The following is a 71,716-nucleotide window of genomic DNA, read 5'->3' as shown; positions in this document are numbered from 1 at the left end:
CAAAATTACCACAATACACTTATTTGTGAGATCTAGTCAGTCTACATAGGCATTTTGTAGTTTTTGTTCTACTTGAACTAATTACCTTTCAGCCTCAGCTGTTAATTGTTTTGGATTGTTTAAATCTGAGTCACCTTGAAAATGTGAAACAAATTACTTAATTCTTGAGTAGACAGTCCAATGGTATGATGCAACCAATTAATATCACCCAATAATTTTTGAAACTCATTAAGAACAACTGATCTCTCCTAATCTTTACATTTTGCCACTGACTTCTCTGTTTATTTAATTTATAACCTAAACAACTAAGAGAATCTCTTTGTATTTTTTGGATAGCCATTTCCTGTCTGATCTAGCTTTTGTACAATCTGTGTAGCCTGTGACTTTCTCTATAATTATTTCCAATACCTTTCCCAGGCACATGGCCCCACTTTTAACCTCAATTTATGAGCTGTCTCTGAAATCATAGGAATGTTAACTTGAGCTTCCCATTGTTGTAAAAAATCTCTTTCCCATAAACTCATGACTCTCTCAGCCATATAGGCTTTACTATTCCTTTCTGTCCTTCAGTCCCTATATATATCTAACCCACTCTACACTCTTTTAATTGAGATAAGGTGCCAATGCCTATAAATTGAATGGAGACTTCTTGTAAAGGCCAATTAGGATCCTAGGATTCTTGTGAAATTATAGATATCTCAGCACCAGAATCCAATAATCCTTCAATCTCAATCCCACTTAGTTTGACTTTTAATTTAGGCCATTCATCACTGAAAACTGTTGGCCAAAATAATTTCCCCCTGTACGCTCAAAGCTTCCAGTTCTACATATGCATGCTGCTTTGTCTTTAAGATATAGAAGCAATAATAATTCTATTCCCAGGTTTTATTTCCATAGTCCTTTCTACAAATGCCATCATTTTAATTTCTCCCTGGTGATCTTCATCTATAATTCCTGGGTATACTATAAATCCTTGAGATGTTAAGCTATTTCTTCCCATAATTATTCCTACTATCCCTGGGGGAATAGGACAATACTTTCAAGTGGCTATCTTATAACAAGGAATTTGTGAGATAATGTAAGATGTTTGCACACTGCTAGTTCTAAAGCAGTGATCCCTGAAGGAGCACACATTAAATCTCTAATGATGAGTTTATGTTTCCCTGGTGGCTCTGCTGATGATCCTTGCTGACAGGTAATTGGTAGCTCCTATTGTTTGTCCTTGGGCCCCAAGCTAGGCCATTCATCCAGTTTCTTGACAGTTTCATGCATCTCTCTCTTTGATCTGTATTTGTTAGCCCAATGTTTACCTTTACCAAATGTCTTTCAAATCCCTGAGGTTTGAGGCTTTCTATTCTGATTATCCTCCAAAGAGTTACATTTTTAGTAACAGAATGATAACAATAGTTCTTAAATGTCCCAATTTCCCACAGTTAAAGCATCTGGTATTCTGAGATTTAAGGCCTTTAGCTAAAGCTTGTCCAGTTATATTAGCATTATATTTTGTGGATCCAATATCAGTAATAGCTTTAATCCATTCCTCTAAAGGGGCTCCCTGAGCCTTCAAGGGCCTTATGGCTTTTTGGCAATCAGTATTAGCATTCTTAAAAACTAAAGACTCAATTAAAACTTTTCTGACATCTGGATCAGCCACTGCTCTATGCACTGCTGAAGTTTAACTGCAAAATTCAGTGTAGACTTCTCCTGCACTTTGTGTGATTTTGTGAAGGAGACAAATCTTTTCTCTGGCTCTGTGACCTTATCCCAGACCCTTAAAGCCACTAGGAGACATTGCACTGTCGTAGTATCATCAAATTGTATTTGTCTTTGTAAATCAGTATACTGACCCTCTCCTCACAATTGGTCCATTATTATATCTACTCCTCTAGTCTGATTATGCTGTTCCATGGCTGCTGCTTCCTCTCTACTCCAAGTAAACCATTGTAATTGAAGATTAGCTTCTAGTGTGGCTGCCATGAGGCTCTTCCAATCTTGTGAAATAACTGTTCTGAATAGCCCAATTATTTAAAACCCATTTTACATGAGGTGAATGCATCCTATATGCCATCACTGCTTCTTTTACTCTTTTCAGATCTTCCATGTCCATAGGTCTCCAATTAAATTGAACATAACCTTGGGGATATTGATTATTTGTAGGCATCTGTTGCATAGTAGCTGGGAACACCTGCTGAGGTGTTCTTATGATCTTAGGCAACCATTCCTCAATTCCATTATAAGGTGGTGCTGTTGGGCCATAATTAAGTATTTCCCATTTTTCTACTGGGAAAATTCATTTTCTTCCCCCATTTTCTATAGGGAAAATTTTCCTTTTAAATCTTTCTCCTTCCCTTCTTACTACTGGGATGATTTCCTTTTTTTCTCCTTTCTTTTCCTTTCTCCTGGGAAGTTTCCTTTTTTCTGTCTTGGGGGCTCTTGTGTGCAGTTAATTTTCAGCCCTTCCTATATCTTAATCTGTTTTATCTGATGAAGAAGGAGAAGAGTCATCTCCAGTGTCCTGGCTTCCCTCACTTTCACTGTCCTCTGAAACAGCATTCCTATCATCCTGTAAAGGAATATTCTCTTCTGCTGATTGACATATTCTAGCCTGAATATGCTGTTCTACTTCAGATATAGCTTTAAGTGACTACTCACTCTGCAATGGCTCCAGAGTATTTGAAATTAAATTACATAAAGGCCAAGTTTTTAACAGTATGGGCTTTCTTTTCTGATGAGCTTTCCTCAAAGCTCTCAACATTTGCTTCCATGCTGTCAATTTTAATTGAACATGAGGAATTGCCTGAAACCAAAGGTAATGCCATTCAATTAATATCAAAAACTTTGTAAGTTGCTTTTCCCTTTACTTTCACTCCATTTCCCTTAACAGGCATTTTAATAACTGCATATACCATTGCTCACGAGATGGAATGTTGCCCACGACCCTGCCAATCCTCTTACCCTGAGAGCAAAATTTCCTCTAGTCCTTCAAAGTATCTGGATCCACTGTTCTTTTTCAAGTCTCACAAGTGTTGTTGAACAGGTGTTTGTTCACTCAGTGTTGGTTAAGCCAAAGCACTGCCCCTCGTGACTGGTCGCCGCCCATGGTGACCATGCTGGTGGAGCAGCATGCTGATTAAAAGAATCATAGCCATGGTTACCTTTTTAGAGCTTTATTGGGGGGGAGAGAAACAGAGAGAGAGACAGAAAGACAGAGAGACAGAGAGACACAAAAAGGGGGGAGGTGCCCCGCCTGCAGGGCTTCAACAGGTTCTCAACCACCCTAAGGAGGCAATGTAGGGACAGGAGATACAAAGAAAAACACACCAAGTCTAGATTCTGATCAAGGTGCCACTTTATTTCCTTCCACAAAGGTTTATATAGTTTCTGCAGGGTGGGGGGAGAAAGAAGCTGCCATCTGCATACAGTGGGGCAAGCTAACAGGATGTTTGTATAGGATGTTTACAGGGTGAGAGGGTCAAGGGCTCTGACTCAATGTCCTGCTGCTAGGCAACCTGACTGAAAGATGATCTAGTTCCCTGTCTTATTGGTGGTCTGTATATTTCCACTAACTAGAGATTCTGTCCTTGTCCCTGACAGGGAGGGATAGAGGGGAGCTGATGGGAGGAAGGAGTGGAGAGGAGAGGGGGCAGAGAGCCCATAGAGGGCCCACCAGCTTTTTAGGCTGATGACGTAATTAAGGATTAAATCCTTACATCCCAGACTTTCCCTTATTATAAAAAAAGCAGGTAGATGTGACTAGGGGCATCGTTCCTCTCAAAAACTGCTTCCAGCTGATTTTTGGACGTTGGTTGGCTCTCGGGGGAATGGAGAAGGGGAGTTTTCCGAGGTAGACAGGCGTGTGGGATTCTGTCTGTCATCCGTTTGCTCTGTATCCCTCTTGGCTGTGGCTGGGAACTTTCTGTTTGACAAGATGCTTTTAGCTGTTACAGATTCTTATTTGATGATCTCTGGACTCCGGTTCTGTGGTGGTCCTGTACCATTAGCTGAACAGTGAGTTAGAACAGGGAACTGGGAAGAGAAAAGCTTGTGGTACATGAGAATTTATTTATTTATTTTTTGGAATTAGGGACAAGGCAAAGATCAGGGCCCTGTCTGTATGCACGTGAGAAACACAGGCAGTGGATCTGGAGTGAAGCAATGAGCTCTTATTTTAGGTGGAAATCTTTTTTCATTAAGTAACTCTGAAGGTGCAATTAAATCTGGTGAGGTGGTAAGGCTGTCCTCTGTACCGGACAATAAAGGAGAGGTGGCATCCCAAAACTCCCAGGACTGAGTCAGTGGCTCTGGTGTCCAGAAGGAAAGAAATGGATCACTTCCCTGCTGCATTCTGGGTTCCCTGCCATGTCTGTAGCCAAGCCTAGGTCTGTTGGAGGTCTTAGCTTGATGTACCCATGCATCTTGGTGCCTGGGGGCAGCCAGCTGACTCTGTCTTTCTAGACAGCACTTTTAACAAGGCTGTTGATGGCCTGGCAGGGCATTCGCTAGCCTGTGGCCTTTTCCTCACTTAAAACAGGGACCTAACAGCTTTTGGGAGTCAGGGAGTGCCAGCACTTGGCAATTTTGTTTTCGGGCTTTTATCTCTTCCCTGGCACACCTTAAATGCCACAGATGACTCTTTTGCCCATGGGGTCAGGATCCTTGCTCTCCAGATGCTTAAGTTTTAGTCAGGGAGATCTGGGGAACAAGAGACGGATTTTACTCTGTGTTCTGAACTTTTTTTTTCTTTCTTTCTTTTCTGATGATTGGTGGCTTAAGGACAGCTTTTGGAAGACTTGTCTGAGGCTATAAGCTGATTTTTTTTTTTTTTTTTTTTTTTTTTTTTTTGCTTAAGAGCCATCCTGACTTCTGTAAATTTATTTGTATGGATCTTAGCCTCTTCCAGACCTGTCAGTGCTTCTCAAGGCAGTTTGAGAATGGGTGGGTGGAGTTAAGGTGAGTTAGGGTGAGTCACAGAAACCGCCCAAGCCCAACCACTTAAGCCTGCCCACTGCCGGTGGAAGTCGGATGCAAAAGGCTGCACGTGGAGACGCAGAAGTGGGGAAGGACAAGGGTTTAGTTAGAATTTTAGTAGAAAGCTTGGAGATAAAGTAACTCTTATTTGCCCGTTCGCTGGCAGAAGTTCCCGCAACTCTGTTACGTGGCCAGGTTTACTGGTGCCCACCCCTATCTGCCAATGTATCCGCCCCTTTGTCCCATGACTGTAGCTGAGAGAAAAAATAAAAAAATTAAAATAACAAACTGGGATCAGACTACAATCTTGGGCGTCCCCAAAGAGTGGAGAGAGATCCATGAGTCAGCTCAACTTCGCCATCCTCTTCAAGGGATGCAAAGGGCTGCAGCTGCACTGCAGTTGGTCCACCCGGTAGACCAAGACAGCATTTACTTTCTCATCAGAAAGGGAAATGTGCCATTGCCAGTGCAGCCCAAGGACAACCCCCCGGGGTGTCCATCGCAAAGAATATAGCTCAGACTACAGCCGCGAGAACAGCGGACTTACTGTGGTGAGGAATCATGGCGGTAGCGGTGGGGGTCCAGCGGAGGCGGTGAGGGACGCTCGCTTGCGGTCTCGCGGTCTCGCGGTCTCGCTGGATGGGGGAAGAGGCAGCAGTAGTTACTGCAGGTCCTCGGTGCTCAGTGGTGTATCCGAGTCTGAACAGCACCAATGTTGGTTAAGCCTCGGCGCTGCCCCTCGCCCGTGGGGACCATGCCGGCGGAGCAGCGTGCTGATTAAAAGAATCATAGCCATAGTTACTTATTTAGAGCTTTATTGGGGGGAAGGAGTGGAGAGGAGAGGGGACAAAGCCCACAGAGGGCACACCCGCTTTTTAGGCTGGGAAGCTGGTGGAGGCTGATGACGTAATTAAGGATTAAATCCTTACACTCAGGTCTGTGGGAAGAAGATACAGCACACTTTAAGGATGTCTTTACCCTTTCCAGCTGCAGGGAGAAACAACCTCTTGCATGACTGAGATACTTTCCCTTAACCAAGGGCTCCAAATTTCCAAATTTCCACATTTAGCAAGTGGAACAACTCCTACCGTCAAACCAACAGGAAAACACAACATCCTTTAGCCTTTGGGATATAATAAAAACAGTCATAAGAGGGGCATTTAAGGTTCAAAGTACCTATACAAAGAGATTTCTTTTAAATTAGTTAATGATTCAACTTTAGGCTTTGGAAAAAGAACAAGTCAAACACCAAAACCAGTAAAATGACTGACATCAGTGAAATGGAAACAGCAGCGACAATAAAATCAATGTAGAGAGTCAATGACACAGAGTTGGTTCCTTCAAAATATAAACAATATTGACAAAATTTAGTTAACCTAACCAAAAGAAAGAGGAAATGTAAAAACTAATACAGCAAGACATGAAAAAGGAGTCATAATGAGAGGCAACAGTGAAATTAAGAAAATTATTAGAGTTTACCTTACAGATTCCAAAAAGCTGGAAAATTAAAAAGATATTCATGAATTTAAAATTTTTTTTATTAATTTTTTTCCATTCATTTGCACACCAATCGAAGATCCTCCTCTTCACTCCTCCCATTCCCCCAGCCTTTCACTCACAAACCACCCCCCACTACCTCCCTCACAAGAAGGCAAGGCCTCTTATGGGAAGGCACAGCCAGCAGAGCAAGTCTAAAGCCTTTCCCCTGCCTCAAGGCTGCATCTTAGGTAGTGGTCTCCAAAAAGCCTGCTCATGCACCAGGGATGGATTCTGAATCTGTAGATTGCTTTTGGTAAAACTGTCATTTTTACTATGTTAATCCTATCTATCCATGAGCATGGGAGATCTTTCCATTTTCGGATATTTTCTTCAATTTTTTTTCCTTCAGGGACTTAAAGTTCTTATCATACAGGTCCTTCACTTGCTTAGTTAGAGTTTCCCCAAGATATTTTATATTATTTGTGGCTATAGTAAAGGGTGATGTAGCTAGAGTTTTCCTGCCTTGCCCACAGTCAGGACAAATCTCTGTCACCCGCCAGTCCCACAGCTGCTCAGACCCAACCAAGTAAACACAGAGACTTATATTGCTTACAAACTGTATGGCCGTGGCAGGCTTCTTGCTAACTGTTCTTATAGCTTAAATTAATCCATTTCTACAAATCTAAGTGGCTTGTGGCTTACCGGTGTCTTCACATGCGGCTTGTCATGGTGGCGGCTGGCTGTTTCTCTGACTCAGCCTTGTACTTCCCAGAATTCTTCTCCTCCTTGTCCCGCCTATACTTCCTCCTGCCTGGCCACTGGCTGATCAATGTTTTATTTATTGAACAATCAGAGCAACAGATTTGATACACAGACCATCCCACAGCAGGGTGATGTGATGTTTCTCTGATTTCTTTCTCAGCCCTTTTATCATTTATATATAGGAAGGCTACTGATTTTTTTGAGTTAATCTTGTATCCTACCACCTTACTGAAGGAGTTTATCAGCTGTAGGAGTTTCCTGGTAGAATTTTTGGGATCACATATGTACACTATCATATCATTTGCAAATAGTGAAAGTTTGACTTCTTCCTTTCCAATTTGTATCCCTTTGATCTCCATTTGTTGTCTTATTGCTCTAGCTAAAACGTCAAGTACTATGTTGAATAAATATGAGAAGAGTGGATAGCCTTGTCTTGTTCCTGATTTTAGTGGAATCGCTTTGAGTTTCTCTCCATTTAATTTGATGTTGGCTGTCGACTTGCTGTAAATTAACTTTATTATGTTTAGGTATGCTCCTTGTATTCCTGATCTCTCTAGGACCTTTATCATGAAGGGGTGATGGATTTTGTCAAAGGCCTTTTAAGCATCTAATGAAATGATCAATGGTTTTTTTTCTTTAAGTTTGTTTACATAGTGTATTACATTGACAGACTTTCATATGTTGGACCATCCCTGCATCTCTGAGATGAAGCCTACTTGATCATGGTTCATAATTTTTTTTTTATGTGTTCCTGGAGTGTGTTTCCAAATGTTTCATTGTGTATTTTTTATCAATTTTCATGAGGGAGATTGGTTTGTAATTTTCTTTCTTTGTGCATCTTTGTGTGGTTTGGGAATCAGAGTAACTGTAGCTTCATAAAAAGTTTGGTAGCATTCATTCTGTTTCTATTCTGTGGAACAACTTGAGTATTAGTATTATCTCTTCTTTGAAGATCTGGTAGATTTCTGTGCTGAAACCATCTGGTCCTGGGTTTTCTTTGGTTGGGAGACTTTTTAATGACCATTTCTATTTCCTTAGAGGTTATTAGTATATTTAGATAGTTTATCTGGTCTTGATTTAACTTTGGTATGTGGTACCTATCTAGAAAATTGTCCATTTCTTTCAGATTTTCCAATTTTGTGGAGTACAGGTTTTTGAAGCATGACCTTGTTATTCTCTGGATTTCCTCATTGTCTGTTGTTATATCTCCCTTTTCATTTCTGATTTTGTTAATTTGGATGCTCTTTCTCTGCTTTTTGGTTAATTTGGATATGGGTTTGTCTATCTTGTTGATTTTCTCAAAGAACCAACTCTTTGTTTCATTGATTCTTTGTATTGTTCTCTTTGTTTCTATTTTTATTGATTTCAACCCTCAATTTGAATATTTCTTGGCATCTATTCCTCCTTGGTGACTTTGTTTCTTTTTGTTCTAGAATTTTCAGATGTACTGTTAAGTCACTAGAGGAAAATTTCTCCATCTTCTTGATGTGGGCATTTAGTGCTATGAATTTTCCTCTTAGAACTGCTTTCATAGTGTCCCATAAGTATAGATGTAACCAACCATCTTATTAAATAAGAAACACAGAACCAATGTAAAGGAGAAAGCCGAGAGGTCAGAGCTCAGAGCTAAAATCTTACCCTTCCTCCTGCGGTGCTCCTATTTCTCTGAAAAAGACCTACTTCCTGTGTGTATGTCTTTACATAGTCTTTCTGTTCTGCCTTCTCATTGGTTGTAAACCCAAACACGTGACTGCCTCGACACTGCCTGTATGCACAGCCCTCCAGGTCTTAAAGGCGTGTGTCTCCAACACTGGCTATATCCCTGAACACACAGAGATCTACCTAGCTCTTCTACCAAGTGCTGGGATTAAAGGTGTGCGCCACCACTGCCATGCTCTTGCTATGGCTCTAATAGCTCTGACCCCTGGGCAACTTTATTTATTAACATACAATTAAAATCACATTTCAGTACAAATACATTTCCCCTTTTCTATTTTAATAAAAAGAAAAAAGAAAGGTTATAACAAACAAAAGAAAAACTATATACAAAAGTACAATAACTATATACAATATATACAAGTAATAAATACCTAAACAATGTCTAGTCCATTTGTATTGGTCAAATCAGAGAAAATAATTCCATTTTCTATCCTATTTTGCTAAGTCCAAAATGTATCTAATTCACTTTCTATCCTAATTAGTCTTCAACTATAACTAACTAACCTTCAACTATAACTAACTAATCTTCAACTCCCCCTGAGACCCAAGAAGGAAATAATATTAGCTAACAAAAATAAAAACAGGAAGTTAATGCAAGCAACTTCCAAAAAATTTGTGAGTTGACAGAAACAGCCAGCTGCCTGGACAGTCACCTGAGGTTTCTCTGCAGTGTTGGGGCATCATCTTCAGCCTATAGGCTTAGCATATCTGACAGACTCATTTGTGAAGTAGGATGTACACAAGGTCAACATTTCAACCTCACATTGGGTGAGAGCAGTCCATGTACCAGAAACACCTGAATTCCACTAGTGGCCTGTCATGATTCAGGATTTTAAATTCTGGAAATTGTTGATGGTTTTTCAATTCAGCTGTCCATTCTTCTTGGCTGTGTATATATGGCTTCATCTCAGCATCCCCTTCTTCTCCACATCCCTCTATTTAATGCCAGTCTACTACTGAGAGGTGTGAGCTTTCAGCTGCTGTTCCATTGCACAACAGAAGCCATCGGCCCAGTGCTTGTTAAACTGCCTTAGAAGAAAAGGGCACTCTACCTTTTCCAGATTTCGAAGGCCACTTCAGGGATGGGGCCATATTGTCCTGGCCTCAGAAGATGCCTTTTGATAAAGCCATAACCACACTTGTTTTGGCAAGAATCAGTAGTCCTTTGTTTCGTGTTCTGTCTGTCCATTTTGTCCTGTTGATTCGAGGATACTTTGTTGTCCAGTGGCTAACTTTTTCCACAATGAAAGCTAACTCCATATGCAGTTTCTTCAATGCCCATATCTTCTCTGAAGTAGATTGGTACTGCCAGGAGCCAACATGTCTTAAAAAAGAAAAATTTCTAAGTTATTAAAACATTTTAAATGCCATATTCTGTAGATCTCTGAAGGGTTTGAAGATGACTTGTCTATCTAAAATATATCTGCTCAATTTTTAAAACATATTTAATATGACTACAAGACCTATTGTAATATCTAACTACTAACTTTCATTTCTTTATATCCTAATAGTTGGTAATAATAACATCCAAGGATCAGAAAATTGTATTACATTGTTAAATGAATGGTATAAATACAATTAGAAATATACATATAGCATTTTCTATCAATATCAATTTCAAATTTGTATACAATATAAAACAATCCAATCCAATGTAAAGTATTTAAAATTAGTAATTTTCTTTTTCTTTTCTTTTCTCTTTTTTTTAAACAAGAACCTTAAATCTAATCTCCTTTGCTTAGCCTTTTTCCTAACCCTTGACAACAACTTGAAACCAACCCCCCTAAACAATGAATATTATCCCAGACCCAAAACCCATTAAAAGGACCAACAAACCACCTGCCCCACACCACCTCTTTGGGAATCTGGGCGTCATATTCTTAAAATTGCTTCCTGCTGGGTATGGGCGAAGTTATCTTTATTCTGAAAGAAAAATTTTAGGTTAATTGTCAAATTCTAGGAAAAGTAACTATATCCTTCATTATCCATTCTGTGTATAATGCCAAAGTTCAGGGTTTATCTCAAGTCCTTATTCAAGTAGTCTTTGAGACTGGATCATCTCAGCTAGTCATCTCAAAATTGCTCTGAGCACCTTGTAGTTCAAAGCTGATCTGTGGATGATGTTTGTCAGCTTAATGATATTATTATTGTCCACGTGGAATTGTTGTTGTTGTGGGGCCCCATCTTCTTCCTGGAGACTTCAGTTGATGTCTGATAAGAGACTTGAACACAAAGACATCTATATGCAGCTAATTAAAGCCTTTTTTCTAGAATTAGTACTCTATATGACCATTCATATCTTAACAAAATTTAAAATGTCTATATGTCTATATATCTATATATTAATCTTGTAAATTTTGATATAAAATTCATACTTTAAGAAAAGTTTAAAGATCAGAATAGAATCAAAGAGCTGAGATTAGTAATAGAATAGTCCCTTAATTAATTTGGCTTTTGTCCTGTCTCATAGCAGAAGATGGCTCTTTTATTCTGGCATGATACAGGGAGTTTGCATTTTCCTTTTAACAACATGCTTGAGTTTAAAGAAGGAGAGAGCCATTCTCCAACTCCAAAGTCAGCTTTAAATTTTAATTGAACTGGGACTATTAGAAGACCAATAGTGTTAAATCTTTAGAGAAAAGCAGAAACAAACATTTAGGAAGACATAAAATTTTTTAGATAATATATACCCATACGCCATTTCCCTCTGTTTCCTGGGATAGATGATTTGTCCCTTTTCTTCAGTTGTCTCATTTGTCCAGTGTTCTTCAGATTCCTTAACCTTCATTCTCCTAAAAGACAAAAAAAAAAAAACCTTTCCCCAAGACTAATTTTGGGGAGGTTCCTTTGTGGCAAGTTATTATCGGATTAAATGAAAAGGCATGTATTACTGGTACAAGTTAGTTTAAATTGGATGTTCATGCTGGTTGATGAACTATCACCTCCTCTAATCAAGAGGTCTCTCTTGTTCAAATTGAACCTTTATCAATTTTGATGGTACCCATAGCTTATCTTCTCCTGTAGAAACAAAAGCAAAACCTCGTCCCCTACGTAATACATACCTTGGTTTCCATTCTGAGGTCAGCACATCCTTAAAGTATATAGGCTGATTTAATTCTGTAGTTTTTTCTATTATCCAGTGTCTCTCTGCAGCTATTGTTCCTTTCTCATTGGCATTGAGAAAATTCAAAGTTAATAGAGCATTATGCAGCCTATTTCTGGGGGTTTTTGTTACCTCTTTCTGTTTATTTAGCATATCCTTTAGAGTTCTGTTTGATCTTTCTATAACTGCTTGACCTGTAGGATTATGTGGTATACCTGTAATATGCTTTATATTATAATAAGCAAAAAACTGTTTCATTTTAACAGAGACATATGATGGAGCATTGTCAGTTTTGATTTGTGCAGGTATACCCATGATGGCCATAACTTCTAGCAAATGAGTGATTACAGAATCAGCTTTTTCAGAACTCAAAGCAGTTGCCCATTGAAATCCTGAAAAAGTATCAATGGTGTGGTGTACATATTTCAATGTTCCAAATTCTGCAAAGTGAAACACGTCCATCTGCCAGATTTCATTCCTCTGAGTACCCTTTGGGTTACATCCTGCTGGTAATGGCGTTTGATTGTAGAAGGAACAAGTAGGACATTTCTTTACTATTTCTTTGGCTTGTTGCCAGGTTATGGAAAATCTTTTTTTAAACCTTTACTATTGACATGATGTTTTTTATGAAATTCTGAGGCCTCCAGCACATTTCCTATCAATAATTTATCAATCTCATCATTGCCTTGTGCTAGAGGGCCTGGCAGACCAGTATGGGATCAGATGTGAGTTATATATAAAGGATGACTCCTTTTCCTGATTGTATCTTGTAATTGAATAAATAGTGAAGTTAATTCTGAAGCATCAGGGATAAATTCTGCAGTCTCAATATGTAATACCACTCTTTCAGCATACTGAGAGTCAGTTACTATGTTGAGAGGTTCTGAAAAATCCATTAATACCAACAGAATAGCATACAATTCTGATTTTTGCACTGAATCATAAGAACTTTGAACCACTTTACTTAAATTTTCTGATTCGTAACCTGCCTTTCCTTGTTTGTTGGCATCTGTATAAAATGTACGAACTCCAGATATGGGTTTTTCCCATATAATTCGAGGCAAGATCCAATCAGCTCTCTTTATAAGATCAATTCTATTGCTTTTGCGATATTTGCTTGACCCATCCAGCAGGCCAGGTTATTAGGTAGGACCTGAGGAGGCACCTCCTGAAAGACCAATGGGGTTGAGAGAGAAAGGAGACCAGGCGCATAAAGAAAGACAGAGTCAGTCTGAGTCGCGTCAAGGTCTCGTTTATTGCAAGGGGAAGCAGGTTTATATATGCTGGTAGATAGGAGAAATGAATAGGGGAAAAGGGGGGGTGAAAGTTTGAAGAATAGGGTCTGGGTGAGGTCTCTTTGAAGAATAGAGTCAGGGTGAGGTTTCTTTGGTCCACTGCTTGTGCAACTGACCAACCGAACATACTCCAGGAAGTTAATCTAAAAGTATATTAATCTAAAGGTACATTTTGTGTTTTTTTTTTCCGGGAGTTGTTGTTTTTTGTAACTTAGTAACAGTTGTCAAGGGTGTAGTTATGTCAGATCATCCAAGCAAGAAAGGTCAGAGTGCAGTCATCCAACTTTAGGCTCCCAACAACTCCCCCTTCTGTCTTTAAAATGACCAAAGTGGGCCCCTGTCTTAGGCTATATGGAGTGCATCCTGTGTCTGGCAATGTGACATGTTGAGCCAGTCTCGATGACCTCTGTACGTTGTGCCCCCAGCACAGGCCCCATCCTAATCCCGTCATTGAGTATCCTCTAGCCTTTAGTTGTAGGGGGGTTTTAGGGTCATAGGACGCTGAACCTTAGCCTTTCACCTGTTTTGATAGTTTGATCTCGAGTTTCTAAACGATGGTAATGTATTGAGACAGTTTTTGATAGAGCCAAATCAATCTGATTTTTTTATGAATTGTGTTAGCCATTGAAAAGCCCAAGGACTAAAGGTGAGGAGGAGAAGGAAAATAATCAGGGGGGCCAGGAGGGTGGGGATCAGGGTAGAAAGCCAAGGGGATTCTTTTAGCCAGCCCTCAAACCAATTGTTTTGATTCTCAAAATCACGTTTTCTTTGTGCCAATCTTTCTCTTAGTTTATCCATTGATTCTCTGGCCCAGTAGGACCCTTTGGTGCCTCGAGATAATAGCTCCCTTTATAGGGTGTCAGTGTTTGGTTACAGAGGTGGCTGTGGGTCGATGGGACCTTGTCCAAACAGGAACCTTGTCCGGAGACCTCAGGGAGTGCTAGCTTATGTGGCCTAGTTTGACACCTATTGCTCGGGGAAGTGAGGTTACTGGCAGCAGACTGAAAGGCGATTCCTTCACAATAAGGGGGACTGAAGGTAAGGCAGAGCCAGCAATCCAAGGTTTGGTCTGGATTTGTGGTGTTTAGGGCCAGATAGGCTCCCTGGACCAAATCAAACAATCTATCTCTTGTTCCCCCAAAAGGAGTAAGGAGAGTGCCATTACTGGAGTCTACGATGGTAGTCACGGTGCTTGGTGTAGGGTTGGGGGAGGTCTGGGTACAGAGTGATCACAGAGGGGGTACTGTTACTTCAACAGGTACATTCTTTCTGAAACCTCAAGCGGGGGGCGGGGGGCGGTACCAGGGCAGGAATGGAGTTTACACAAAGGTCACAGTGGTCCTTCCTGGAACACCTGCAACTATCCCAGTCACAGTTGAGCACATCTCTTAACAGAAATCTCTTTACATTGTTATATGGTTGCAGGGGAGATTGAACAATGGCTAAGTCAGGTTGCCCTTGGAACTAGAATTTTAGTTTCTAATTTCCTGGTGTTTGAAGTTTCTCTTTTCCTGAGTCTTGGGGGTGTAAGCCTGAAGGGCTAGGGTCTTTCATTCCCCCATTTTTTGTGGCAAATTTTAATCTTAAAATTATGGTATTACATTTAGTAACTCATGGCCTATTTTAGTAACTCATGGCCTGTAATGGCCATGCATAGTTCATGTATAATTAGCCATCTGGTCTCTATGCCAGTGAGTTTTCTTTTGACCCAGCATTTCAGCCTTTTCTGAACAAGGGAAATGGGACGATGTATTCTCTTCTGGAACTGCTTCAAGCTGGCATTGGGGCGCCGTTATCAGGGCCCCTCCCCCCAAAGGCTGAAAAGCTGGTCAAAGACTGGGCAGGGGGCATTTGTCAGTAGCATGTAGCTGCCTGACCGCATAGGGACAGAAAAGAATCATGTTAGCGAGGCTGGTCCACGTTAGCCTTTAGCACATCCTGAGCCCACAGTAGTCTGGAGCAGTGGAGTCAGCAACTGAAACTTGGAGGTGTCTGCCAGCCAAGTAGAAATCTGTTGAGACAGATTTAAACTAGGAACAGAAGTTAAAATTTATGAACTTATTTGGAACCCTTAGTAATGGGAAAAGCATTAGTCTCAAGACCAGGAGAGAGGAAAAATACCATCTTTAGGAATACTTATCTGGGGTCCTTTCGACCTCTGTGAAGTGGGTTTATGTTTTTATGACTCTTTTGATCCTTTGAGGCCTTTTTGCAAAATGACATAAAAGTTTTAGATACATTAGTATTACCAATCTATACTGAAATCCATATTGTAGACAAAGCAGGTAATGGGTATCTGTAAAACAGCAGAAGTGAACTCATACCTCTGAGTCCCAACAAGAACTACAGACTTGGGCATTATTCTTTTGTCCAGAAAGCTAGGTATAAGTAGACATATTTAGATGACATCTAAAACAAATCCAAAATGTTGGGCTTGTGACTGAACAGTAAGTAGTCATTACTCTATCAGCTCATCAGGACTTTTAAATGTCAAGCACTGAACCATAGAACAGGAGAGTAATCTGAAACATATCTCATTTTAGACTTATATCTGAACCTTTATGACTTATTTAAACTTTTATATCTTAGAACATTTTTTAAAAGTGAGCTAACAAGCTAGCTATGGCCTTGCAGAAGGATCTGGTTGTCTGGTGCTGCCATGCTGACAAAGTTAGAGCTAGCCTAGCCATCAGTACTGTCAGAGATCTGAGAAGGATAAACTATATCTGAGTGCTGACCAAGAAGCATCCAATCCTATAAATTACAGGGACCAATCCCTACCCAGGTCTCCATAGTGTTGGAGGCACCAGTCAGAACAGCATCAATCTTCTTCCGCCATCAAGCCCATAAGGCAGAGTACTTTTTCTGTGGAATAGGGACACGGAAGACTGACAGTGTCCTACTGCTTGTCCACAGTCTGGGCTGGGTCCTGGTGGCAGGTGTTGCACTGGGGCATCCTGCCCTGTGGTCAGCCTTGTCATAATCCAGGCAGAGACGTTGTGGTGCCTCATACATAATCTTCTTCAGAGACCTTGGGTCACTGCTAGGATCTGGAAGCCTGTCTGATATAATAAACTTTTAGATCAACATTTAAATGCCATATTCTGCAGATCTCTGAAGTATGAGGGCTGTCCAGGTGTCTGAATAGACAAAGTTTGTTTCTAACTATTTGTTTCAAGCTCAACCCTGAAAACATATGCAAGGGACTGAATAAAAACAATGCCTTTAAGTTGAAGCTCTTCTAGTATCAAATATAGGTTCAGTAAAGAAATCAAAACAAAACATCAATATAAGACATATATATGTATCAGCTTATCCAAATAACTTAAGCTTAACAAACTTAGCAAACACAATGAGGCTAGACAACATTCTTAAGCCTGAATGTACCTTGGGTAAGGAGAAACATTTTTAAGTCATTGGTTTTTAACTATAAAAATTGCCTTTAAAGGATTATGATCTCTCAAATGTCTTCTGTAATAACAATGAAGTACCTTTTTTTTTTTTACTTTAAGGGGGAGAAAACATGGCATCCTCTTAATCTGAACCAAGCTCCAGAGTACAAACAATCCCAAAGTTTAATATCTAGGACTCATTTATAATCTTTTTGGTTTTTTTTACTTAGAGGCTTGGATGATTTCTTTGACCCTACCTTTGGCAGCACATACATAGCCTGTCTGTTTTATTTTATTATGGCTGGTGTTTCCGGTGATCATCATCTGTCATTGGCAATTTTTAAAACTGCTAAGGTCCATCACTGCAACCAGACTCTTTTTGAAACTTTAGTCCTGCCATATATTTGCAAACCTCAGCTGTTTTTTTTTTATGATTCTTTTATGTCTTTAAAATCATTATCATTTTACATGGGTAAATCTTAAATTACAAAGTTTAGCTGCCAGAGCAAGGTATATTTCTGTGTATAAAAAACATTGATGTGCAGCTTTAATATTCATCAAATATCTTATTTATTAAACATATGTTGTTATCTATTTAACTTTTTTAGAAACTTGTTGAACACTTGGTAAAGACATAAGTATTTAGGTGTTACATATATTTTTTTAAAACAATGATTACTTGTACACATACACACAGTTGGATCCAAGTTACATACATACTTACATACATACATACATACATACATACATACAGTTAAAGCTTGCTTACATTTCCAAGTCACATACCTGTTCATATACACACATAAGCAGTTTGCAGAATCATTAGCCGTTTTTAAGATGAAAACCAACCAGAATTAACTTTCAAATTCAGTATTTGCAGGTATAAGAAACCATAACAGTTTACAGACCTTTTATAACCTTTTATATCAAATTCTTTCTTGTGATTTTCCTCAGTAATCATAGACAAGAAACTGTCAGTTAGCCTCATATAGGGAGTGACATTCCATTCTTGGAGCCAGATCTTGATCAGGTTTTAGCTCCCGGGGCAGGTCTTGGGAGTCCCATCCAACAGCATGGGAGATTCCATGCCCTGGCTGGGCCCACAGACCTGTCAGCTGTGATCCTGGAGGGGGAGTTATATCTCTACCAGCCCCCACATTCTGAGCTCCTCAAGGCTCCAGCTAACTCCTGCCAGCTCCTCTCTGCTCCATTGCTCACAGGCTGCCTAGCCAGTGTCCGGAGCTGTTTTGGAGGATTTTTTTATTTTTTTATTTTTCTACGCCGGCAGGTGGATCTGCATGAGGGGGGTGATTCCATCATTAGTCTCCCGGGTCCTCTGCAAGGACCGGGGGTTTTTCACGCTTGATTTCCTTAAGAGGGTAAAGGGAGTAAATGGTCGGAGGGCAGCCAGGGCTGAAAGGGCAAGGGGAGTAAGGGGAGTTTGAGAAGGAAGAGGTGGGGGTTGGAGCCCCAGTGTTGCTGGGGCAAGCAAAGTAGTAAGGAACAGCTTCACCCAGGCACCTGTGAAATCACATCAATCAACGTTAAAAGTCCCGTCCCCCAGCCAGCCAACTCCAAAGGCTGGCCATTCCGAGGAACAGAAGGTGATCCATTTCTTTTTCTTGCCTTCCAGAGAGGCATTGCAAGCCTGAGCGAGGACATCCTTCCGGTTATCTAAAGTCAAACTTAGGGGGGTAGTTAGTTGTTGCCCATATGGAGAGAGAAAGGTAGAGACAAAAGACAGACTCCAAAAAAACAAACACAAAGAAGACAAGGACAGACACAGTCTGCGCAGTAAATGCCAAATCAACCAGACAAAAGACAAGACACAATAACATAAAACATAGATCAAGCTCGTGTTTACCTCCAACTGGCAGAGTGGGGGTCCGGGGGGCACCCCAATCTTGGTGGAACCTCCAATGTTGGACCCCAAATTTTAGGGTCCCAAGTGGGTGCCCCAAGAACACAGACTCCAGTCCAGTTGATGCAATAGCAGGAGGATTTATTAAACTTCTGTACAGAAGGGCTCCTCTGCTCCCAAGAGCAAGAGTTGCCGTCAGGGGAGAAGCAGCCATTCTTGTTTTACTTTCATTTTTTGGCGGAGTGGCCGCTGTGGCTCCAGACTCATTATCAGGCATCAGGCAGGGGGAGTCTGAGAGAAACTCCTCCACAAGGGTTAATAAATGTGAAACATGTCCGTCTCCCTCTGTTTTCTTTAAAATATCTCTAATCACACCATAAAAACTAAAAAGGGCATCAGGGACATTTTCCCCATTTCTGAGCAATTTATTAATATCTTTTCCAACCTTGTTCCAAGTCAGAGGGTGAATCCCTGGGCCGTTAACTACCAACCAGGGGCATTTTGAGATGGCTAGCTGAGATGATCCAGCCTGACAGACTACTTGAACAAAGACTTGAAACAAGCCCTGAACTTTCATTTTATGCAGAGACTGGACAAATGACACAGGACTTGACAATTAACACAAAAATTTTCTTTTCAAGATTCCCTAAAGATATCTTCACCCCTAGAAAGCAAAAAGAAAAAGAGAATATAGATATGAGATAGATCATCGAATCTACTCTGAGAAAAAAGATAAAGAAATAATAGGATAAATAGGTAGATCATTGAATCTACACTGAAGAAAAAGGGGAAGATATAAAAATGACAAAAGGTAGACTAATGAATCTATTATGAAAAGAAAAAAGAGAAAATATGGATATGATAAGATAAAAAGGGAGATTATGGAATCTACTTTTAAAAAGGAACTACTTGTTTTAAATAAGATAAGTAATGAAAATTTTTTGGTCTGAGTTTATCAGATGTTACTGGACTGGACATTGTTAATATATATAATGGAGTTTTTTGTCTGGATCTGTCAAATGTTAATGGACTAGACATTGTGAATGTAATCTTGACTGTATATTGCATATACTTATTGAAGATAGTTTTTCTTGTATTAGTTATAAGCTTTTTTAATTTTAGACAAAAAGAGAGGAAATGTGGTGGTATTGTGTTCCCCAAAATATTGTGTACTCTAATAAATTTATCTGGGGTCAGAGAACAGACAGCCACTAGATACAAAGGCTAGAAAATGGTGGCACTCACACCTTTAATCCTAGCATTCCAGAGATAGAAATCCCTCTGGATATCTGTGAGTTCAAGGCAACATTGGAAATAGCCAAGCATGGTGACACACACCTTTAATCCCAGAAAGCCAGCCTTTAATCCCAGGGAGTGGTGGTAGAAAGCAGAAAGATATATAAGGCGTGAGGACCAGAAACTAGAAGCTTTTGGCTGGTTAAGCATTTGGCTGGTTAAGCATTCAGGCTTTTGAGCAGTAATTCAGCTGAGACCCATTCCGGATGAGGACTCAGAGGCCTCCAGTCTGAGGAGACAAGACCAGATGAGGATCCGGGGAGGTGAGATAGCTGTGGCTTGTTCTGTCTCTCTGATCTACCAGCATGGACCCCAATAACTTGCCTTGGGTTTGATTTTATTAATAAGAACTTTTAAGATTCCTGCTACAAAAATGTCCATTTCTTTTTGGTTTTCTAGTTTTGTGGAGTAGAGGTTTTTGAAATATGACCTGATAATTCTCTGGATTTCCTCAATGTCTGTTGTTATGCCCCCCTTTTCATTTCTGATTTTGTTGATTTGGATTCTCTCTCTCTGTCTTTTGGTTAGTTTGGATAAGGGCTTGTCTATCTTGTTGATTTTCTCAAAAACCAACTCTTTGTTTCATTAATTTTTTGTATTATTCTGTTAGTTTCTAATTTATTAATTTCACCTCTCACTTTGGTAATTTCCTGGCGTCTATTCTTCCTGGGAGACTTTGCTTCTTCTTGTTGTAGAGCTTTCAGGTGTGCTGTTAAGTCACTAGTGTGAGATTTCTCCAACTTCTTTATGTGGGCATTTAGTGCTATGAATTTCCCTCTTAGCACTGCTTTCTTAGTGTCCCATAAGGTATGATATATGGTGTCTTCATTTTCATTGATCTCTAGGAGGTCTTTAATTTCTTTCTTTATTTCTTCCTTAACCTATTGGTGATTCAGGTGAGCATTATTCAGTTTCCATTAGATTGTAGGTTTTCTGTAGTTTTTGTTGTTGTTGAAATCTAACTTTAAACCATGGTGGTCTGATAGAACACAGGAGGTTATTCCAATTGTTTTGTATCTGATGAGATTTGCTTTGTGGCCAAGTATGTGGTCGATTTTAGAGAAAGTTCCATGGGGTACTGAGAAGAAGATATATTCTTTCTTGTTAGGGTGGAATGTTCTGTAGATATCTATTAGATCCATTTGGGTCAAGACATCAGTTAAGTCCTTTATTTCTCTGTTAAGTTTCTATTTGGGAGATCTGTCCAGTGGTGAAAGTGGGGTGTTGAAGTCTCCCACTATTAATGTGTGGGGTTTTATATGTGGTTTAAGCTTTAGTAATCTTTCCTTTATATATGTGGGTGCCCTTGTGTTTGGGGCATAAATGTTCAGAATTGAAACTTCATCTTGGTGGATCTTTCCTGTGATGAGGATGTAATGCCCTTCTTGATCTCTTTTGATTGATTTTAGTTTGAAGTCTATTTTGTTGGATATCAGAATGGCTACCCCCTCTTGTTTCTTAAGACCATTTGATTGGAAAGTCTTTTCCCAGCCTTTTATTCTTAGGCAGTGTCTGTCTTTGAATTTGAGATGTGTTTCTTGTATGCAGCAGAAAGATGGGTCGTGCTTTCATATCCATTCTTTAAGCCTATGTCTTTTTATATGTGAATTAAGTCCATTGATATTAAGGGATATTAATGACCAGTAATTGTTCATCCCTGTTATTTTTTGTTGTAGCGTGTGTGTACTTCTCTTCTTTGGGGTTACTGCTGTGGCTTTATCTATTGCCTGTGTTTTCGAGTGTGTATCTGACTTCCTTCGGTTGGAATTTTCCTTCTAGTGCTTTCTGTAGGGCTGGGTTTGTGGGTAGGTATTGTTTAAATCTGGCTTTGTCTTGGAATGTCTTGTTCATTCCATCTATGATGATTGAAAGTTTTGCTGGGTATATTAGTCTGGGCTGACATCCATGGTCTCTTAGTGTCTGCATTACATCTGTCCAGGTCCTTCTGGCTTTCAAAGTCTCCATTGAGAATTCGGGTGTTATTCTGATGGGTTTGCCTTTATAGGTCACTTGGCCTTTTTCCTTTGCTGCTCTTAATATTCTTTCTTTATTCTGTACATTTAGTTGTTTAATTATTATGTGTGGAGGGGACTTTTATGGGTCGTCTAGTCTGTTTGGTGTTCTATAGGCGTCTTGTATCATCATAGGCATTTCCTTCTTTAAGTTGGGAAAGTTTTCTTCTATAATTTTGTTGAATATATTTTCTGTGCCTTTGAGTTGGTATTCTTCACCTTCTTCTATCCCTATAATTCGTAGGTTTGGTCTTTTCATGGTGTCCCAAATTTCTTGGACATTTTGGTTCATGACTTTGTTGGCTTTAGTGTTTCCTTCGACTGATGAAACTATTTCTTCTACTGTATCTTCAATGCCAGAGATCCTCTCTTCCATCTCTTGCATTCTGTTGGTTATACTTGCATCTGAAGTTCCCGATCTTTTCCTCAGGTTTTCTATTTCCAGCATTCCGTCTGTTTGTGTCTTCTTTATTTTTTCAATTTCCCTTTTCAGGTCTTGGACTGTTTCCTTTATTTGTTTCATTGCTTTTTCATGATTTTCTTTCAGTACTTTATTGTTTTCTTCCAGGACTTTATTGTTTTCTTCCAGGATTTTATTGTTTTCTTCCAGGACTTTATTGTTTTCTTGCAGGACTTTATTGTTTTCTTCTAATTTGTTTGCCCTTTCCTCTAGTTGTTTACAGAGTTCTTCCAATTTTCTTGTCTTTTCCTCTACACAAGCCTCTAACTTCTTCATGATGTTACTCATAAGGCTACTTTCTTCTGCTTCTTCCAATTTTTGATGTTCAGGTCTAGATGTTGGAGGCAGGCTAGGTTCTGGTGATGCTGTATTGATTTTCATTTTGTTGTATGTACTTCTTCCTTGACGTCTGCCCATCTTCTTGTGGTTCCTTCTTGGTCTTATCAGTGTACTTGGTTCAGAAAGAGCTGACAGATTCAGGAAGTCTCTTTCTCTTTTCCAGATGGGAGTTCTCTTGTCCAAATGGGAACTCCGGGGCAGGATGGAAGCTCTTATCTGGACTGGAAGTCTCTGGTCCAGAAGGGAGGTCAGGAGCAGGATGGGAGCTGGGGGCCGGTCTCTAAGTCTCAGGAGGTGGCTGGGGTCTCGGGCAGATGGGCGTGGGGGCAGGGCATGGAGATTGCAGGGCTGCCAGGGGGGCTTGGAAATGGGGATCCCTCCTGGTGGGGCTAGAAGGTGTACTGCTCGGTGGGCAGAACCTGGGACCAAGTTGGGCAGGTCTTCCCTGAGTGGCTGGTGCCCAGGGATGGGGTCCGGGTTGGGCCCGGATACTCACCTCTGGTCCAGAATGGAAGTCAGGGGCAGGATGGGAGCTGGGGGCCGGGCTCTAAGTCTCAGGAAGTGGCTGGGGTCTCAGGCAGATGGACATGGTGGCAGGGCACGGTGATTGCAGGGGCTGCTGGGGGGCTTGGAAAAGGGGATCCCTCCCGGTGGGGCTTGAAGGGGACCTGCCCGGTGGCCAGAACCTGGGGCCAAGTTGGGCAGGTCTTCCCAGAGTGGCTGGTGCCCAGGGATGGGTTCCGTGTTGGGCCAGGATACTTACCTCTGATCCAGAAGGGAAGTCAAGATTTCTCTATCTTCTTGATGTGGGCATTGAGTGCTATGAATTTTCCTCTTAGCACTGCTTTCATAGTGTCCCATAAATTTGTGTATGTTGTACATCCGTTTTCATTGAGTTCTAGGAAATCTTTAATTTCTTTCTGTATTTCTTCCTTGACCCATTGGTGATTCAATTGGGCTTTATTCAGTTTCCATGAGATTGTATGCTTTCTGTAATTTTTGTTGTTGTTGAAATCTAACTTTAATCCATGGTGGTCTGATAAATTACAGGAAGTTATTCCATTTTTTTTGTATCTGTTGAGATTTGCTTTGTGACCAAGCATGTGGTCAATTTTACAAAAAGTTCCATGGGGTGCTGAGAAGAAGGCATATTCTTTTGTGTTAGGGTGGAATATTCTGTAGATATCTATTAAGTCATTTGAGTCATGACTTTTGTTAGTTCTCTTATTTCTCTGTGAAGTTTCTGTCTGGCAGACCTGTCCAGTGGTGAGAGTGGGGTTTTAAAGTCTTCTACTACTAGTGTGTGGGGTTTAATGTGTGATTTAAGGTTTAGTAATGTTTCTTTTACAAATGTGTGTGCCCTTGTATTTGGGGCATAAATATTCAGAATTGAGACTTCATCTTGTCGAATTTTCCCTGTGATAAATATGTAATGTACTTTCCTATCTCCTTTGATTGATTTTAGTTTGAAGTCTATTTTATTAGAATTTAGGATAGCTACACCAACTTGCTTCCTAAATCCATTTGATTGGAAAGTCTTCCCCTAACCTTTTATTCTGAGGTGGTGTCTGTCTTTGAAGTTGAGGTGTGTTTCTTGTAAGCAGCAGAATGATGGATCTTGTTTTTGTATCCATTCTGTTAGCCTGTGTCTTTTTATAGGTGAGTTGAGACCATTGATATTAATGGATATTAATAACCAGTGTTTGTTAATTCCTGTTTTTTTTGGTGGTTGTGTTGTATGTTTCCCTTCTTTGGTATTTGTTGGTGTGTAACTATTTATTGCCTGTGTTTTCATGGGTGTATCTAACTTCCTTAGGTTGGATTTTTCTTTCTAGGGCTTTCTGTAGGGCTGGATTTGTGGAAAGATATTAAGTCTGGTTTTATCATGGAATACTTTGTTTACTCCCTCTATGTTTATTGAGAATTTTGTTGGGTATAATAGTCTGTGTTGGCATTCATGGTCTCTTAGTGTCTGCATAATGTCAGATGACAGTAATGTTATCCAGCTATATGCTTGCCTGAGAGGATGAGAGCTCCTTCATGACTATGTAGATGTACATGACTGTACAGAAAAGTTTTTCTGCTCCGGAGTTTAGAATGGCAGTTTTTATTAATGGGACCCCATGCCTACAAGTGGAGGAATAGCCTTTCCCATCAAAAGAATTATTTTACTCAATTATTGAAAAAAATAGCCAAATGAATGGAAACACATGAACTATGAACCAAAGGCTGAGGGGCCCCCAGCTGGATCAGGCCCTCTGAATAGTACTCCACTCAACACCTCAATGTTCATGTCCCTTATTCCTATGTGTGTAACCAACCATCTTATTAAATAAGAAACACAGAAACAATGTAAAAGAGAAAGCCAGGAGGTCAGAGCTGAGAGCTAAAATCTCACCCTTCCTCCTGCTGTGTCCCAGCTTCCCGAAAGTGAGCTACATCCTGTCTGTACGTCTTTTTATAGTATTTTGTTCTGCCTTCTCATTTGTTGTAAACCCAAACAAGTGACTGCCTCGTCACTGTCTGTATGTACCACCCCCCAGGTCTTAAAGGCATATGTCTCCAATGCTGGCTGTATCCCTGAACACACAGAGATCTATGGGATTAAAGGCGTGTGCCACCACCGCCACACTCTTGCTATGGCTCTAATAGCTCTGACCCCCTGGTAACTTTATTTATTAACATATAATCAAAATCACATTTCAGTACAATTAGAATACCACCACATTTCCCCTTTTCTATTTTAATAAAAAGAAAAAAAGCAAAAGGTTATAACTAACAAAAAAAACTATATACAAAAGTACAATAACTATATACAATATATACAAGTAATAAATACCTAAACAGGTATTTGACAAATCAGAGAAAATAATTTCATTATCTATCCTATTTTGGTAAATCCAAGATGTATCTAATGCACTTTCTATCCTAATTAATTTTCAACTATAACTAATCTTCAACCATAACTAACTAATCTTCAACCATAACTAACTAATCTTCAACTGCCTCTGAGACCCAAGAAGGAATAATATTAGCTAACAAAAATTAAAAAACAGGAAGTGCATGCAAGCAACTTCCAAAAAATTTGTGAGTTGACAGAAACAGCCAGCTGCCTGGACAGTCACCTGAGGTTTCTCCGCAGTGTTGGGGCATCATCTTCAGCCTATAGGCTTAGTGTATCTGACAGACTCATTTGTGAAGTAGGATGTACACAAGGTCAACATTTCAACCTCACATTGGGTGAGAGCAGTCCATGTACCAGAAACACCTGAATTCCACTAGTGTCCTGTCATGATTCAGGATTTTAAATTCTGGAAATTGTTGATGGTTTTTCAATTCAGCTGTCCATTCTTCTTGGCTGTGTATATATGGCTTCATCTCAGCATCCCCTTCTTCTCCACATCCCTCTATTTAATGCCAGTCTACTACTGAGAGGCATGAGCTTTCAGCTGTTGTTCCATTGCACAACAGAAGCCATCGGCCCACTGCCTGTTCAGCTGCCTTAGAAGAAAAGGGCACTCTACCTTTTCCAGATTTCGAAGGCCACTTCAGGGATGGGGCCATATTGTCCTGGCCTCAGAAGATGCCTTTTGATAAAGCCACAGCCACACTTGTTTTGGCAAGATTCAGTAGTCCTTTGTTTCGTGTTCTGTCTGTCCATTTTGTCCTGTTGATTTGAGGATACTTTGTTGTCCAGTGGCTAACTTTTGCCACAATGAAAATTGACTCCTTATGCAGTTTCCTCAATGCTCATATTTTCTCTGAAGTAGATTGGTACTGCCAGGAGCCGACATGTCTCAAAAAAGAAAAATTTTCTAAGTTATTAAAACATTTTAAATGCCATATTCTGTAGATCTCTGAAGGGTTTGAAGATGACCTGTCTAAAACATCTCTGCTCAATTTTTAAAACATATCTAATATGACTACAAGTTCTATTGTAATGTCTAACTACTAACTTTCATTTCTTTATATCCTAACAGTTGGTAATAATAACATTCAAGGATCAGAAAACTGCATTACATTGTTAAATGAATGGTATAAATACAATTAGAAATATACATATAGCATTTTCTAACAATATCAATTTCAAATTTGATACAATATAAAACAATCCAATCCAATGTAAAGTTTTTAAAACTAGTAATTGTCTTTTTCTTTTCTTTCTTTCTTCTCTTTTTTTTAAAACAAGAACCTTTGATCTAATCTCCTTTGCTTAGCCTTTTTCCTAACCCTTGACAATAACTTGTAACCAAACCCCCCTAAACATTGAAAATTATCCCAGAACCAAAACCCATTAAAAAGACCAAAAAAACCACCTGCCCCACACCACCTCTTTGGGAATCTGGGCGTCATATTCTTAAAATTGCTTCCTGCTGGGTATGGGCGAAGTTATCTTTATCCTGAAAGAAAAATTTTAGGTTAATTGTCAAATTCTAGGAAAGGTAACTATATCCTTCATTATCCAGTCTGTGTATAATGCCAAAGTTCAGGGTTTATCTCAAGTCCTTATTCAAGTAGTCTTTGAGACTGGATCATCTCAGCTAGTCATCTCAAAATTGCTCTGAGCACCTTGTAGTTCAAAGCTGATCTGTGGATGATGTTTGTCAGCTTAATGATATTATTATTGTCCACGTGGAATTGTTGTTGTGGGGCCCCATCTTCTTCCTGGAGACTTCAGTTGATGTTAGGCCTGGCTGTGATTTCCTGAAGAAAACTGATAAGAGACTCGAACACAAAGACATATATATATATATATGCAGGTAATTGAAGTCTTTTTTTTTTTAGAATTAGTACTCTATATGACCATTCATATCTTAACAAAGTTTAAAATGTATATCTATATATCTATATATGTTAATCTTGTAAATTTTGATATAAAATTCATACTTTAAGAACAGTTTAAAGAATCAGAATAGAATCAAAGAGTTGAGATTAGTAATAGAATAGTCCCTTAATTAATTTTGCTTTTGTCCTGTACCATAGCAGAAGATGGCTCTTTTATTCTGGCATGATACAGGGAGTTTGCATTTTCCTTTTAACAACATGCTTGAGTTTAAAGAAGAGAGAGCCATTCTCCAACTCCAAAGTCAGCTTTAAATTTTATTTGAACTGGGACTATTAGAAGACCAATAGTGTTAAATCTTTAGAGAAAAGCAGAAACAAACCTTTAGGAAGACACAAAACATGGGACACAAGTGGGTAAGATGTCATCAAGAATGAGTACCGGCCATGATCAAAACACAGAGTAGAAGAGTCAGACCTGGGGACCACCTGAAATAACAATGGGTAGCTGTTCCAGCTTTGACCTGGAAGTACAACCCCCATTGAGCTTCCAGTTATTGTCACACCTACAAGGAGGGGCTGAGACAGGAACCCTTAAGTCCTGAGATCTGAATGTGCCATCTCTCTGGGTTCCTGGATCCTGGACACTGGAGATAGACCAAGCAGAGTTCTCCAGAGAACACCACCAGACTGCAACACACCTTTCCCAGACCCTGTTACCTATCCCTTCACTTGTAAGCTACCCCACAAAATAAACCTCCCTTTTAACTGAAAAAAAAAAAAAGAATTAAAGCTGCAACATATTGGGAAAAGGGACTTCTTCCCTCAGAGGACAAAGACACAGACACAAAATCAGACACAAAATCCTACAGACACAAAATCCTACAGCTCCTTGAGGCTGTCTGCTGGCCCCCAACCCCCAGCCCCTGGTCTGGCACTGGTGTACTGTTAGGCTCACACAAAGAGCTAAGGTGGAGTCCGTGGAGACACAGCACCATGGTCCCTTCCATTAAGCCCAGAGAGTATGTTTACACCCTTGGAGCTTCCAGAGCTCCCCTCATGGAAGCCAGAAGGAATAAAAAGAATAACCGAAAAAAGGGCTGCTGAATACCCGGAGGGCTGGCTGGTTACCTCAGAGAGGAAAATAGTAATTCCTGAGATGACCTCTCCTAGCCTAGTCAGGCAAACTCATGGAACAACCCATCTGGAAAATCTGCCCTTTGAGAATTGTTGCAAAGATATTTGGTGACCTGGAGATTACCAACACTGACCAAACAAGTTGGCAAAGCCTGTCTACAGTGTGCTTGGAACAATCCCAAGCAGACCCACAAGCTGATACAAAATGGCGGGTTCTTCCTACCCACTTAAACATCCATAAGTGGTCCTCATTGACATTCCACCCAGCAGAGGGGACGGTTGTGGCGTGCACTTTTGCAGGCTGAGTATAATAGAAGCCTTTCCTACCTGCGCAGAGGATTAACCTGGAACTTGTGCTCATGCTACCACCCCCAATCATTAGGATGGGTTGAGAGAGTAAGTAGAACTTTGAATTTACACTGATCAAACATTACCTAGAAAGGGACCTCCCTTGGGCAAAAATTCGGCCACTTTTACTGTTTAGGGCGTAACGCATGCCCTGTAAATGTAGTTAGTCTCCTTTTGAGATCCTGTCTGGCCATCCACCTCTGCTACTCCCAAAAGCCTCAGGGGACCTCTGCGGGGTACGGACACACCCACCTTTAGCAGTTCTTGAAAAACTTGGCTGGCACTGCACACAAAAATTGCCAAATCCTCAGCACTCTCTTAGCTCTTAAAGCTGCAGGTATCAAGCTGTGGCTACACCACACGAGCAAGTCAAGGTTGCTGTAGACCCCAACTAGGAGTGGACCATGAGAGCCCACCCAGCCAAGCCTCTGTGAAACTGGCCATCTCAAAACGACCTCAGAATGGGGGCAACGGCTCAGCTCCCACTCTGCCTCCTGATGTCCTTCTGATTCTGTGGATGTGCACCTATACAGTTCCCACCCAGTGTCTCTGACCCTGTCACATAAATTAGTCTGGAGAAAAGACTTGTCCCAAGGCAGCTCCAATTTCTGGACAGCCATCAGTATAACTTAGCACACCCTAGAGGGGCTTTGTTGCATCTCCTTCTGGTAGTGCTACTTGGGAATATGCCAGTCACATATCATCCCTCAGACCTCATCATTCTGTGATGGAACTGCCTGCACCAATAAAACAGACTATAATTCCTTTTGGAAATGGCCCCAGCCAGTGACAGACTAAGGACAAGTGGCCAAAGGACAAGAGAACAATTTGGGGGGGGGACATATTGTTCAAGAAAGCATAGTCACTCTTCAGAATCAGATTGATTCATTGGCAGCAATGTTCCTCCCAAACCACAGAGGACTTGATTACTGCTGAAAAGGGAGGCATATCCATGGTTTTAAATGAAGAATACTATGTTTTTGCTGCTCAATCAGAAATAGTATGAGAAAATACAAAACAGTTATAGAGAAGAGAAGGCCAGAGGTAGAGTTGAGAGGCCATGAAGAGCAATAGGACTTCATGTGGACCCTGGCTGGCTCTGCTAATGGGGCCTCTTAGGATGACCATAGCAGGACTTCTGTTAGGACCATGCAGCTTAGACACCCTGTCCAGGATCATCAGAACTAGAGTAAAAACAGTCAAGCTGCAGGTGACACAGCAGGTGGTATCAGCCGACTTCTTCAGAAAGATTCATAGGGTGCTATAAAGGTAAAGAGGAGGGAATGAAGTAGAATGAGGTAGTAAAGACCATTATTAAATGTTGATCTAGTGGGTTATTTTCTCAGTTACTTAAAGCTCTACTTGTATGGCCTATTTACCAAGAATAACTTCAAATGTAACTGAAAAAAAAGGGTAATTGTCCTTAATGACCTGCTGACTGCCACATAGCTTCTGTAGAATCCTGCTTGCTTGACTGCCCAAGCTTGTCATATTAGAGTATAAAGTGGAAATGCAAACTGGACTTGGAACCAAAACTGTTCAGGAATTATCTCAGCTTCAGTCCAGCAGTGACACTCTTCTGTTCCACTCTCATTGCTGTTGGGGTGCTTGCTTATTCCAGAAAGATCACTGCAACACTGCTTGAAAACTCTGAAAGGTTTGTCACAATTAATTATGTCACTCTGCAAATCCCACCCATCTTAGTTCTCACACCTGTATAAGTTCTGTTCTTCTGGTAACTCTAGAGGACTGTGCATTGCTCTACTTTGACAGGTGGGCTCTTAGCAGCCTCCTCGGGAGCATATACGGCCACTTCCATTCAACACTTGAGCGAGCCAGGCCACTTGGGCAGCCTCACTGAAGCCCACAACTGTGTCAAGATGACTGACAATATCTTCTTGTTTGAGGGGATCCAGATGCTGTCTGACTTCCTTAGTGTGGAGTCTCTGTCTTTTGCTCAGAACTTTTTGGTGAAAGATGATGATGTCATCATAGTGAGCTACCCTAGATCAGGTAAGAAAAGTATGTGTGTGTGTGTGTGTGTGTGTGTGTGTGTGTGTGTGTGTGTGTGTATGTGTAACTTGGGGGGAGGGGTTAACCTATGTCCCAGTTACTGTTCTATTGCTGTGAATAGACACCATGGCTAAGGCAACTATAAAGGAAGATATTTATTTGGGGGCTTACTTACAGTTTCAGAGGGTTAGTACATAATCATTATGGTAGGGGCCATGGTGGCAGACCAGAAGACATGGCACTGTAGCAGTAGCTGAGAGCTCACATCGGATTCACAAATTGCACGTAGAGAGAGAGAGGGGGGGATACTGGCCTTGGGTGGGCTTTTGAAATCTCAAAGCCCAGCATCAGTGACACTTCCTCCAACAAGGCCCACATCTCCTCCAACAAGAGCATGCTTCCTAATTCTTCCCAAACAGCTCTACTACCTAGAGATCAAGCATTCAAACATATGAGCCCATGGGGACCATTCCTATCCAAATCACCAAAATCTGTATGCTTTTTCCCATGTCAGTTACACCATTTTATATTTCCACCAAAAATGCTTATGAAATTTTCAACACATCAGTTCCCTAAAATCCTGTCCTTTGAGGATCTTAGAAGGCACAAATAGGGATGACTGATTAAAATATTGGTCAAAGTAAACTATATGTTTGAAATTATAAAAGAATAAAAAAGAAAAACATATAGTTTAAAACAAATATTGACTATTTATGATCAACTTAAACCTTGGCCTGCCTCCCCTGTGTACAGGTTAGGGAGTGGGGCTGAAAAATCCCAACCTATAATTCTGTTGCATGGATTCAGGTGACCAGCTTATATCCTTGGCCTATTTATGGGGTATGACCACTTTTTTATGCACAGAAAACATCTACTAATTCAGAGATTACATGATATTAGAAGTTGTATGCTAGGAAACTTGGAGATAGATTCTATCATCTATCTCTCTATCTGTCTATCTATCTATCTATCTATCTATCTATCTATCTATCTATCATCTATGTATCTATGTATCTATGTATCTATCTGTCATCTACCACCCTATATGCTTACTTACCTATCTAACATGGTCTTAGACTGGTCTGTAGCACAGATCCCTACATCAAGTAACTGTGTAACTGAAAAGGCACCCGCACATCACTAGTCTGTCATTAACAATTAGCTCAGCTCATCATATTTTATGACTGTGTCTCCCAGGGAAAGGTACCTCTTGCAGGTTTCCAATTGCTCTTGTCAGTTTCTAAATTTCGGGGTGCTCTCAAGAAACACAAAGCTTCTCTCTCATCCTGGGGATGGGAAATGTTGAGAATGGGCAGGAGATGAGGTTGACTCAGGGCTCACTCTCAGTAATTGTCAGACACTGAGATGGATGAGACTTGAGCACTGCTTGATTTCCAGTTGGCTCTGCCATTTCCAGGTGTGTGAATGCAAGCACACTTTCTCATTCATGTCACCTTATTTTCAGCCAATAATTATTTGTACTTTGAGAGTTAGTGTCTTCCCTAGAAATACCCTGATAAGACACAACTTTGGGGAGAAAACAGTTTATTAACATTTACAGTTGCAGGTTTCAATCCATCATTGAGAGGAATTCAAGGCTGAAAAGCAAGCAAGCTAGTCACACTATATCCATGGTCCATGTAGAAATGACTGTGACTTTCTGCCTGCCTTCTCTGGTCTCATATAGCTCAGGAACTCCTGTCTAGGGAATGGTGCTGCCCACAGTGGGCTGGGTCTTCATATACAAATTAACAACCAAGATAATCCCCCTCAGACCAACCTGATCTAGATAATTTCTCATTAAGACTTTCTCCCTGGAGGGATGAGAAAACTTGAAGTGAGTTCATGAAACCAGAAAGTATCAAGAACAGTATAAAGAAGACAGGCTGACAGGACAGGGTGTTGGGGTAAATGCTGGGGCTTTAAGCAAAGCTCTTGACCCCTCTCCCAACTGGAATAACTCTCAGAGCATTTTATAGTCAGTATGTTTAAAGCAAAGTTCATGTCCTTGTCAATCCTGTCCTGTAAAATGATATTTTCACCTTTTTCATCTCACTTTCATCTCCATGAAAGGATCCCAGCACTTAAAAAATAAAACAAAACAAAACAAAACAAAAAACCTTTGTGTGATGGGTAAGAGAAACAGGGATGAAAATTTTAGCAAGCATTATGATTTCATTTTGAAGAAAATGAGCTTTGGAGAAGATAAGTATCTTGCTTGGCCTCTTGAAGCTAACAAATGAAAGGGCTTGGAGTAAAACCAGGTATTTTGGGTTTCAAAACCATTGGTTAAAATACTTTAACTAGACATTCTAGACAGCTTGCTTTTTTTTCCCCATAAAGCAAGAAGTAACATCAATAGCTTATTTCTGACATTCAGTATTATGAGCATCTTTTCATTTGTCAGAAGTGCATGCCTTACTACTAACACAAAGGACCATTTTCAAGTGATATACTTTCTTTCTTTCCTGGTGTACTTATATTCAGATGTGAGAATTGGTAGAGGTGAATGTCTCAAAAGGAACTAGTGTTTTTCCAACTAAAAAACAAAAACAAACAAAAAACCAAAGACTTTCCCCAAGTACTTCTAGTTTCTGTCAAGTTGAGAGTTGTAAGGATCACAGTATTCAATCAAGCTGTTGCAAATACATACATAAATTAATATAGAAATTAAAATTAATGTGGTTTATGCTATCACAAGGCAGAACCAGAGGGTGGGTCAGGAGGGATGACTAAACCTTTTTTCATGCAGTCACCTTAGATACAAGATTTCTCATCATTTTTTATTTTGCTAATGTCTTCATAAAGCCCTAGTAAGTCTATGGTACTCCATATAACCCTGTATGAGGTGGGATGGTAGGAGAGCAATCAGACTGCTTGTACCTTCATTACCAATAAACCAAGCATATCTCTTGAATTTTTGTTATACTGTTCAGATCTGATTAGACAGATACATAGACCTGGGAAAAATAGGTAAGCAGAAGGAAGTTTGACAAATCTATATAAAGCTATAATTAGATAAATGAAATGATGTGGTACGCCACTCACAGTAGGGTAGCTATAGATTGTTGTTTCAAAAAAACTAGAAAAAGTGATGTTCACAAGAGTCAACATGTAGATATGATATCCAGTTGAAGAGGTAGATTTGTTTAAAATGATATAAAATTGTGCAATATTGATATTACATTCTGTCACAGTATTTATACATCCTTTAATATTTCTGTTAAATTTAATGTGAGTGGAGAAAATATGAGCTAATGAGGGGCAGGACTGGAGAGATGGCTACACCGTTAAGAGCACTTTGTGCTCTTGCAGAGATCTGGGCTCAGCATCTACATATGGTGACTCACAACCATCTGTAACATCAATGTAAGTTCTTGACTTTGGGAGCCAAGGTAGGAACTCAAACAGGGTAGGAACCTGGAGGCAGGAACTGAAGCAGAGACCATCAAAGGGTGCTGCTTACTGGCTTTCTCCTCCTAATCTACTCAGCCTGCTTTCATTTCTTATATTCTAGGACCACAGGTCCAGGGTGGTACTTACTGCCCACAGTGGTCTGGTTCCTCCAAATCAATCATTAATCAAGACTGTGCTCCACAGGCTCCCTACAGGCCAATTTGATGGTGGCGTTTTCTCTATTGAGGTTTCCTTTTCCCAGATGACTCTAGCTTATGTCACATTGACACAAACAAACAAACAAACAAACAAACAAACATAACCAGCAGTGATGATGGTGGGTTAAAAGTGGAGGGCACAATAGAACACAGACAAAAGGAAAGTAGAGAGGGGTATTACTGTAGGTGAAAAGTTTTAAACAGGGATGATATGAGAATTAGAGATATAAGGGGAGATGGGACTTCAGGAACAGAGGAAGGATTAACCATGATTAAAAAGTACAATGAGGGCTGGAAGATGGCTTAGCGATTAAGAGCACTGACTGCTCTTCCAAAGGACCCAGGTTCAATTCCCAGCACCCATATGGCAGCTCACAACTGTAATTCCAGTTCCAGGGGACCCTCACACAGACATACACACAGACAAAATACCAGTACACATAAAATAAAAAATAAATAAATTTAAAAAAAAGTACAATGAAACCACATGGAAGTCTGCTGGCTTGTCTCCAAACAGAAAACACAAAAGTGAAACCTAAGAATAAAACCAAATACAAATACCTTCATCATTCAACATATGAAACATTTTCTTTACTATGATAATGTAATGTAATTTGATTGTTCTCATTTTCCCACAACCAGGAACACACTGGATGATTGAAATGGTCAGTCTCATTGTCTCCAAAGGGGACCCTACTTGGGTCCAAACTGTCAAAAATTTTGCCAGGTCTCCAGGGCTTGAGTCTAAAGATGAGCAGAAACTATTGCTAGACCTGGCTGGACCACGTCTCATGAGTACACATCTTCCCATACAACTGTTTCCCAAGTCTTACTTCACATCCAGTGCTAAGGTGAGTGGATGCTGGTCTCTATGATGAAATTTTTTTATATTTTATTTTATTATTATTATTTTTTTATTAAGAAAAATTTTAATTCATTTTACATACCAAAGATCCCCCTCTTCCCTCCTCCTGGCCCTCTAGCCTCTCCCTTCCAGCCCACCCCCATTCTCTCCTACAAGAAGGAAAGGCCTCCCATGGGGGGGTACATTCAGTTGAGGCAGGTCTTATCCCCTCCCTCTGCCTCAAGGCTGTGCGAGGTGTCCCACCATAGGTAGTGGGTTTCACAAAGCCTGCTCATGCACTAGGGATAGATTCTGATCCTACTGCCAGCGGGCCCCCTAAGCGGGTCAAGCTACACAACAGTCTCACTATGCAGAGGGCCTAGCTCAGTCCCATGCAGGCTCCACAGCTGTTGATCTAAATTTCATGAGTTTCCACTAGTTTGGTTTGGTTGTCTCTGCGTGTTTCCCCATCATGATCTTGATGCCCTTGCTCATCGAGTCCCTCTTCTCTCTCTTTGACTGGATTCCTTGAGCTCGGCCTGTTGTTTGGCTATGGATCTCTGCATCTGCTTCTATCTGTGATAAAATCTTAGGAGGACTCTCTTTCTTAAACTGGCACACTCAAGGGTATGTCCAAATTCATGGCCTGTGTGCCAGTCTCCCTAATACTCACATGTATGGAAACAGCTGAACTCACAGTGCTTTATTAACTGGTTAATGAATGATTAATGTTATGAATATTTGTTAACTCAGAAGTCAACTTTCAACTTTGCATTTTTCCTTTTCCTTTTCCATGCGTGTATAAGTGGTGTCCATGTGTTTGGGCATGGGAGTGTAGGGTGTACAGGTACTTGTGGATGGGTGTGTATGGAGGCCCAAGTTTGATGTCTAGGATCATTTTCAATTACTCCTCTGCCTTATTCTATTTTTTTTTTTTTTGGTTTTTCGAGACAGGGTTTCTCTGTGTAGCTTTGCTCCTTTCCTGGAACTCACTCTGTAGCCCAGCCTGGCCTCGAACTCACAGGGATCTGCCTGCCTCAGTCTTCTGAGTGCTGGGATTAAAGGCATGTGCCAGCATTGCCGCTTGCCTTATTCTTTTGAAATATTTGTTCTCTCTCTCTCTGTGGGTGTGGGTGTGGGGGGTGGAGTTGGTGAGGATGCATGGCTCTCTTTCCACTGTGTGGGTCCCAGAAAGTTAGCCTAGCTCATCAGGCTTGGTGGCAAGTGGCCCTGCCCAGTGAACAACCTCACCAGTTCCCACCTATTCTTCTTGAGGCAGGGTCTCTCAATCAAACACAGTTCACTGGCATGACTTATCTTGGGAACCAGCATGCTGTGGAGATCTCCACCTTCTGAGGGTGGAATTCAGGCAGGCTTCATTTGCCTGGCATTTATGTGGTATATTAGTCAGGGTTCTCTATAGTCATAGAACTTTTGGAATGAATCGCTCTCCATATATATAAAGGGAATTTATTGGAATGACTTCTAGGCTATAGTCTTGCTAATCTAACAATGGCTAGAGGTGAATGGAAAGTCCAAGAATCTAGTAGCTGCTCAGTCCCCTGAGGCTGCGTGTCTCAGCTGGTCTTCTGTATATGCTGGAATCCTGGAGAAGTAGATTCCAATGCCAATGAAGGAATGGATGTGCTGACAAGGCGAGGGCAGGCAGGCAAAGAAGAAGCAAGCTTTCCTACTTCCAATGTCCTTATATAGCCTTCTGTCAGAAGGTGTGGCCCAGATTAAAGGTGTATCTATCGGTGGCCATGTCAGAGGAGTAGCAGATGGCAATTGACTTCAGGGGATCGGCCCACCAGCATGCAAGGCACTGATGGAGGAATCTTGGATAGGCAAGGCCCCCAAGAGCCTCAGCCCTAGAATATTTCTTGCTACTGCTGTGTCTTTGCATGTCTGTCACTGCCATTTTTCTCTAGTATCTAGTATGGTGTGAATGGATGTGGAGAGATCCCCACTGCCCTTAATGTAGTAGGATCATCTCTTGGAAATGTCCTGTTTTACTGGGCATTTTAATCTGTGGATTATTATGAAGATGACTTCCTCCTAAGCTGTACTTTTTAACTGAAGCAATGATTTTATACAATAATAGTGTTAGTTTAAACAGGATTTTGATGATTGAGGATTTGTAATAAAAATAGTAAGGCTGTATGATAGAGGTTATTTTAGTGGAAAAATTAACATAGGTAAAGGTAGGATAAAACATTGCCTCTGTAGGATGCAGAGGATAAAACAATAAAACAAGAAAGTGTCACACAGCTAGAACACATGAGTTTCTATTGAGGAGCCATATAGACTGTGGCTTAGGTTAATGATTAAGAAAAACAACTGAGTCCCAGTAGCCCAGCTAGTTTAAATTCCTTTCATCTTAAGTTTCCCAGTGCATCATAGCTGAAACAAAGCTTTGAAAATAAAGTTAGACTGAGTTGTTTTTGCTAATAGCTTTAAGATGAAAAACCCAAAGTGACAAATCTGAAGGTTTAGAAAGGCACATAGTTGAGTGAGGAACTCTTTAAGGTCAGGGAACAAGAACAAAGCAACCCGATTATTGTTAGCTGATGTGCCTTTCTTGCTTGGACGGTTTGTTGACCAAAGGCAGTGTTTAAATCCTTGTCCCCATTTCTGCTCTCTGCTTCCTGATATAAAGAACTGTTGACGAATATGTGTGCACCCTGAGGATTTAAAATAGATCTGACCGGTTCTTTTTCATATATAAAAGTTTAGATTCGTGATTCTTCTAAGATTATCTTTTGAGATAAATAGTAAAATGGTTGGCCTTTCTTTGTAACTACAGTAAGCAGTCTGCCAGTAGAAGAACTGGATTGAAAAATACTTTTGCTTACACTCTCTTAATCTATAACAAGTTGCTTGGATAATATATGTGGGTTCTTGGAACAACTTGTTTTTCACCTGTAGTAAGTAAACTGTTTAACCATGTAGGGGAAATTAAAACATTTTTTTAAAAGCCTGTATTCATTGTAATCATCCACTTGAAAAATAGAATGTAGCCACATTGTGATTTTCATATTGCTTGAAAGATTTTGGTGGAGTATATAAGTTGTAAGATTAAAAAAAAAAAAAACAAAGTAAGTTAGAAGAAAAACATCAAGAATGAGAGAAGGAAAACACCAGGAAAGATGTAGAGGAATAATACAGAAGAATAAAGAAAGAGTCAGAAGAAAACTATCAAGAGAGTGTGTTGTGTTTTCCTTATTCCCTCAGTTAAAAAAGCCTTAGTATGAGGACTCCATGGATTCCCTTCAAGCTCTGAGCTGCTGGAGGCTGGTCCTCATGGCAGCAGTATGTGCCTTCCCACCTCAAAATCTGGATCAAAGGCAGGTTGTCTTCCTGCCTCAAGATCCAGATCACAGGTGTGACCACCGTTTCTGGATTGTATTTCATTCCAGATATAGTCAAGTTGACAACCAAGGAGAGCCATCACATGTGGGTTTCTGAGGATCCAAACTCCAATCTTCATTTTTCTATGCAGCAAACATTTGAAGCAGTGGTTCTCAATTTTCCCAATGCTCAGGCCTTTTAATACAGTTCCTATGTTGTGGTGATCCCCACCCACTAGATTAGTTTCACTGCTACTTCATAGCTATAATTTTGCTACTGTTGTGAATCACACTATAAATATCTGTGTTCTCTGATGGTCTTGGGGGTCCCCAGGTTGAGAAACCCTGCTTTAACCACGGAGACATTTTTACAGTCCCTCAACTGTTCTTCCAACAGTGAACCATGCATGTCAGTGGCAGCTATGTAAACTTTCTCAGATGGACGATCAACTTGGCATCCTCTATCTCAGAGTTTAGGAAATGATGGAAGAGAAGGAAACCTTACATTGAGAGAGTCACGGATGTAAGGAAAAGGTGCAGCTCATCCTTTGACCTCCACATGTGTGTTGTGGCTTTGTGTAAAGACTTAGGAGTTTGGTTCAGGATGTGTGGAAATATGCAGTGCTGAAGTGAAGACACACATTTCTAATAAACTTTCTCTTTTAGGTTATCTATGTCATCAGGAATCCAAGAGATGTTGCTACATCTTCCTATCATATAGTTAATGATTTTAACCTTTTGAACAGTCAACAGACTTTTGATGAATATCTTCATGCATTTATCCAAGGCGACGGTGAGTGGAATCTGGACCACCAATTTTATATTTTGAAATCAAGGCAAGACCAGAGATCTGTGTTACATGTTTAAAAGCTAAATCTGTGGGTCACAATTGTTTAAAATTTACTCAGTGTGGGACAAGAAGGATGGTTTAGTTGTGTACTACTCTTGCAGATGTCCAAGTTTGGTTCCCAGAAATCATGCCAGGTTTCCCTCAAGGTCTGTTAACTCCATATCCAGGGGTCTAGCGCTCTCTTCTGGCATCCCCAGATACTGCATTCATGTATGCAATAACCACACACAGATATACATATACATGAAACTTAAAATATTAAAATCCTATGTTTTAAAATTTTACTCAGTGTGATGTCAAGAATTTTATGGACAACCAGATGCAATCTGATTTTCACTTAATGTATCTTTTTACTTAGAAAAATCAATTCTTGTATGATATATAGTTATGAATGATCATCTTTCCTTTATTTTTATATTTTTCAATTGCATGTTTTCAGATATTATATTCATTAATTTAGTTGTGTGTGTGTGTGTGTGTGTGTGTGTGTGTGTGTGTGTGTGTGTATGGGGTTTCCCACATGCCGTTGTGCATGTGTGGATGTCTGAGGACAACTTGTGGGAGTCAGTTTTCTCCTTCAGCCATGTGGATTTCAGGGATAAAGCTCATATCATCAGGCTGTGGGTCAAGTGCCTTTATCCATTAAGTCATTTAATCAGTTCTTGGTATTTTACTCACAATGAAGTATTATTTAATAAATCTATGATTGCTTCATAAAATAGTTTTTGCATGTATTGGAATTTATCCTGCTCTTTTTATACACTTTTCTAGTTAGAGGTTCAAAGAGGCAGGTTTGGAGATGTGGTTCAGTGGTTATGTACTCTTTCTGCTTTTTCAGAGGACCCAGATTCAGTTCTACATCCATATGATGGCTTAAAACCATCTGTAATTCTGCTTCTAAGTGATACTATGCCCTCTTCTGGTCTCTGCGAACACTGCACCCATGTGATGCACATACATACATACATATCAGCAAACATTCATACACATTAAATAAGGTTTAAAACTCCTTTTAGATATATAGGTAGTAAGCATGCATAATTTTTTCCTCTAAAAAATGTGAGCTTTCTCAATGTCATAATTGTGTTATAGACCTCTAGAGATAGAACCTTGACATCCCTTACCTTCCTCAAAGTAAATGCCATCCTCCAATCAGGAATAAGAACAAATATTCATGAGGTGCAAAGTTCAGTAATAATTTCCTTTTCCTCTCCTATTTCTGTAGTGATTTTTGGATCCTGGTTTGATCACACACTTGGATGGTTAACCAGGAGAGACACAGAGAACTTTCTACTAATGTCCTATGAGGAGCTACAGAGGGTAATTCTCTTTTACTGTGTTTCCTACATTCCTCATATCTGCCTTTGTTCCTTTCCTTTGTATTTCTCTAGGGATAAACAATCGAGTAAGTGAGTGGGAGACTGTCATAGTTAGCATCGTTGTCAACTTGACACACCTGTGAGAGGAGCTATCCATGGAGAAAATGCCTCTACTAGATGTCTGTGGGGGGATTTTCTCAATTAATGATTAATGTAGGGGAGCCTCGCCACTCTGGGTGCTATATCCACAGGCGGGTGGGCTTGGGATGTATAAGAAAGGTAGCTGAGTAAACCAGAGGGAGCAAGTCAGTGAACAGCATTCCTCTGTGGGCTCTGCTTCAGTTCCTGCCTCAAGTTCCTGCCTGGCTTCCATCCATGATGCTCAAAACCCAGAAGCTGGATAAGCCCCTCCTCCCCCAGGTTGTTATTGGTCAGTATTTTATCATGGTAACAGAAAAATCAAACCCAAAGAGGGAAGGTGTGTAAAATCCAGCCTTTCATTGCCTGCATAACCTCAGCATGTTCTATCTCATCCTGTGACTCACTGTTCTCCTGAAACTGCAAAAACAGTAGTATTCAGCTACACAATAAAAGTGACAACTATCTAGAATAGTGAATATCATGCTACATGTGTGGTTGATAAGTCTTAGCCATGCCTTATTAAAGACACGTGCTTCGTCTAAACGTTCCTTCAGTTTCAGAGTAAGAATCTGATGGCTTTTGTTCAGAATGCTAGCCTGGCACATGCTCTGGGTTCAAGCTCAACAACTTTAGTACACGGAAGTTGTAACAGTGGCTCCCACCCTGGCAACCTGACCACATCAACACATTTGATGCAGGCACCTCAATAGCTTCATATTGGGGCCCAGGGACAATCAGATGGAGTATCGAACATAAAACTTAGGCAAGGACCTTTCATATAGACTTTCAGAGAATGTTCCAGGCTCGAGTCCTAAGTCAGAACTAACAACTGGCCTACAGGAATCTCACCATAGTAAACTATGTATTATATACAGCAATTCCAATACTCCAAAGAGTAGTGGTTTTTCATACAACTCTTTCTCTCTTTCAAATGCTGATTTAATCCAGTGAACATTGAAATTCCCATTTCTTTCTGTGGTATACAGTATTTTTGTAGAAAGTGCCTGTTCATTTTCTGCCTCCACTTTCCAATCCAATTTACATCCAGTTGGATTCATGAGTCTTGTTTTTTCCAACAAAATTTGCCAATGAAAAGTTGGTAACCAAGGGTAATGATGAGCATAATGGGGAGAAGCAGAAAAAATATTTCATGTATTTTTATATGAAATCTAGATTAGCTGTGTGGGGGCCACACAGGGAGAAGCAAGAGATGGACTGTTCAGGTGAGGGAAAGGGTAAATAGGAGGGGTAAGGTAGTCTGCAAAGCATGATGGGTGATGAGGTGAACATGAGTTCAGTACAATGATACACATTTATTAAAAGTGACGTAATGAAATCCTACATTTTATACACTTAAAATTGATTTGTTTTTCATAAGGAAAAGTCAGGGGCTTGAGGTTGGCTTAGCTGTTCAGAGCATTTGCTGCTCTTCCAGAGGACCTGAGTTTGGGGCCCAAACCCATGCCAGTTAGCTCATAACTGCCTGTAACAATAGCTCCATGGGAATCTGATACTCTCTTCTGGCCTCCATGAACATCTACAAACACACACACACACACACACAAACACAGAGACACACACACACAGACACACACACACATGCACACACACACACAGACATACACACACACATACACATATGTACAGACACACCCACACAGACACAGACATACACCTACACACACATACACACATGCACAGACACACCCACACCCACACACACATACACCTACACACATACACACATGCACAGACACACACACAGACACATAGACACACACACACACACATTTTTTCTGAGCTGGTGGCTGGCAGGCAGACTTGACAAAGGAATGGGTTTTCTTTTCATGACTCCTTTATCCCTTCACAATGTAAGACAGAGTATGAAAATTGGTGAAGTTGGTGCTGGAGCGATGGCTGAGTGGCTAAGAGTACATGCTGCCTTTACAGAGGAGCTGGGTTCGATCCTCAGTACCCACATGGTGGCTCCCAGAACCTCTAATTCCAACTCAGAGGGATCCATTGTCTTTTTCCAGCCTCAGTGCTCACTGTATGCACATGCTTCATATATATTTATATCATACATTATATATTTATATACATCATATATTATTATAGACTTATATTTTCATATTATACTGTATAACATTATATAGTGTATACATCATATACAACTCATAAACACAATATAAAATATATTATGAACTTATAAATATATAACATAGTTATGTATATCAATATATATTTTATATGAATATGTATATGATGTAGGATGTTAGAAACAAAATTTTAGGTCACATAATAAGGAAGTATTCACCTTCTTGAGAACTCAAGGGCTATGTCACCATCAGTGCTTGTATCCACTCTCTCCTGATAACTCCTTTTCCACCCACAGGACCTCAGACGCAGCACACAAAAAGTGTGTCAATTTCTGGGCAAATATCTGACTCCAGTACAGCTTGATTCTGCTGTCCAAAACTTGTCCTTTTCAGTCATGAAAGAGAATAGCATGTCCAACAGCATAATGCTAAGAAATCCCAAAGATGGCACTGTCTCCAATATACCATTGCTGAGAAAGGGTAAGAAAAGATAGCGTGTCAAGGTTGTATTGTAGAAATGGGTAGGTGTTTGATGTTTGCATGAAGCATGAGTCATGAAAACAGACGTGCTTGGAAGCTAGTGTCATATTCCATCACATTCTTTCAGAAGAGTCGCTGCCCACAGATCCGTTACTGAGAATCCTTAGAACCACTGTTAAGCAGAGAAGGAGTGAGAGGTGCCTGTGCCCTCCTGGCTCTGCCTGTGCGATGGACAAGTCCTGTCTACACACTTAGACCAGTCAGTCTCAGTGACATGGTCCATGTCTATAAGAAACCAGAGGTGTAGTCACAGGAACAGCACTTTCCAATTCAGAGGGTTTACAAAAGAAAACCCATAAGCCATTCATCAGTAACAGAGTTTACTGACACATGCAGCAAATTGGATGGATTCCAGTGGCCTTATGCTGAGTGACAAGAGTCAACAACAAATCTACACACAATATATTTATGTAACATTCATAAAATAGAAAATAATTGTAGAGGCAGAGAATATGTTGCTGACCTTCAGGGATCCAGGGTGGTGGGACTTGATGATTCATATATGACTAAAAAAGTAGTAGTATTGGGAGATGTTTATGACACTGGACTATTTATGTATTTCAGTGGAAACGGATTACAAAAAACTCCCACATAGAGAAAAGTGATGTAGAACACATCCATTTCCCTAGAGGAAATTTTTCTGATCACAACATTGTGTAACTTAACCATATTCCCTTGACTATAATACAAACTTTGTTGTAAAAAAAGTTGAAGGACACAAACTTTCAGTGTCCATTTTGTACCCTGTATCTCTGTCACATAGTTGTTATTTTTTTTTTCCACATGGAGGGCAGGACTGAGGTGCAGGTATGAAAACTCCCTTAGTTTTTCCTTCAAAGTTTCAAGACTAGGATTTTTTCCATCTGACATTATGGACGCTCACAGGTACCAACCTCAAATCATTGCAAGCCCTGTCCCTTTTGTGCTAACGTAGTTTTGACAGTTGGCAGTTGGTCCGAAGCAGAAAATTGTAGGATGACTCATTTTGGTCTTGAGAGAAAATACTAACTGGATAGTTGAGGTGGGAGTGTGACAGGCTTGGCTGTGCAAGTGGGATTTGGACTCATTTTCCTGGTGCTTTTCCTTCTGTGTTTGATTGACAGGCATCTGTGGTGACTGGAAAAATATCTTCACTGTGGCTCAAAGTGAAGCCTTTGACAAAGTCTATCAGGAGAAGATGTCGATGCTGGATCCTGGTCTCTTCCCCTGGTCGGCATGATGTTGATCAGTGCCCCCACCCACCTACCCCCTCACCACTCTGCACACCCTCATCCCGGATAGGGTTTCTTAGTGTAGTCCTGCTGTGCTGGACTTAGCTCTGTAGACAGGCTGGCCTCGAACTCAGAGATTTGCCTGCCTCTGCCTCCTGAGTGCTGGGATTAAAGGTGTGCACCACCAATGCCTGACTGTCTGGATAAAAGACTCTTAACATTTTAAGGATTCTGAGTGTTAGCTACTAAACTTAAAAAAAAAAATCTATCTGTGCCTTTTTTTTTTTCTTTGTCATCTGGATGCAAGTTAGTCATCTGGGACCAGGAAATCTGATGGAGAAAATGCCTCCATCAGATTGGTCTTTATGAGGGCCCAGGCCACTCAAGGTGGTGCCATCCTTGGGGAAGTGGCTCTGGGTTGTATGAAAAAAAAAAAAGTCTGGGCAAGTCACAGGGAGCAAGTCAATAAGCATCATTCCTCCACTGTCTCTACTTAGTTCCTGCCTCAAATTCCCATGATAATGTACCTGTAAGCCAAATAAACCCTTCCCTCCCCATGTTGCTTTTGGTCAGTGCTTTATCACAGGAATGGAATGAAGATTGGAATACTACTATCCTTTTGAGTTGCCAGGTGGTTCATATCACAAAACTCAGAGCAAAATAATTTTTAAAAAACTTGAGTCTAGAGTAGACATATCTGTACCTGGTTTCTAAAACTGAATTGCAAGTAAGGTATTCATAATAAAATGTCAATTTATTGTCACCTTCAAACAACTGTGGTGACGAATTTATTGGTATTGAAGGGGGTCAGCAGAGAGAAGTGTATGCCTGCCTGAGCTTTAAATCTCCAGTTATAAGGAACAAAGGGTCAACACTTTGCTAGTCAGAACTCAAAACAGGTCAGGCTAGAGTGGCAGCTCAGCAGTTGAGAGCACCATGGCTCTTGCAGAAGAAGGGAGTTTGCCCACATCCACACCAGACCCTCACAGCTGCCTTTAAATCCAGATCCAGGGCATCTAGTGCCCTCTGGTGGCCTCACAGGCAACTTCCCTCATGTGCACACACAAATAATTTAAAATTAAAGAGTAGGAATCCCACTAGGTTAAGGAAAGAAATCTACATTACATTAAGTGTACCAGAGTCAAACTGAAGCTGAATTATTAGGGTGGAAAAACCCAGTTGTTTCTATTAGGAAAGCTCAACTGAATTAGTAAGAATACTTTTTCTAGTTTTTGAAAAAATAATTTACAAACTTGAGAGATGGCTCAGAGATAAAGAGTGTTCATTGCTCTTTCAGAGGACCCAGTCCATTCCTACCGCCCACATGGCAGCTCATAACCACATGTAACTACACTTTCGGGGGATCTGATGGCCTCTTGACCTCCAAGGGCTTCTGTGCACACATGGTACACACACACACCTGGTACAAACACATACATATAATAAATATTTTCTTAAAAGAAAAATAATCTAACTATTCAGTCATTCTCAACTTTTCTAATGCCTCAACTCTTTAATACAGGTCATGTTGTGGTGACCCCCCAACAATTAAATTATTTCATTGCTACTTCATAACTGTAATTTCATTACTGTTATGAATCATAATGTAAATATCTGATAAGCAGGATACATGATATGCAATCCCCTTTGAAGTTGCGACCCACAAGTTGAGAAATACTGGTTTAGATGATTAAAATTTAAAATATTGTTTAAATAGGACTGAGTTCTTTATGGTAATTTACAGCCAACATAATAGTGACTAACAGTTAACATGTAAAATCTTAAGTTTTAGAGGTTTATTATTTGTGTGTATCTATGTGAATCTGTGTGTGCTTGCATGTAGGTGTCTGTGGAAGCCTAGAAAGCACATCAGATACCCTAGAGCTGGAGTTACAGGCAGTTTTGAGCCACACAATGTATGTGCTGGGGTTTGAACTCTGGCCCTCTGAGGAGCAGGGAGCACTTTAAACCACTGTGTTATCTTTCCAGCCCCTCTTTGAAGGAATAAAGGGTGAACCTTAGGCCCGATCCCTGGAACTTGGAAAAAGAATTTTTGAGATCACTTTTCCAAAAGTATGGATTCCTGATTTTAACTTTGGGGATTCTAGATATGATCTTCATGTTTCCCATTTTCTGCATTGTGACGTTGGTGTCTTTTAGGATCACGGCATGAACTACACAGTTCAGGTAGATGTTCACTGCACTGAGAAGGACACCAGTGTAGACATGTTACCAACATGACTCCCAACCAGAACTGTAACAGAATTGGGGTCTCTTCATGTTCAAACTCCTAAGACTCATTCATGTTTTCAAACATGCTCAGAGTTTTTTGAATATATTTGTTATCTAAATATTGCAAAGTGGTGAGGGGAAGTATAAAGACAGATGGGGGCAGGACACTGAAAGAACAACAATGGAATCAGCTACCAGTACCAGGTGTGCAACTTGGGACAGGGTACACAGGAGAAATATGGCGAAGGAAAAGCCATTGTTTCAAGATCAGTTCTTGCTGTTCCATACCAGACGGACACCTCTCCTCTCGCTTTCCTCTTTGACCCAGGGACAATGTAAGATATCCAGTTTTTCCTTCGTTTCCACAGCTTGCAGTAGCATCTGTGACTCCTCAGTCAATGCAGATTTGTCCAGTCTGGAGTGAAAAAGAAAGTGCTGTTTATTTTTATTACATTTACTAATTTGTATGTGTTTATACAGGCACATGCTACAGTGCACATGGAAGATCAGAGGTCAATTCATGGGAGTCCATCCTCCCCCTTCTACTATGTGGGTCCGGGGTTGTCAGGCTGGACAGAAAGTGCCTTCACCCACTGAGCCATATCAGCATCCCAAGTTTTGTTGACAATCACTTGCCTCTCTTTACCTCTATGCTGACCTCCCTGTCACCCTTCCCTAGGAATGAATGAATGTACCGAGTGTCAAGAGAAGGCGTGATTCTCTCGCAGAGTGTAGGGACCCTCTCATATACATAGATATGTAATATAGATGTCTATATAAAGACTCTATCAAGATGTTAAGATTAAAGTTAAAAAACATTGAAGTAAAAATGACTGTTTTCAGTCATTCATTGTTTAATTGCCTAACCATGATGTTTATTATTCCTTATTCATACATTATAACTTAATACAGTGTTGGCTTTTCTCAAACTTGTGAATACTAGTATAATGTCATTGTCACCAAACTCATAATCTTAAGCCTCTCCCTTTTGTGTCCCTACTCACTTCTATGAGATACTTAAAGCTTATCCTACATCTTAGCTCACCCATGAACATATCTGATGCTCATCTGTTCTCACTGCCTGTTCCACACATGCCATTATCATTAAGATTACCTAAAAAAATAAAAATTACCAAACACTCATTATCTTTACACTTATATTTAAAAATCTATTGGTTTATTCTTTGATAATTTCATATATATATACAATGTATTTTGATCATATCCTTTCCCCATTCTCCTCCACATTCCTTTCCAAACTTCAAGTCCTTTTCTTCTCCAATAGCTCACTGAGTCTAAGTCGTGATGCCCACAAGTGTGTGGGTGTAGGTGTATGCTCTGGAGACTATGCAACCTACAGGGCCCACATCCCTGAAGAAAACTGACCCTCCTTCCCTTTGAAGCCACAAATGTCCCTAGCTCCTCAGCTGGGGCGGGGTCATGATCCCCTCCTGTCTGTGCTGGAGGGTTGAGTGGCTTGAGCTTGTGCAGATAGCCGCTGCTCCTGTCGGTTCATGAGTGTACCTGCCTTCTCAAGTCTAGAAGAGGCTGGTGTGCAGCAGTCCTGCCAAACTCTTACCATGTTTCTACCCCTTCTTCCTCAGTGTTTCCTGGACCTTGGAAGTAAGGGACCACTCCTCCCTTTAAAAAATAATGTCTTAAGCAGTCAACACACTACGTGGTTAATTTTCTTCTTGAAAAATTTCCCTTAGATTTTTGGGCATTAGTTCCTCTTGAATTTCACAAATTGAGATCAGAACACAGGTCTCTTTGATAGGGTACAGCTGGCTGCCTCAGTTTTCTCCACCTTCTCCACCTGCTTTTTTTTTTTTTTTTTTTTTTTGCCTGATTTCCATTACATTTGTCATGTCACATTTAACTATAAAGAGTTAATACAATCTGGTTATCCTTTGCTTTACATCTAGTATCCACTTATGAGTGAGTACATACCATGTTTGTCTTTCTGAGTCTGGGTTACCTCACTCAGGATGGTATTTTCTAGTTCCATCCATTTGCCTGCAAACTTCATGATATCATTGTTTTTCTCTGCTGAGTAGTACTCCATTGTGTATATGTACCACATTTTATTTATCCATTCTTCAGTTGAAGGGCATCTATGTTCTTTACAGCTTCTGGCAAACTGGGGGTGGAGAGGTAATGGAGGACAAGGGCCGGGGGAAAAAGAGCTTAGTGGAGTGGGAGGTCCCAGTTGGATCCAGAACAGAGTGGGAGAACAGGGCAAGAGATACCATGATAAATGAAGACTCCAGGGGAATAGTAAGAAGCAGAGTGCTAGAGAGGCCCCCAGAAATCCACAAAGATACTTCCACTATAGAGTACTGGCAATGGTCAAGAGAGTGCCTGAGCTGACCTACTCTGGTGATCAGATGGCCGAACACCCTGTCATGATAGAACTCTCATCCAGTAACTAATGGAAGCAGATGCAGAGATTCACAGCCAAGCCCCAGGTAGAGCTCCAGGAGTCCAATCAGCCGAGAGAGGAGGGATCATATGAGAAAGAGATATGGAGACCATGACTGGAAAAAGCACAGGGACAAATAGCCAAACTAGCAGAAACACATGACCTGTGAACCAATAGCTGAGGAGACCCCATGGAACTGGACCAGGCCCTCTGGATAAGTGAAACAGTTGATTAGCTTAAACTGTTTAGGAGGCTCCCAGGCAGTGGAACCGGAACCTGTCCTAGGTACATGAACTGGCTTTTTGGAACCTAGGGCCTATGCTGAGACACTTTGCTCAGCCTTGGTTTAGGGAGGAGGGGACTGGACCTGCCTCAACTGATTCTACTAGGCTGGGCTGACTCCCCATGGGAGACCTTGCCTTGGAGGAGGTGGGAATGGGGGGGGGTGGATTGTGGAGAAGGCTGGGGGATGGGAGGAGAGAGGCGGGGAATCCGTGGCTGATATGTAAAATTAAAATAATTATAAAATAAAAATATTTAAAATAAAAAAGAGTTAATACAGAGCTCTGCCAGGCTCTTTTAGATTTGCTGCCCACTTCAGCCCCTGCCTGTCCAACCTCCCCTTCAGTCAATACTGCCCCAACCACAGCCTTCTCACCACGATTTACCCCTGTGTCCACACCCAGCCCTTCTCAACATCTCATCCTTGCCTGCACATTAATCTTTATAACCCTAGTAAAGGACCTAAGTCAACATGGCAGAGGCATGAGCCATTTTTCTCACCGAATGTTCAAAACATCTTTACAGGCCCTTACATAATCAACCTGCACATATGGAATAAGTTCTCAAATTCAAATGAAATGTTAAGAAACATAACCTGGATTTATAATTCCATACAGCAATTTCAGAACCATTTTTGACTCTAGACTGGGAGTGAATATTTATGGGTAATGCATGTGTGAGGCAGTGTTTGTAATCACCTGAGCTGGGTGATGGTGTCTCCAGAACACATGAAAATGCCCAAGCAAGTTGTGCCCAGTGGTATAACACAGGCCTGGTAGTTATAGGACTAGCCAATCATTTTTTTTATTGGATTATGATGCCTGTTCCACAGGGGAGACTTAATGTCTGCTGCTGTAAACATTGTCAAAATCCCATGGCGGAGGAGACCACAGACCCTAGGGGGAAAGCTACTGTGGTTCCTGTGGTTCCCTTAAATGGGCATGTTGTGAAATTGCCATCTAAATGTTTACATTTATACCCATAGATTTGTACTCACAGCCTTGGTCAAAGAAGCCCCCTTTTTTTGTCCATAGGTAGTGGTTAATGCAGATTCACAACTGGTCAAAAATGCTGAGAGCAAGTGAATATGAATGCTGAGCCACAGATGGGTCATGAGTGGTAGGCTTCACCATAGACTCTGTGGAAACACTGACATTTACACAATTCTACCCTCCTACTTAGTTCTCAACGCCAACATCCAAAACCACATTCCTCACAATGGATGAGAACACAGCCCTACCATAACTCCTGAAGGGTGCACTTTGGGTCCTTCAAAGCTTCACACAGAAAGTTCAATCCAGTATCTTCCAGGACATTTGACCCCAGGTCAAGAAGAGAGAGGTATTTGTTGCACAACAGGGCTTCGGAGAGATGGCCACAGGCATTGAAGCTGAGAGAGCAACATGACAACCTGCAAAGAGGGTCACACATCAGCAGCTCACTCATTGTCACAGCATCACAAGCCTCTGCAAAGACTGTCATGTTCTCCCTATACTGAATCTCCACTTTGCATGAAGAAATTTTGAAATGGGCTGGTGAGATGGCTCCACATGCAGGTAAAGGCCATTGCCACCAAGCCTGAGGACCCTAGTTCAATCCCACATGATGGAAGGAAATAACCAACCTCCACAAGTTGTCTTCTGTCCTCCATATGTATGTGAGTATATACACACATGATGGAAACATTTTCAAACAAAAGTTTTCAAAACCTGAGGTTGTAGATCACCACAAATGTTTCCAAAATTGACTGATTTGTCAACTTACTTGCAAAACAATCAACTAATTCTTCCACCAATATCAGAAATTCACCATGTTGCAGAATCCTGCCCTTGTGAAATATCTTCCATTACATTTTTAATTTCTTTTTGTTGTCCATGAGTGTGTATATGTCGCTGTGCATAGATGACAGATGTAGAGGAAAGAGGGCAAGCTCAGGTGTCACACTCTGGAACACCACCCACCTCTTTTGAGACAGGGTCTCTCACTTTCTGGAACTTATTTCTTAGACATGGCTGGTTGTCCAGTGAGCCCTCGGGGTCCTGCTGTCTCCACTTCTGCAGTGTGTCACCATGCCTGGATTTTTCACATGGGCTCTGGGGATCAAACTCAGGGCATCAGGCTAGAGTGGCAAGGGTTTTACCAACTTAGCTACTACCCAGCCCAGTCCTGTACTTTTCTTTTAAATATTTTTCCTCATCCTGTTACTTGTGTGGGTTAAAGGCTAGTGTTTTAAAGACTAGATAATATTTGAAATAACTCATGCTTAATGCAGTTCTTTATAATTACTAGTCACCATATGTAATTTAATTCAAGCTACTCTATAATAACTAGTAATTAAATAACTAAATAATTTTGTCTTCAAATGTTATTTTTTCCTACCTCTCTTGAAATATCTTTCAACTTTTTGTAGTACATCTTTCTCCTTTTCTTTTTTTTATTTTACAACACCATTCAGTTCCACATAATAGCCACAGATTCTCCTGTTCTCCCCCTCTCGCCCCCCTCCCCCTCCCCCCAGCCCACTCCCCATTCCCACCTCCTCCAGATCAAGGTCTCCCCCGAGGACTGGGATTGACCTGATAGACTCAGTCCAGGCAGGTCCAGTCCCCCTCTCCCAGACTGAGCCAAGCGTCCCTGCATAAGTCCCAGGATTCAAACAGCCGACTCATGCAATGACCCCAGGACCCGGCACCACCACACAGCTGCCTCCCAAACAGATCAAGCCAAATGACTGTCTCACCATTCAGAGGGCCTGCTCCAGTTGGGGGCCCCTCAGCCTTTGGTTCATACTTCATGTGCTTCCATTCATTTGGTTATTTGTCCCTGTACTTTATCCAACCTTGGTTTCAACAATTCTCGCTCATATAAACCCTCCTCTTTATCACTAATTAGACTCCCAGTGCTCCACCAGGGGCCCAGCTGTGGATGTCTGCATCCAGATTCCTCAGTCCTTGGATGGGGTTTATGGCACAACTATCAGGGTGTTTTGCCATCCCATCATCAGAGTAGGTCAGTTCCTGCCGTCTCTCGACCATTGCCAGCAGTCTTTTGCGGGGGTATCTTTGTGGATCTCTGTGGGCCTCCCTAGCTCTCTGCTTCCTCCCTTCTCATGTGGTCTTCATTTACCATGGTCTCCTATTCCTTGTTCTCCCTCTCTTTTCTTGATCCAGCTAGGATCTCCCACTCTCTTTCCCTCGGCCATCACCCTTCATTGCTCCCACTCATGACCAGGCTGTTCATGTTGATCTCATACATTTCTCCGTGTCTTTTTTGGGGTCCCGTTTTCCAGGTAGCCTCACTGGTGATGTGAGTAGCAGTCCAGTCATCCTTGTTCTACATCTAGCATCTTCCTATGAGTGAGTACATATCATATTTTTCTTTCTGAGTCTGGGTTGCCTCACTCAGGATGATTATTTCTAGATCCATCCATTTGCCTACAAACCTCATGATGTCATTGTTTTTCTCTGCTGAGTAGTATTCCATTGTGTATATGTGCCACAATTTAATTATCCATTCTTCACTTGAAGGGCATCTAGGTTGTTTCCAGGTTTTGGCTATTACAAACAATGCTGATATGAACATAGCTGAGCAAGTGCTTTTGTGGTATGATTGAGCATTTCTTGGGTATATGCCCAGGAGTGGTATAGCTGGATCTTGGGGGAGATTGATTCCCAATTTTCTAAGAAAGTGCCATATTGATTTCCAAAGTGGTTGTACAAGCTTGCATTCCCACCAGCAGTGGAGGAGAGTTCCCCTAGTTCCACATCCTCTCCAGCATAAAGTGTCTTCAGTGTTTTTGATCTTAGCCACTCTGACAGGCATAAGGTGGTATCTCAGAGTTGTTTTGATTTGCATTTCCCTGATGATTAGGGACGTTGAGCAATTCCTTAAATGTCTTTCAGCCATTTAAGTTTCCTCTGTTGAGAATTCTCTGTTTAGTTCCATAACCCATTTCTTAATTGGACTGTTGATCATTTTGATGTCTAATTTCTTGAGTTCCTTATATATTCTGGATATCAGTCCTCTGTCACATGTGGGGTTGGTGAAGATCTTTTCCCATTCTGTAGGCTGTCGATTTGCCTTGTTGACCGTATCCTTTGCTCTACAAAAGCTTCTCAGTTTCAAGAGGTCCCATTGATTGATTGTTTGTCTCAGTGTCTGCGCTACTGGTGTTATATTTAGGAAGTGATCTCCTATGCCAATGCATTCAAGACTACTTCCTACTTTCTCTTCTAGCAGGTTCAGAGTAGCTGGATTTATGGTCCTTGATCCACTTGGACTTAAGTTTTGTGCACGGTGACAGATATGGATCTATTTGCAGCCTTCTACACGTTGATATCCAGTTATGCCAGCACCATTTGTTGAAGATGCTTTCTTTTTTCCATTGTACAGTTTAGGCTTCTTTGTCAAAAATTATATGTCCATAGGTGTGTGGGTTAATGTCAGGGTCTTCAATTCGATTCCATTGGTCCACATGTTGGTTTTTATGCCAATACCAAGCTGTTTTTATTACTGTAGCTCTATAGTAGAGCTTGAAGTCAGGGATTGTGATGCCTCCAGAAGTTGTTTTATTGTACAGGTTTCTTTTAGCTATCCTGGGTTTTTTGTTTTTCCATATGTAGTTGAGTATTATTCTTTCCAGGTCTGTGAAGAATTGTGTTGGTATTTTGATGGGGATTGCATTGAATCTGTAAATTGCTTTTGGTAAGATTGCCATTTTTACTATGTTAACCCTGCCTATCCATGAGCATGGGAGATCTTTCCATTTTCTGACATCTTCTTCATTTTCTTTTTTCAGGGACTTAAAGTTCTTGTCATATAGGTCCTTCACTTGCTTGGTTAGTGTTACCCCAAGGTATTTTATGTCATTTGTGGCTATTGTAAAGGGTGATGTATCTCTAATTACCTTCTCTGCTTCTTTGTCCATTGTATATAGGAGGGCTACTGATTTTTTTGAGTTGATCTTGTATCCTGCTATGTTGCTGAAGGTGTTTATAAGCTTTATTAATTCCTGGGTGGAATCTTTGGGGTCACTCAAGTATACTATCATGTCATCTGCAAATAGGGAAAGCTTGACTTCTTCCTTTCCAATTTGTATCCCCTTAATCTCTTTATGTTGTCTTATTGCTCTGGCTAGAACTTCAAGTACTATATTGAATAAGTATGGGGAGAGTGGACAGCCTTGCCTCGTTCCTGATTTTAGTGGAATTGCTTTGAGTTTCTCTCCATTTAATTTGATGTTGGCTGTTGGCTTGCTATATATTGCCTTTATTATGTTTAGGTATGATCCCTGTATTCCTGATCGCTCCAAGACTTTTATCATGAAGGGGTGTTGGATTTTGTCAAATGCCTTTTCTGCATCTAGTGAGATGATCATGTGGTTTTTTTCTTTGAGTTTGTTTTTATGGTGTATTACTCTTTACTACTCTATAATAACTAGTAATTAAATAACTAAATAATTTTGTCTTCAAATGTTATTTTTTTCCTACCTCTCCTGAAATGTCTTTCAACTTTTTGTAATGCATCTTTCTCCTTTTCTTTTACAAGTTTCACATCAGGACTGGAGATATGGTGCAGCATTTAAGATCACTTGCTGATCCTGCAGAGGACACAGGGTTCAGTTCTAAGCACTCACATAACACCTACATGGTACTCACAAGTCTCCTGCAACCATAGTTGCAGGGAGTTATTGACCTCTTCTGGCTTCTGCTGCTCATGCATTCACATGGTACACAGTTTGAAAATTCCACAAGTGCTCTCATGTATCCAACCCAGTTAAAAACACAATGGCACTGAAAATATTATGTAAGACTATCTCCAAGGCATGTGCACATATTTTATATGTCATGCAAATAAATTTCACGTTTGGAATTAGGGACCATTACCAAGACTCATGATATGCAAATATTCCAAAGGAAATGTAAATGGAATATGAAACATTTCTGGTCTAGTCATAAGCTGTTCATGAAAGAGCTACTTAATCTGCACTAGTTTCCTTCCATAAATAGATGTCTCCATAATGGTCAATATTCACTGTTCTTACATTTTATATTCATGTTCATGTCTGTAAGCTGCATGGGTACATACTACTGCATGAATACATGGTCAGAGAGGACACAACTTATTTTGTGTTTGTATAGTCTTTCTCTCCTACGAACCCAGGTATCTTTGAGTAATTCCCCATCCCAAGGCCTTTGATTGATGGAACAATAAAGTTATTTACTATGGCTTCCCTGGGACAATAGTCTGTGGTGGGTAGCTGTTTGAGCCATGCCCTGAAGCACTGAACCTAGTGAGGCAGCTGTAGCTGTTACACCTGTCTATGACCTTGAGGAACATGCCCCTGGGGCATCACCACTGGGGACTCTTAAGACCTAGGATGCATATATGCATCTGTCTCTTGGTTGCCTGGTGGTTTGGATGCTGAAGTCTTAGACCAAGCCGTTCAGCGTGGGACATAGCTCAGCTCTCCTAGACCCTATGATAAATCCCCTATGGTTGTGAGTTAACCCCCAAATAAATTCCTTGATCATTAAATAAACTGTGGATTGCTAGCAATTAGATCCCAATATTAGTCTGGTATTCTGCTACCATGAGCAACCAGCCTCAACCTCAGGGCAGGAGATAGTTTACAGTGACTTAGTTAAGATGGAGGAAGCTCTGCCTTTGAAAGGAATTTTTTTCTTATTTATATTCTCCTCTTGCCTGGTATCCAATCTCTTTCCAGGGGCATCATTTCCCCCCATAATATTCATATTCATTAATCTAAAAATTATATATAAGGACTTTCAGAGCTAGTATTGCCTTGTCTAAAGTTGGTCTCATGGTGTATCTGTTTGCATTTGCTCCACTTACTGATTTGGCAACCGAGGCATGGACAAGTGAGTGAGTCTAGTGACACTTCCCTTGTATTCATGCATTCCTTAGTGGGTATTTGACCACTTTTATGATGGCTGCATCCATGTGCAGGGTTCTGCAATATCTCCAGGGCATGCTCTCCCAGACCAACTCACATCAGTGTCTCCAGGACACAGCTTGGATGCTTCAGGATTCACACAGTAACATCACTCATTTGTTCTTCAAGGGGTTTTCAACCAACGAGAGATGTTTCACCTTGCAGTAGATTAGAGAAGTAGCAATCATGCCACAAGCCTCACTTGAGATGTCACATTTCCCCAACCTACATGTGAGGTACACGTCACAGGTTAGGAATAACATCTTCAGGTGATCTATGTAAGACTACCTATTGTTCAAACAAATGACCCAGATTCTAATACTGTACATACCAGTCCACACCTACATCATAGGCTTATTTAATTCATAAGTATAATTCTGTGACTATCATTGTGAATTACAGAGTTCTACTGACTGGGAATAAGCACAAGCCAGTGGTTTTCAGATATGGGTGACTTTTATTCTCTGGGTTCCATTTGGAAATGCTGATGAGGTTATGGGTTGCCACAAGAACCAACAGAGAGATAGGGTGTTACTGGAATGTAGTGGGTAGAAGCCCTGCCCTTTAATACAGAGATAGACCCCATCACTAAAATATGGTCTGTAACCCAGTATGTCTGATTACCAATATCACTGTAACACACACACACACACACACACACACACACACACACACACACTTCTTGAGTCCATCACAGTGACCCTCCCCTTCAGATTTCAGTTAACAGTTAGAAAGCCCATTGTGTTATACCTGAGCTTCTGACATTATTAGAACCTGCTCCTTGGGTTTAACTTAGAGAGGATATCATAAAGCTTATGGGTTTTTCTATTTCTCTTGTAGTTTAGTATATTCAAAAGTTCTGATGGAGGATAATAGAAACAGATCACAAGCATGAAATAAGATCTGGAAGAATCCCAAGTATGTGAACATTGCCTTATGGATGTAGAGTGCTCCATATGGATATATTTGCCAAACTAGAAGACCCCTGGTTCTCCTTTCATCCCATCACTGTGATAAAACACCCTGACCAAAGCTGGTTAGAGAGGAAACAGTTTGGCTTATACTTCCAACTCACAGTCCATAATTGAGGAAGCCAGATCAGGAACCCGGATGCAAGAATCATGAAGGAGCTGCTTCTTGCTTAGTTAGCTAGACTTCCTATAAAGACCAGAACCACCCACCCAGGGAACCATGCCTCTTCATAGCAGACTGTACCCTCGTATATTAATTAAGCATCAGGATAGTCCCTCATAGACATGCCCAATCTGATAAAGACAATCACTGAATCAAGATGTTTTTCTTTGAGTCAAGGTGACAGTTAATATTAATACAAAGCAGGATGAAAATATTCCAAACTTTTTGGGATTTTTTAATGGAGTCTTTATCATGTAAATATGATAGGCTAACTCCAAACTAACATTCTCACTGAGGATGGGGGACGAGAATGACAGTTACAGAACATGGTTCCAGCTTGGTTCTTCTGGGGACTGGTCACTATGCAGTTGCCCACCGAAGACCATTCATTAGAATACAAGTTGATCCTATCACCTAGAGAATGCCAAGAGGTGGGAAGCTTTGTGTCAGGAATCAAGGCAACCAGTCCAAATATCAGAAGAAGTGATTCTGACACCATCACCAAGCTCTCACAAAATGACAAAGGTTTGTAATACCTGTACACAGCCAGAAGAAAAGACTGCAATGCAAGTTTCTCAGCATGAGCCGCCATACCACAGCACCAATGGTGATAAACTCACTCTGAGCTATCAATCATGTAGCTTAAGAGCATCAGTACCCTGTTGACTTCAACTCATTCTCACGCCATTTCCACATTGCCCTGCAGTTGCAGGGCTGCCTTCTATTTTCTTCTTAGCCTCCTGTCAAAGGCCATGTGGAAGTTTTACTTACGGCTTGTTTCTCTGCTGGTAGTTTTCACAAGGTGCCTCTGCATGCTGACCTCTGATTTCCACAGGTGCCCTGCCCCCCCCACCAAGTAATGAGTGTAATACAATCCAGATATGCTATTATGTTGGTATTCAAACCATTAGAAAACAAAGGAAGTCATCAAAATGCAAGGGGAAAATTTTCCGAAGGGAGTGGGAACCAAAGGCACACAAGTGAATGTGATTGAAGTACATTATAAACATGAGCGAAATGGCATCATGGGGGAGGTGGAGAGCAGATCAGCAGGTAAGAGCACTTGCTGCTTCAACAGAGGACTGGAGTTCAAATTCAGGAACCCACATCAGGTAGCTCACAGCCCTCTCTGGCTTCTGAAGGTACCTACATACAGGTGCATGTGCGTGTGTGCGCACACACACATTTTTATAAAGAGAAAAAGAAACTATCATAATGAAATTCATTTTGTGTAATATGTGCTAATGCAAGTCAGAACTTTCAAAGATAAACCTTAAAAGTGATTTTAAAAGTAATTTTAATGAAATTACTGAGTGTAGACAATGCACTGACTTACAGTAGTTCCTCCACTCTGCATGCTGGGCATTTCAGCACAGAGCACATATTTTCAACCACATCATCGGAGAGATTGGTGCCATACAGGTTCACAGATTTCAGGTGAGGTAGTGGAAGAAGAGTGTGAAATAATGCATCATCTCCAAAGTTAGTCATGAAGGGACACCTGTGCAATAAGGCCAAATGGTGATGTGGGGGTACATGGCCAAGCAACTTGTAGACATCCTCTTCCACACTTTGCCTCACAAACTATGCTTGTTTGGGCATTCTAGTTATCCATGTCAGGCAGCTCATGATTTATTATAACTCTCACTCCAGAGGACCCAATTCAGATGCACACATACATAGACACAATCAAAATAACCTAAAAAAACTAGATTTTTAGTTAACATTTATTGCAGTCTCTAGAACATAATCAACTCCTGTTGGCTGTGTACATGTACACACACACACACACACACACACACACACACACACACACACACACACACACCTACATACTGTATAAACATTAAAAAACCCCTATATAGAAAAACCTCAGATATGTGGCTCTTGGCTATTGCTTTTTCTACTTTGGATTTAGTTCTGCATTTATTTATGTATTAGTCTCTTCAGGGAAGAGATAGAATATCTTCTATCTACTTAAAGGATGGATGCCTATGAAACTTATGACAAGCTTTGAAGCTTAAGCACAGTCAGAGGATTCTTAGAAGATGGATCATCGAGTCACAGAGATGCTTAATGGCAGTTTCATTGAAATTACAGCTGTCCAGATCCAACACCTGCAAGTCCCAGAAAATTTTGCACAACATACTCCAACATCTTATTGCCTTTCTGCAATGAGATAACACATCATTATTCTCTGGTGCCTAAATTCAATTGGAGACATTCCTAAGATAGGCAGATCACTCCCAACCCCCTCAACGAGGCACACATGGTACATAGACATACATGCAGGCAAAACACTTATATGCATTAAATAAAAATAAATAAATCTTAAAAAAAAAGATAAAGGAGCACCAAGAGACAGAGACAGAGAGGAGAGAGAGGGCCCTGTGGGCTACAAAATGCCATCTTCTGGGCATGGTGTATCCATTGTGGTCTTTTTTTTTTTTTTCCCGAGACAGGGTTTCTCTGTGTAGCTTTGCACCTTTCCTGGAGCTCACTTGGTAGCCCAGGCTGGCCTCGAACTCACAGGGATCCGCCTGGCTCTGCCTCCCGAGTGCTGGGATTAAAGGCGTGCACCACCACCGCCCGGCCCATTGTGGTCTTAATCCCATAAGAGCTATGGATACCTCCACTGCCTGCACAAGACCAGGCCTGTTACCAGTCAATCAGAAGCGGGGGAGAGCCTCACACAGCTCTACCCCTCCCTGCTAACATCATGACTAGTGGTGAATTCTCAGGGAGGAGCAGCCATCTCCAGTTTTGTACCCACAAGTCAGTCCACCAGGGTCTAATGCACAGTTCCAAACTCATACACACACTGATAGCCCTCGTTAAACTCAACAGCTGACACAACAAGAAGACGTGAATGTGAGAAAGGAGCTCATAAAGAAGAAGTTAGTGTGATGGAGTGGAAGGGGAACAGAACGGAGTAGAAGGTGAGAGTAACCAGAATGCATTACCTATAGGTATGAAATTGTGAATGAATACATTGAAGAAAAATTATAATAAAGAAGCATGGCTTGAGATGAGGTGAACTAGATTGAGTCTTTGGGAGACTCATTGTTAATAGGTACATATCACTGTTAAAGGCACCCAGCCTTCTCTCTTCTCTAGGGTCTCCTCTTGCAGTGAGAAAACATGATTTCTATGTGAATTCGGGTAGATATTTGGGACTCCTGAATGAGTAGCAAACTATGCCTAATAATATCATCAAAGATGCTACATATTTGAAAGATCAAGTATGAGCTAGCAGCTTAAAGTCAATGCAAGGCAAGGCAAGTAGAACAATGTATGAGCACAGCCTCAAAACAGACACGAGTTCCCAGAATCTTCTCCAGTGTAGTCACCAGGACACTAAACACTCTATGGATGAAGGATAAGAGCCAGACACTGCAACAAAGCTGCTCACATTTTCACCTCACAACTGGCCTTGTCACAAGTTTGTTCTTTGTATAAATGGAGGAACTCAAGACACAACTTTCCAGGGCCACATAGCTCCAAACGGCAGTGCCAAGACTCAACCGATAGGCTTCCTGACTATGCCATCTAAACACTCAAGCATAGATGTGTAAGAACTTAGGAAATGCCATGCTGGAGAGAGGGATCAGTGGGTAGGAGTGTAGGCTGTGCAAGTGTGAGGACCTGAGTTCAGATCCACAGCACTGACCTAAAAAGCTGAGCATGGTGGCTTGAGGCTGTTGCCCCAACATTAGAAGAGGGAGACAGGTAGACCCTGGTATTCTGCTGGCCAGTTAGCCTAGTCAAGATGGTGAGCTTCAAGGGTGGTGAGAGACTCTCTCAAAGGGTGAAGGCAGAGGACAACAAAGAAAGCCACCCCACATCTTCCTCTGACTTGTTCACAAGTTCATATGGATACAGCATGCACACAAACACATGTATAAAATTATGCATGGACGCTAAGGCAAAAGTGGAAGAACTGAAGACAAGCTGCAGAGTTGTTGTTACCTTTTGTTGTATTCAAATTCTTCTAAGTTACCGTCTTCTGGGTTATAGATTTCTGAAAATACGGTGTTGTATATGCAGATGAAGTTTCTTTAATTTTTGAGATTTCAGCAGACCATATGTAGCCTCTGACAATCCATCAACATTACTAATATCAAGAGTCATTTATTCAAATAGATCCATCACATCTGTTTCAAAGCTTTCTTCCTGGTTATCAAGTAGGTTCTCAAACAAACTCTGGACATTCATCAGTTTCTCACTACACTCTGCTTGACTCAAACTACTAAAGCATTTGAGGATTTCCTGTTTTATCTCTTTGGATGTTATAAAACCAAAGCGTGGTTTCAGTACATCAGTGACTTTTTCAGTGGCAATTCCAAACACAAATATCCCTGTCAGGAGCCATATGGTTTGGCCATGAGCATAAACTTCTCTTAGAAGTTGGGGCAGGCTTCTAATGATGGGGTGAGTTGTTCCTCTATCTTGTCTGTGGAAATAGAACAGGGCAGCGAAATATGACTGTAGTATAGGATGGTAAAGTATGAAGTTGTCACCTTGAGTACAGAGAAAATTCATTCCCAGCCACACTGCCTCCTCAGATTCCAATATTTCATTCTTCCTGAGATCCTCACACTTGAACACAAATACCTGTTTCCACATGCCTCTACAGCCAAGGTACACAGGGTCTTTAATGGTGCTCTGTTCTGATTAGGTGGACAGTTGGCATACACTGATCTGAATGAGCTCACTATAAAGCTTGTGTAGATAATTGAATCTATTACACCAACTAAGTTTATTTCCTCTCCCCTGTCCCATTACCACTTTAAAATACTACAGGACATCCAACATATATAAGGATTTCTGCATAAAGTGAGTAATTATTGACTTGTTTTTAAATAATCAAAGACTTGTAAGCCTTTCTAGTAACTGGCGAAGAAGCACATACAATAGAACTTTGATGATACTGAAGATGAGACCACTGTGGAGTTGGAAGGGCAGGATGAAAACCAAGAAGGAGATTTTGAAGATGCGGATACCCAGGAGGGAGATACTGAAAGTGAGCCATATGATGATGAAGAATTTGAGGGTTATGAAGACAAACCAGATACCTCTTCTAGCAAAAACAAAGACCCAATAACAATTGTTGATGTCCCGCACACCTCCAGAACAGCTGGGAGAGTTATTATCTAGAGATCCTGATGGTGACTGGTCTGCTTGCCTATATCATGAACTACATCATTGGGAAGAATAAAAACAGCCGACTTGCTCAGGCCTGGTTTAACTCTCATAGAGAGCTTTTGGAGAGCAATTTTACCTTAGTGGGGGATGATGGGACTAACAAAGAAGCCACAAGCACAGGAAAGTTGAATCAGGAGAATGAACACATCTATAACCTGTGGTGTTCTGGTCGAGTGTGCTGTGAAGGCATGCTCATCCAGCTGAGGTTCCTTAAAAGACATGACTTACTTAATGTCCTGGCCCGGATGATGGGGCCAGTGAGTGATCAAGTGCAAATAAAAGTAACTATGAATGATGAGGACATGGATACATTTGTGTTTGCTGTTGGCACTCGCATAGCTTTGGTGGGAGTGCAGAAAGAGATGCAGGATCTGAGTGAGTTTTGTAGTGATAAACCTAAGTCTGGAGCAAAATATGGACTGCCAGACTCCTTGGCCATTCTGTCAGAAATGGGAGAAGTCACAGAAGGAATGATGGATACAAAGATGGTTCACTTTCTTACACACTGTGCTGACAAGATTGAATCTGTCCATTTTTCAGACCAGTTCTCTGGTCCAAAGATTATGCAAGAGGAGGGCAAGCCCTTAAAGCTGCCTGACACCAAGAGGACACTACTGTTTACATTTAATGTGCCTGGCTCGGGTAACACGTACCCAAAGGACATGGAAGCTTTGCTCCCCCTGATGAACATGGTGATTTATTCTATTGACAAAGCCAAGAAGTTTCGACTCAACCGAGAGGGTAAACAGAAAGCAGATAAGAACCGCGCACACGTGGAAGAGAACTTCCTGAAGCTGACACACATGCAGAGGCAGGAGGTTGCGCAGTCTCGGCGCGAGGAGAAGAAGAGAGCCGAGAAGGAGTGGATCATGAATGAGGAAGACCCCGAGAAGCAGCGCAGGCTGGAGGAAGCTGCTTTGAGGAGAGAACAAAAGAAGCTGGAGAAGAAGCAAATGAAAATGAAACAAATCAAAGTAAAAGCCATGTAAAGTCACCTCGAGAGCTCTGCCCATCCACCTGTAAGCTCTGCGCCCACCGGAAACGGGAAAAGCACGAGTCCGTTTCCCCCTAAAGTTCACATATTCCTGTGACTGAGAAGTCCTTAGTCCACCCTCCCCTCTTGGTTTAGAGTTCTACAGAGGCTGTAGATACATTGAAAGGGCTCTTTCACTTATTTCCTCCCTCATAATCAGTTTGATTATTTTATGAAAGAATGGTATATAAAGTACATGTAGTTTAAAATATTTTAAAATTATAACGTGAATCATCAGTGCTTTGGTGTTTGAAGAACAATCATGAAATTTCTAGATGGGTCGTTGCTTTTTGTTTAAACTGGGCAATTGGAGTAACTGTGGAGACTGACTCTAAACCAAGACCCCCAGAGTTCCTATTGGAATTGCACAATAAACATTGCTTGTTGTTTTCCTGTGTCACATTAAACTTGTGAAAGAAGTGGAATTTAGAACCGGTATGTGGTGATGACTTTCAGAGACCCTGGAACATAGTGCAGTGTATTTGGTTGTGTGTGGGCGGTGCTGATGACAGTATTATAGGAGGAAAGCTCTAGGTGTTAGGATACTGTAAGTCCACGGAAGAGTCTAGAGGTAGGTAGTACAGGAGCAGTTTCTCCTGGCCTGGTACTGTGAGCTAATGACAGTGTGAGTGCTGAGTTTGAAGTAGTTGGATGTTTATTTTTCCTGAGTAAGAAGCATGAAAAGCAAGCTGCTTCACCTAGCTCTGATCACCGCTCTGTGAGGTCATAGTGCTTTGCTTGGTTGCTGCAGCCTGTTGAGTCTTCACGGAGAAGCTGTTCTCTGTCTTTCTTATGAGGCCTCCTTTCTTCTCCCTCTGCTTCTATCTTGTCCAGAGTTGAGGCTGTTATGCATTTTTTGAAACAAATGGCCATCGATATGCATAAGTATGCTTTTAAAAAGTGAGCTTTCTTAAATGATTGAGAATTTTGTCTGCCTCTTGAGGCGGAAGCTTTCATGGGGAGAGCCCCCCCATCTGCATAAGCATTGGCTTGTTGAGATCTCTGCATTTTATAAATGCTTCCTACTGAGAAAGCATTTTTTAAGTCACTCTGTGTACCAGGTAATTTTTGCTGGGATGGGAAAGAGTTGTTTTTGTTTTGTTTTTTTTTTTTTTGGAGGGGGTGGGACTGGGTGATGGGTTTCTGTTGATGCTTTCTGTGTTCTGAGGCAGTAACAATGAGTTGTGGTGAAAACAAGTGTGTGCTGTTGCCTTGGGAATTATATGGAGTTTTTCATGTGGCTTTGTCTAGGTTAATAGAAATTGTGTGCACTGGGATATGCAGGTGTATGCTTTTTAACAGTTCACAAGTTTTAAGTTATTAAGAATAACATAAAATTGAATCACTTTAAGGCCATATGATTCTAGACTTAACATTGTTTTACAAATCTTTAAAATACATTTTAGAATCAAAATTGATGTGCTTAGTATCTTTTGAGTAATATAAGCTTTCTTAAAGTCCCATACATTCGGACTGTGGCAGCTAATTTTGTAATTTAAGCATTCATATGAACTACCTATGACATATATTAAAAACTGTTGACAAAAAAAAGATTTAGTGATAAGTCCCTTTATTTACCAAGATCTGATCACTTTTAAGCACCAAGGCATGTCTTTACAAAATGAGATGCAAATTTATATTTCAGTCCATTTTTCAAAACCATAGATTTTAACTGGAAATTTGAGACATTCAAATTTACTCTTAAAACTATGTAGAGAGATTAATTCCGGTTAATTTTTTATTTTCCCAGTCCTATTTATATCAATTGATGTGAGAGGGTCCAGCTCCCTGTGATATTTCCCATGGTCTGCTTCTCCTGGGTGCTATAAGAGTACAAGCTTAGACCCCATTAGCTGAAGAATGTAACATAATGGCTGAGAGACATCCACCACCAAGATGCCATAAGAAGTGAGGTTAGTGTTCAAGCAGATATCATAAAACAAATCAATATGTTGTCAGTGCAATTTATGAGGTCCATAATGTTGTCAACTCCCCCCATAAATGAAGGAAAAAGTATATGTACCCTGACAGGTCTGTTCCTTGCTTGCCATTAACCATAATAAATCCTTCAGGGAAGTGAGAGCTCCTATAATCTTCCTTTCATTTCTAGATAGATTCAGTTTATTACCTTCAAGCTACAATCTGATCATTCATCTAGAAGCAATCACTTTCAGGTTCTGTTCCATTTAAAATTCATTTTTTTAACCTTATGTTTTTTTGAAAAGTAAACAAATACATAATAAAGGAATTGAAAAAGAAAATTGAAAATCCAGAAAGACAGATAGATTTTAAGTTCTCTCTCTTCTTCTTCATCATCTTCTTCTTCTTCTTCTTCTAGTCTTCATACTACTTCCACCCCACAACTGCGATGACCACAACCACAAGTCTGAGAGTTTCCCCATGTCAAGTTGATGTACAACTATCTAAAACATCATTATATTTATATTTTATTTCTTTATATTTTTCATTTTGGGGATTTTGTTATTGTACTGGGTTTTTGTTTCTTTTTTTTTTTTGAGAAAAACTTAAAGTTGGATGTGGTGGTATTCTAATTGTACTGAAATGTGATTTTGATTGTATGTTAATAAATAAAGTTGCCTGGGGGCCAGAGCTATTAGAGCCATAGACAGAGTGTGGCGGTGGTGGCACACGCCTTTAATCCCATAGATCTCTGTGTGTTCAGGGATACAGCCAGCATTGGAGACATATGCCTTTAAGACCTAGGGGGCTGTACATTCAGACAGTGACGAGGCAGTCACGTGTTTGGGTTTACAACCAATGAGAAGGCAGAACAATAATACTATAAAAAAGATGTACAGACAGGATATAGCGCTCTTTCGGGAAGCTGGGACACCAAGCAGGAGGAAGGGTGAGATTTTAGCTTTGAGCTCTGACCTCTTGGCTTTCTCTTTTACATTGTTTCTGTGTTTCTTATTTAATAAGACTGTTGGATACATCAACAGTTGGATGAGTAAATAAGGGTGGAACATCTGGAAAAACCTTGGGAAGGAATTAATAGGGTCAAAATACATTGAAGTATAAAATTGTTTTAAATAATAAAATATAGTAAAGAAGAAAAAATAAAAATACAAACAAAAGGAATTCACAACTATCAGTAATCTTCTTGATTACCACATCTATTTCAACAAGGTAACAGAGGTTGAAGTACTGTTTCTTCTAGTTATTAACTGTGCGGTACCTGTAAGAATGATGCTTACCCTTTTCAAGTCTTCATAGCTCAGTACCAGGAAGTTATCACATTTTCTCATCGACAGCCAGCCACAGATGTGCTCAAACCATGATCCATATGGGACTGTGTGTGGGAAGGAAGAAAATGTCAAATACAAAGCATGATAATGGGATCAGCTTGATATTCTTCATTCTTCTGCAAATGGCAAACAGCTTTACTAAGAATTATCAAACTAGTCTGTATTTTCAGTATTCAGCTCAATATTTGAGACACACATGATATTTGAGTTCACACAGATAGTGAACTGATAAAATCAAGTTCATTAGCAAACTCATCACATCACATACTTACCCCTGATGACATTAGGAGACATCTTACTGGCAGATTGCAAGGACAAGAGCATGTTCTGGGAAAATTACTCACACCAACAAAGGAAGCCACAGGGTCTCGGGGGGCATGGCTAGTCTTAGACTTTTTTCTTATCATCCTTTCTGGAGAACTATCTAACTCCTTCTGTGGGAGATCTCCTCCCATTGACATCTACAACTAAGGTTCCAAAATTTCTCAATAGTGTCTCCTTGATGCTGAAACCTCAAAAACACTGATAATTGGAGACATTCCAAGAGTAGCCTTCTGCCTATACAAAGCTTCATGAACATTCTCAGTGCTGCTCTGATGTGTTCTCCATAATCTCAATATCTTCAGTTTCTGCTCTGGTTGTGCTCTCGCTCTTCATGTCTCAGTCTCCTTTGCACACTTACATTGTTTCCAATTTCCTGAGGGATTCACTGGATCAAGTCAGGAGAGAAGGTTCAGAAAGGGTCAGACCAGCCTTAAACATACATTCAAAGAATCTAAGACTGGACAGAAGGCTCCAGGTAAATGCCTTACAGAGAATTTGTAAAGAGAAAGTGAACTATGCAATACATGATGGAGTTAAGTCTCTTAAAGCGACTGAAAGCTGAATTCAAGAGATGACTCAGTGGAAACAATTGTCCAAACATGTTGGAAGAACTGAGTTTTAATTATCAGAAATCACACAAATCTTGTGATGTAGCCTCTGCTTGTCTCCCCAATGTTCCTTCTATAGATGGGTGTGGTAACAGAAGAATTCTTTGAAGCTTGGGTCTGGTATACACAGGGATGAACAAGAAAAAAGAGACCCCATTTCAAACAAAGTAAATAGCAATGCTGAAGACCTGATGTTGTCTTCTCACGTCTACCGTCAATCCTTGGTACAAGCATGCCCACATTTATACATAGTGTTGTGACATTTTGCTTGTGCTCCAACAAATGAAGCTTGCCTGGAGATCAGAGTGAGGAACTAGCCACTAGAGGCCAGGTAGTGGTGGCACACACCTTTAATCCCAGCACTCGGATCTTATGCCTTTGATCCCAGTACTTGGGAGATGCACACCTATAATCCCAACACTTAGGAGGAAATAGGAAGTGATATGCCTGGGTGGAGAGAGGAAGTGATAAGGCAAGGTGGAGACAGGAGCTTGGCCCTTTCAGTCTGAGGATTCCTAGAGGTAAGAAGTCTTTCTAGTGGCTAGCTGCTCTGCTTCTCTGATCTTGCAGCTTTTACCGGGATATCTCTCTCTGGGTTTTTATTATTAAGGCCAAATAGAAATTATACTACACCGGATGTCCATCTTTTGGGGCATGAATTCATGAAAAAGCCACTTGCTTCTGACTTTGCAGCCACCAGCACAGTCTGGAGCTGCAGGTGCCTGGAGTCACTACTCCACTGACTAGGTTTTCCTTTCTTTTTGGATTTTTCTGTTATAGCCTCTCTGCAGCAAATTACACACACAGGTACTTGAGCTCCAAATGCCACAGCAGTTAGCTGCTTTTGCATGTTCCCCCCATGTAGATGGCTGGCTCTTTGGCTTCTTTGCTCCTGGTGGGTTGGGCTCTCCCTGTGTACCCCTTCCTTGGGTTGCGGCCACACTTGAAAAGTGCTTGTGGGCTTCTACTGCTCTATTTAGAAGCAGTCAGCCTCACACCATCATTGTTATCATTGGCAGATTTGGTGAGACAATTGGGAATTCTTTTTTTTTTTTTACTGTATAATTTAATTTAATTTTACATATCAGCCACAGATTTCCTTGTTCTCCCCCTCCCATGACCAACTCACCCTCCCGCCTTCCCCCCAGCCCATCCCCCATTCCCATCTCCTCCAGGGCAAAGACTCCTGAGGGTCTGAACTCTCCTGAGTTCAACCTGGTAGATTCAGTCCAGGCAGGTCCAGTCCCCTCCTCCCAGACTGAGCCAAGTGTCCCTGTATAAGCCCCAGGTTTCAAACAGCCAACTTATGCACAGAGTACAGGACCCAGTCCTACTGCCTGGGTGCCTCTCAAACAGATCAAGCTAATCAACTGTCTCACTTACTCAGAGGGCCTGATCCAGTTGGGGGCTCCTCTGCTATTGGTTCATAGTTCATGTGTTTCCATTCGTTTGGCTATTTGTCCCTGTGCTTTATCCAACCTTGGTCTCAACAATTCTCACTCATACAAACCCTCCTCTTTCTTGCCAATTGGACTCCTGGAGTTCCACCTGGGGCCTGGCCATGGATTTCTGCATCCAGTTTGCTCAGTCATTGGATGGGGTTTCTAGCATGACAATTAGGGTGTTTGGCCATTCTATCACCAGAGTAGGTCAGTTCAGGCTGTCTCTTGACCATTGCCAGTAGTCTACTGTGGAGGTATCTTTGTGGATTTCTGTGGGCCTTTCTAGCACTTTGCTTCTTCCTATTCTCATGTAGTCTTCATTTATCATGGTCTTTTATTCCTTGTTCTCCCTCTCTGTTCTTGATCCAGCTGGGATCTCCTGCTCCCCTAAGCTTTCTTTCTCTCGACCCTTGCCCTTCATTAGCCCCACTCATGTCCATGTTGTTCATGTAGATCTCATCCATTTCTCTGTCATTGGGTGATCCCTGTGTCTTTCTTGGGGTCCTGTTTTCTAGGTAGCTTCCCTAGAGTTGTGAGTAGCAGTCCAGTCATCTTTTTTTACATCTAGTATCCTCCTACGAGTGAGTACATACCATATTTGTCTTTCTGAGTCTGGGTTACCTCACTCAGGATGATTTTTTCTAGATCCATCCATTTGCCCACAAACCTCATGATGTCATTGTTTTTCTCTGCTGAGTAGTATTTTATTGTGTATATTTACCACATTTTATTTATCTATTCTTCAGTTGAAGGGCATCTAGGTTGTTTCCAGGTTCTGGCCATTACAAACAATGCTGATATGAACATAGCTGACCAAGTACCCTTGTGGTGTGATTGAGGATTTCTTGGGTATATGCCCAAGAGTGGTATAACTGGATCTTGGGGGATATTGATTCCCAATTTTCTAAGAAAGCACCATATTGATTTCCAAAGTGATTTTTACAAACTTGCATTCCCACCAGCAGTGGAGGAGAGTTCCCCTAGCTCCACATCCACTCCAGCATAAGGTGTCTCCAGTGTTTTTGATCTTAGCCATTCTGACAGGCGTAAGGTGGTATCTCAGAGTTGTTTTCATTTGCATTTCCCTGATAATTAGGGATGTTGAGCAATTCCTTAAATGTCTTTCAGCCATTTGAGTTTCCTCTGTTGAGAATTCTCTGTTTAGTTCTATAGCCCATTTCTTAATTGGACTGTTGGTTGTTTTGATGTCTAATTTCTTGAGTTCCTTATATATTCTGGATATCAGTCCTCAGTCAGATGTGGGGTTGGGAAAGACCTTTTCCTATTCTGTAGGCTGTCACTTTGCCTTGTTGACCATGTCCTTTGCTCTACAAAAGCTTCTCAGTTTCAAGAGGTCCCATTGATTGATTGTTTCTCTCAGTGTCTGTGCTACTGGTGTTATATTTAGGAAGTGATCTCCTATGCCAATGCATTCAAGACTACTTCCTACTTTATCTTCCAGCAGGTTCAGAGTAGCTGGATTTATGTTGAGGTCCTTGATCCACTTGGACTTAAGTTTTGTGCACGGTGACAGATATGGATCTATTTGCAGCCTTCTACATGTTGATATCCAGTTATGCCAGCACCATTTGTTGAAGATGCTTTCTTTTTTCCATTGTACACTTTTGGCTTCTTTGTCAAGAATTATATGTTCATAGGTGTGCGGATTAATGTCATTGGTCCACATGTCAGTTTTTATGCCAATACCAAGCTGTTTTTATTACTGTAGCTCTATAATAGAGCTTGAAGTCAGTGATTGTGATGCATCCAGAGGTTGTTTTATTGTACAGGATTCTTTTGGCTATCCTGGGTTTTTTGTTTTTCCATATGTAGTTGAGTATTATTCTTTCCAGGTCTGTGAAGAATTGTGTTGGTA

The 71,716-nt window shown here is 40.8% G+C and overlaps 2 protein-coding genes, 1 long non-coding RNA gene and 1 pseudogene across 6 annotated transcripts; 2 read left to right on the top strand and 2 right to left on the bottom strand.

Moving 5' to 3' along the window:
* Window positions 1–14,253: 14,253 nt before the first annotated feature.
* On the top strand, window positions 14,254–45,705 carry LOC114703946 (3-beta-hydroxysteroid sulfotransferase-like). 4 transcript variants are annotated; one of them, XM_037202078.1, is made up of 8 exons: window positions 14,309–14,364; window positions 30,450–30,610; window positions 30,727–30,966; window positions 35,223–35,431; window positions 39,441–39,567; window positions 40,850–40,944; window positions 43,480–43,663; window positions 44,827–45,705. In XM_037202078.1, the coding sequence occupies exons 3-8, from the start codon at window positions 30,834–30,836 to the stop codon at window positions 44,940–44,942; spliced, it is 864 nt and encodes a 287-aa protein (XP_037057973.1). In that variant the 5' UTR covers window positions 14,309–14,364; window positions 30,450–30,610; window positions 30,727–30,833; the 3' UTR covers window positions 44,943–45,705. The 4 variants fall into 4 exon arrangements, with proteins under 4 accessions (XP_037057971.1, XP_037057973.1, XP_028740826.1 ...); XM_028884993.2 differs by lacking the exon at window positions 14,309–14,364 and adding an exon at window positions 20,089–20,138; XM_037202076.1 differs by lacking the exon at window positions 30,450–30,610 and having other exon boundaries at window positions 14,254–14,364.
* Window positions 45,706–47,238: 1,533 nt separating this feature from the next.
* LOC119087295 lies at window positions 47,239–51,013 on the bottom strand. The gene is made up of 2 exons (XR_005090718.1): window positions 50,868–51,013; window positions 47,239–47,581 (listed from the first exon to the last, which is right to left on the bottom strand). It is a non-coding gene; the product is annotated as an uncharacterized LOC119087295 (long non-coding RNA).
* Window positions 51,014–51,106: 93 nt separating this feature from the next.
* LOC114703903 lies at window positions 51,107–62,839 on the bottom strand (annotated as a pseudogene).
* A 40-nt stretch (window positions 62,840–62,879) lies between these two features.
* Window positions 62,880–64,350, top strand: LOC114703947 (coiled-coil domain-containing protein 47-like; the record flags this gene model as incomplete). Its single annotated transcript, XM_037211869.1, is given in 2 exon segments — window positions 62,880–63,072; window positions 63,075–64,350. Coding segments are annotated over 2 exon segments (1,272 nt in total), but the record flags the coding sequence as incomplete, so codon positions are not given.
* Between the last annotated feature and the right edge of the window lie 7,366 nt (window positions 64,351–71,716).

The sequence above is a fragment of the Peromyscus leucopus genome, chromosome 1 (assembly GCF_004664715.2).
Source record: "Peromyscus leucopus breed LL Stock chromosome 1, UCI_PerLeu_2.1, whole genome shotgun sequence".
In the NCBI taxonomy this organism is placed as follows: Eukaryota; Metazoa; Chordata; class Mammalia; order Rodentia; family Cricetidae; genus Peromyscus; species Peromyscus leucopus.
This window is presented reverse-complemented; position numbering and strand designations above follow the sequence as displayed.

What these genes read in the sequence shown, in the direction of transcription:
- LOC114703946 (XM_037202076.1), top strand. Translation starts at nt 14,274, where the DNA reads ATGTGGCCTAGTTTGACACCTATTGCTCGGGGAAGTGAGGTTACTGGC. An exon ending in AGTGAGCTACCCTAGATCAG is followed by an intron (nt 30,967 to 35,222) that starts GTAAGAAAAGTA and finishes TCCCACAACCAG; the next exon opens with GAACACACTGGATGATTGAA. An exon ending in CCTATGAGGAGCTACAGAGG is followed by an intron (nt 40,945 to 43,479) that starts GTAATTCTCTTT and finishes TTCCACCCACAG; the next exon opens with GACCTCAGACGCAGCACACA.